This window comes from Elgaria multicarinata, chromosome 6, assembly GCF_023053635.1.
Source record: "Elgaria multicarinata webbii isolate HBS135686 ecotype San Diego chromosome 6, rElgMul1.1.pri, whole genome shotgun sequence".
Classification (NCBI taxonomy): Eukaryota; Metazoa; Chordata; class Lepidosauria; order Squamata; family Anguidae; genus Elgaria; species Elgaria multicarinata.
Genome location: NC_086176.1, coordinates 78,120,861 through 78,192,949, shown reverse-complemented (window position 1 = coordinate 78,192,949; position 72,089 = coordinate 78,120,861). Strand labels below are relative to the sequence as shown.

General features: G+C 41.7%; 1 protein-coding gene across 1 annotated transcript; it reads right to left on the bottom strand.

The window, feature by feature from the left end:
* Positions 1-22,083: 22,083 nt before the first annotated feature.
* Positions 22,084-57,281, bottom strand: TMEM161B (transmembrane protein 161B). The gene is made up of 12 exons (XM_063129638.1): positions 57,090-57,281; positions 45,352-45,455; positions 43,460-43,543; positions 41,924-42,021; positions 39,699-39,855; positions 35,873-36,024; positions 35,162-35,222; positions 33,881-34,021; positions 31,680-31,793; positions 28,985-29,159; positions 27,289-27,385; positions 22,084-26,218 (listed from the first exon to the last, which is right to left on the bottom strand). The coding sequence occupies exons 1-12, from the start codon at positions 57,090-57,092 to the stop codon at positions 25,941-25,943; spliced, it is 1,464 nt and encodes a 487-aa protein (XP_062985708.1). The 5' UTR covers positions 57,093-57,281; the 3' UTR covers positions 22,084-25,940.
* Between the last annotated feature and the right edge of the window lie 14,808 nt (positions 57,282-72,089).

Here is a 72,089-nt window from a genome sequence, read left to right as displayed (position 1 = left end):
GGAGCCGATGCACTTGTTTACATTGCTGGAAGAGCTTTAAAAGCTTGCCGGTTATTAGATGACAACAAATTTGTCAACAACCACTTAATAAGTAAGGAATTCTATCAAGAGTGACACAGCATTGAGACTATTACAGAGTATCCAGTTGGCAAGACTCAAATGATATTTACACTTGCAAAGGCTGGCTACTTGATTCTAGAATTAGAGCAGAGATCAGTGGAGCGTATTTTGTACATGAAAGTTCTTTTGAAAAGCATCAGTGTCATCTCTTCTGCCTGAAATAAAATAAGGCTAATGCCTAAACATCAGCCTTTTGCCTTTAAGGCAGGTTGGGCTATGTACCCCAGGCAGGCTAGTGGTAAAAGAGCAAAAGAAAATATTTTAGGGTGAGGAGTAGTTTGGGGCTATTAGATGTAAGCAGAAGAAAGTGGGTGGACTTTGTTGGGAGGGGGGAGGGGTTGCCATGGGTTAGGCAGGTTAAGATTTAGACCCCTTTAAAAATGCAATGCCTCAGATAACTTAGTAATTGTTATTTCCCTCTGCAATAAGAAGCACAAAAGCCCAGGATAGCAAGGTTATTAAACCAATAAAAGAGGTAAGGAAGAAAGAACTATTTCATCAAAGACAGCCATGAAGGAGGCTTCTCTGTGAAGACCAAGTCTTCACTCTTCCCCAGGTGGTTGAACATACAGAAAAGATATGCCAGAAATGGAGGTGAAGTACCATAGCAATTTCATATTGATAAGTTTATTGATTTATGTTTGTTGGTTTTACTTTTAAACCACCCAATAATCCAAATTCTCTGGGTGATGTACAATACATCAAAAGCATATAATGCAAACGCTAAAACAATGAATAAAAACAGTGCATAATAAAACTAAGTTAAAGCCAGCAGCAAAGAATAGAAATGCTCCAGCCCATAAAACTAGCAGCAATAAGAATGCGGTGATCTAAAAGCACTAAAATCAGTTCTTAAAATGCCTGGGAGAATAAAAAGCTCTTTACCTGGGCCAGTTCTAGACCTCACGTCGTATCAATAGGATCCTGTCATGGTGACACTATACCCCCTTGTGCATTTATACCCTGTAGCACACACAATACCTGACAGAACGCCTCTCCCGACATGAACCCACTCATACACTACACTCAACATCTAAGGTCCTCCTCCGAGTGCCTACTCCGAGGGAAGCTTGGAGGATGCAACAAGGGAGAGGGCCTTTTCAGTGGTGCCCCACCCAAATATGGAATGATCTTCCCAATGAGGCTCGCCTGGTGCCAACATTGTTCTTTTTGGCGCCAGGTTAAGACTTTTCTCTTCTCCCAGGGAGTTAACAACATATGCTGAGGTTTTTTTTAACTAACAAATATTAACTAATATTTGTTTTTAATGTTCACTGTTTTAAACTTTTGTACACCACCCAGAGAGCTTTGGCTATGGGACGGTATATAAATGAATAAATAAATGACATCTGTTGTGGTATTTTGGATAATATGGAATAAAAGTTGGAAATAATGCTAGAAAAGTGGTATACAGACTCTGTAATGTGCCTCAACAGTTATAAGTGTGCTTCAATACCAATAAAAAGTACTAGTGTAGATATAGCCCTGGTGTCAAAAAGGCCATAATTAGAGATGCTGGAGAAATCTGCTGTAGCCTCCAATGAGGTCAGGTTTTAGGGAAGTCCGTAGCACACTGACTCCCCTTCCCTGTGCATCCTCCAGATTTTGCATGGTTTTCCAGCTTTCCAACCATATTTTATGACATTTGTGGCCATAAAGAACTTACTTCTACATAAACAAATTTGCCCAAATTATTATTATTATTATTTATTATTATTATTATTATTATTATTATTATTATTATTATTATTATTATTATACTGCCCCATAGCCAAAGCTCTCTGGAAGTATTAAAAACATTGAACATTTAAAAACCAATATACAAAATTTAAATCCATAAAAAGCACAAATACAGACTATATATCAACTATCCAGGGGTCAGTTCAAAAAACTAAAACTCAACATATGCTGTTAAATGCCTGGGAGAAGAGAAAAGTCTTGACCTGGTGCTGAAAAGATAACAATGTCAGCACCAGGAGAGCCTTGTCGGGGAGATCATTCCACAATTGGGGGGCCACCATTGAAAAGGCCCTCTCCCTTGTTGCCATCCTTCGAGCTTCCCTCGGAGTAGACACCCAGAGGAGGACTTCAGATGTTGAGTGTAGTGTACGGGTAGGTGTTCTGTCAGGTATTGTGGTCTCAAGCTGTGTAAGGCTTTAAAGGTTAAAACCAGCACCTTGAATCGGGCTCGGAAATGTACAAGCAACCAATGCAAGTAGGTCAGAGTCAGTCTTATATGTTCGAACCTTCTAGTTCCTGATATCCATCTGGCCGCCGCATTTTGCACAAGCTGCAGCTTCCGAACCATGTTCATAGGCAGTCCCATGTAGAGCATGTTGTAATAATCTAACTTGGAGGTTACCAGAGCACAGACAACTGAAGCCAGGTTATCCCTATGCAGATCAGGGCGTAGCTGGGCCACCAACTGAAGCTGGTAGAAGGCACTCCATGCCACCAAGGCCACCTGAGCGTGACAATGATGGCCTAGAATTCCCATCAGCTCTAGCCAGCATAGCCAACCGTGAGGGATCATGGGTACTGTAGGCCAAAACATCCGTAGGCTCACAGGTTGCCCACCCCTGAACTAAATGAAGCTACATTTTTTTTTATTTAATATCTAACAAATAGAGGAGATAAAGAGCATCTAAAATAGGAACTCTCTTTACACTTGTAAAGATCTTGAATACAAAATGAGGTGATAAGTGATATTATACACTTGCAGTACAGTTGGTTGCAAAGACAATGGGTGATAACTGGAGAAAAACACATGCTTTCAAATGCCCCCATTTTTCTTTAAAAGCATAAACCTTGTCAGCAGTCATCTCCAAAATGTCTTTGGAAAGATTTAAAGTAAAAGCAAAGTACTTTGAATTCAACATTTGAAAGTATCTTCCTCCTACATAGTGAATGACCAAGCAGTGCTGTCTTGCTTAAAACTGTGGCAATTTTCAGCATTCAGATTTAAATAATAATAAAAAACGTTTTAAAATGTAGTTCATTCAATGAGCACAAAAGTTTGTATAATGGCAATCAGCAAACGTAACCAGTGGATGTTGAAATCGTCCTGACTGAGGAGATGGCCTTTGCAATCAAGACAGCGAGATGTGATACTACAGCTTCACTAACAGTGTGGAAATGTTAGGTTCTGATTCAAAAGCAGTAGTGCCATTAGGGCAGGACTTTGGGATAGAGGACTAGCGCCCCATTCCACAGAAGGGCCCACAAATCAGTGGAGGCTGGTATCCCCAATGTCAGTGGGGCTTTACCTTGACTAGCACCTTTAGAATTCTGAATTATTCTAACTAATCTAAACCTACAGCCCTTTTGCAATGGAGGAGGGATGATTGTGAGGGTTCCCAGCTTCCACAATCGAGACTCACAGGCATGTGCCACCAATGTTTGCTGCAATTAAAAGAGAGCCATTGTGGGAGAACGTGTGCCCCATTGCGGCATTTCCGAATGTATATCAACAGAAGTGGGTGGGACTAGGCAGATGGGTATGGGGTACGGAATGTTTTTTTTTTTTTTTTGTTTTTTGAAACAACAACAACACCCTCTCTTGAGAGATGTGCACCAGTGCAGCAGCACGGAAGGGGGGGGGCACAGGTACTGTGTCAAAAATGCACTCCTGCACAGAGATATGTTTATTTAAAACAAGAACACTACTCAGCGATGAAACATGCTGATGCCCATGCACACTCCCTGGACAGTGGATTGGCTGTTCACTGTGTCACGAGCTCGATCTGAACAGCAACAGCTTTGCAAAGGGGGGCACACCAGCCGTGGACTTTGGGATTATATCAAGAGAGCTGAAAAAAAACGTAACAAAAGCACTCAGTGATATTCCTGAATAAATGAGGCGTCAACCCAACATCACAGCAGGATCAGCTGTGCGTCATATGTGGCCTGGAAGGGACAACTTCAATATTATCCTGGAATAAACGGCTGGTGTAGACATGGCCCCAGAGTGGATTCACCTCCCCACTGACATCATTGCTGCCAGCCTCCACAGCCCCAAACGCAGCCAGGGTGTCTTCCCACATTTTGAAGTAAATATGCATTATCATCTAAAACAGGGAGGGGCATAAATAAAACTATTAAGTCCAGAGTCTAAAATTACATGACTGCACTATTGTTCAAAAGCCCTGCTCAGCAGTTAGGCTCACTAGGAATCTCTCGGCCTAACCTATGAATTGCTCTAACCTCTAGGCATTGTAAGAAGGCACTCTGTTTAGCTGGAATGATGAAGACCATATATTATTATTATTATTATTATTATTATTATTATTATTATTATCATCAATAGCATTATTAGCATTTTTATACTGTCCAATAGCCGAAGCTCCCTGGGCGGTTCACAAAAACTAAAACAATTCAAAATGTAAAACAAACAGTATAAAAATATGATATAAAATACACATTAAAATGAATTAAAACATACTATACATGATTGAAACATCCTGAAAACATCCTGAAAACATTCCAAAATTTCACTGGATAGGCCTGCCGGAATAGATCAGTCTTTATTGCTTTTTTAAATTCTAAAAGACTGTCAAATTGACGAATCTCCTCCGGCAGGCCATTCCACAGTCTGGGAGCAGTGGAAGAAAAGGTCCTCCGGGTAATAGTTGTCAGCCTTGTTTTTGTTGGCTGGAGTAAATTCTTCCCAGAGGACCTGAGTGTGCGGGGCGGATTGTACGGGAGAAGGCGATCCCGCAGGTGGCCTGGACCCAAACCATGTAGGGCTTTAAAGGTAATAACCAACACTTTGTACTTTGCCCGGAAACTAAATGGCAGCCAATGAAGAGATTTTAAAACTGGTGTAATGTGGTCACCCCTAGGTGTACCAGTGACCAGCCTGGCTGCGATATTTTGGACTAATTGAAGTTTCCAAACTAGGCACAGAGGTAGCCCCATGTAGAGCGCATTACAGAAGTCGAGCCTCGACGTTACCAGTGCATGCACTACTGTCTTTAGGTCTTCCAACTCTAGGAAGGGGCGCAGCTGGCGTATTAGCCGAAGCTGATAGTAGGCACTCCTGGCAGTCGCATCTATCTGGGCTGTCATTTGGAGTGACGGATCCAGGAGCACCCCCAAGCTGTGAACACAGTCTTTCAGGGGGAGTGTAACCCCATCCAGAACCGGTTGACACACCTCCAAACCCAGGTTGTGGCCTTTGACAGCGAGCACCTCCGTCTTGTCTGGATTCAGCTTCAGTTTGTTTTTCCTCATCCAGCCCATTACCGCCTCCACAGAGGAAACACACTATCCTTAGCTGACGCTGTTGTCGAACAACATATAGTCTTGTGTGGCATCACCAACTTCAGCAACGTCTAAGAATGAGGGAATAATAAAGCTTTTGTGTGTGAGTGTGCATACGTATTGTCTACCTGAAGTAACGCAAATGACCGAGCCGATGTGGTTGTTAAACAAAATAAGAACAAAGTTTATTTATATAGATAAAAAAAAATTAAACAACACTTTAAGATTATTCTACTTTATTCACATACCTCTACCTCCCTCAACCTCCCAGGGAATAGTAACCACCTCCAAATCCTATAATCCCACTTTCTTAATACTATACTGAAATAAGCTTCTACTTCTATCCTCACTCACTCCTATGCTCACCTACTCTTTAACCCTCACTCCACTAACTCCCGACTGACTCTTTGAACTCTCCTTAACCAACTGCTCAACTGTCAAACTGCCTTCTCACTCCCCCTCCTCTCTCTCCATTCAAATCAACCAACCAATCAGATGACACCATTCACAGGGCTCACCATTCTAACTCCCCCCCTACCACTTACTTAGCAGATTGTAAGCCTATGCGGCAGGGTCTTGCTATTTACTGTTTTACTCTGTACAGCACCATGTACATTGATGGTGCTATATAAATAAATAAATAATAATAATAATAATAATAATAATAATAATAATAATAATAATTTCCTGAAAAAGAAAGGAATTGGCCACAGCAAGTCCCAACCCTGAACCAAACACTTAAATATCCACATATAAAGAATTTATCATTTCATCACACTTGCAGCAGAAGTTTCCTCTGTTGACGGATTTTTGGATGAAAGCTCTCCACAGCCTGCCCAGCTTTTATTCTCCTTCATGGGAAGAGGACCAGCTCGAAATGCATCTGGCACCTAATTCCCTAATGAGTAGTTTATGGTGCCTGCTTGTGGCTCTCTGCCCCCTCTTATTTCCTACTCCTGGAGAAGCAGCCCGTCTGCTTTTCTCGACAAAGAACAGCCTGCTCCTTGGTCACAGTGCTACTTGAGACAGAAGCAAAATGGAGCACTTTACCAAATGTGTAGCTCTCCAATAATGTTGAAGCACTCTAAGTACTTCTTGCTCCAAACCATGGTCTTTATATACCACCAGTTATGTATATATATAAAAAGCACATCATCAAAATGACAGTAGTCAGATGCCTTCATTTCTGGAATGAAATTGTTCTGTGTGTGTTCTCTCTCTCTCTCTCTCTCTCTCTCTCTCTCTCTCTCTCTCACTCACTCACACACACACACACACACACACACACACACACACACACTTATTGTTCACCAAGCATTAAAAATGTCCATAAGAATACAGTTGCACATATGAACTCCCACACATTTCTGTCCTGACATCATTAGAATTCAGCACAGTTTCAAAGGATAATAATGAAGCCCAAATGTGTTGTCTATGGGTTGTATATCCCTGTGCCAGTGGAACAGACACCACCAGCAGATCAAACTACCCGTTCACCTGTACACACGTGCACACCTGCTCCAAATCTGCTCCGGAGGGGAGACCTGCAGGTGGAGCAAGGGAAAGGAAATGCCCCTTACGTCAGGGAAAGTCTGCTCACTTAACATTGTTTTGCCCTACATTTTTCATGACTGACTGATCATGAATATCCAAGATGTAGGCAAAAACTTGAGTAGGTTTAAGTAAGGTCATGGAGATGCCTTTGTGGACCTATCACAATGCAGTGTAATGCACAATATGGCATAGCAAAAAGATAAAAAAAAATTGATCCATACTCCTCCAGTATGAGAAATGTCAGATGCTCTTCAGCTTCAAGAGTGTATTACCTCATGTGTAGGTGGATGCATATGTGCACATTGTATGTTCACACGCATGTGTGATCTTTAGACTTCAATGTGTGCCACTGAGAAGGAAGCAGAGACAAGTATTTTTCAAAAGAATAATAAAGATTCATTCATTCATTTATTAGATTTCTACACACACACACACACACCATAGCTGGAGCTCTCTGAGCAGTTCACAAAAATTAAAAACCATTAAAACACATTATAAAAGGACAAAAAAAAAGGCATTTACATAAAACTATATAAACTGATAACACAGAAAGAGACAACATGTATCTAGAATCACTTTGTTAAACATCAGCCAAAGAAATCTAAGACTTAATTTAAACTCATTACATGCTCTCAAATGCTTGAGAGAAGCAGGCAGTTTTAACCTGGTGCCAAAAGATAGCAATGTTGGCATCAGGAAGGCCCTAGTCAGAGATATCATTCCATAATTGAGGATCACCAGTGAGAAGGTCCTCTCCCTTGTTTGTTTGTTTGTTTGTTTAAAACATTTATATCCCACACTATATCATTAAGATCTCAGAGCGGTGTACAAATAAACACATACAGCATAAAACAATAAATATGCACAGTTAAAAACAAATTAAACCATGATCCAAGTTAAAACAATATATAATTTAAAAGCAGTAAAAGCAGTTAAAACAATGTGCCAGTGAGTTTAACCATCAAAGGCTTTGTTTAAAAAGCCTCTAAGCTTCTCTTGGAGGGGGCACATGGAGGAGGGTCTTAAAAGCTAGATAGTTCATGCCTGGAGAGGTGCTCCATCAGGTATGGTGGTCCCAAGCTGTGTCATTCTTTATAGGTCAAAACCAACACCTTGAATTCATCTCAGAAAGATATAGACAACCAGTGCTAGCAGGTCAGAATTGGTCTTATATGTTCAGACTTTCTGTTGCTGTTATCAGTCTGGCTGCCACATTTTGCACAAGCTGCACCTTCTGAACCATCTTCAAAGGAAGCCCCACATAGAACACATTGCAATAATCTCCCTTGGAGTTACCAGAGCATAAACAACTGAAGCTAGGTTATCCCTGTCCAGATAGGGACGTAAAGCTCCATCACACCAGGGGTTAACAAGCTAAGACAAACAATACTAAACACTTGCTATGTCAACCAGGTGCTCCATGGAAAAATTGTTTCCTAAAACTATGTGGAGTCCCAACCAAGTGGGAGCACTTTTTGGCAGCAACTATGCTGCTGTGGATATAAATCTGCCCCATATAAACAAGAATGCCCGGGAAGCTGCCAGTGTGCTGCTACTTTGTTCTCATGGTGGTGTACAGCTGTCGCAGAAAATGTCTGTGGCTTTAGAGCAGGTTGGCAAGATTCTGTGAGATAGCAATGTTGGAGCTGCCCGAACATGAAACTAGCCCGACTTTCTGCTTCCCACAGTGGTCAACCAGATGCCTCTAGGAACCCCACATGGAAGCAATAGCCCTCTTCCACTCTTGCTTCCCCACAACTGGTACTGAGAGTGGCATACTGCACTTGAACCTGGAAATGACATACAGCCATCATGACGTAATTCCATTTTGAAGTCACCTAACCTGCTAGCCGCCACCACATTTTGCAGAAACGAATCACATAGTTTAACTCTGCACAATGTGATGAACTACTCCCTTTTGTCTGCCCTGAATCTCCTGTCAACCAATCTCATCAGACATCCCACCATTCCAGGGTTCTGAGAGAGCAGAAAATGTCTTTCCACTGCCAGGTATTGGAAGGCCCTTGCCCAGAACACCTTCAATGGGTCCCTCTCCCTTGGTGAGTCTACCTGACCACCCACATTGTCACCACTTGCTGCTGCTGCTGCTTCTCCTTCCTCATTATTGTTACCACCTGCTTGTTTGCCGGGTAGAGAAGCAATGAGCAAGCAGTGGCATCTACTGCTCCTCTTCCTGTGTGGGCCAGAGTAAGAGGCAGGTAAACAAGCAGGGAAAAGGGGTTCTTGTCAGTGGACACCCTGGTAGGGTGTAGGCCCTTGTCAGGTGCCTTACTATGCCAGTCTTTGATGATGTAGCTGGGCACTGGCCCTGCATCTTCGTATCATCTCAAAACTATACAGAATTGCATAAACTTCTAACCCGTCCTTCCCGTTTCCTTTTTCTACACCAAAAAGCCCCAAACATTTTACTTTTTGTATACTTTTAATGTTTACTATTTTTAATTGTTGTAAACCGCCCAGAGAGCTTCGGCTGTGGGGCGGTATATAAATGTAATTAAATAAATAAATAAATACCCTCTCAGTGTAGGGGGAATGCTTCAGCCCCCTGGTTGCCCTTTTGTGCTCATTTTCCCAATTGCTTTCTTCAGCTTTCTAGAATGACAACAGAACCCACGGAGCCTAGTCATTAAGGAAGTAATACAAAGGTGAGGGATGTTTGTTTAATTACAACCAGAATGCATCCCATGTATTGAAGGACTTTAACAGGTTACTTCCTTAGATTTCAGTCCTGTAAAACTCAGCACAGTTCACCACAGAGTTCAGCTTCTGCCCCAAAGGTGGCCCTTAATACCTGGGAAGGTTCCAAGAGAAACAGCTGAGCTGGAGGCCAGAGAGTGGCAGGAACAAGGTCTCCCGCCTCCCACAATGCTCTCTGTCTGAGCCAGTGCAAGTAATCAGATAAACTAGGTCAGCACAAATGAACAAGGTGAGCCAGCTGCAGACTAAACGGGCAAGGCAGCAATGAGCAAGATAGCTTGGAGGGCATATGCACAAGAGTTCAAATCTCTGGGGAACAGCTTCATGCAGCACTAATCAATTTTTAAATGTGCTTACTTCCCCCTTTTTTTGTAACTGGCTTGAGACTAAGTATTTCACACTAATTTTGTAAAGACACGCTAAACCTGTCACTTAAATTGCAAGTGCTTCAATTAAAGTTTCTCTTTTCTGACTATTAAAGCTAATCAAAACCTCCTCTGTTGTTGTTGTTGTTTTCTCTCTTTTCTCGTTCGTGGAGGTTTTTCTAGATAGACATAACAGGCTTTGCCAAGTCATGCAGTCTTTTACTGATTCAGGAATTTCTTGACTATTGAATATGTTTTAAATAAGATTGCTTTCTGGATGTTGGTGTGGGTGTACTTTGGTAGGCCCAGTTTCTGAAGGTGTTCTGTAAGAAAAAATAAAAAAAATTGATGTGATGCCGGTAACTGATATGACTAACAGAATAACTGTAACCTTTTCCTGTTGCCATAGTTCTTTAACTTCCATGGCCAGTGGTGTATATTTTTCTCTCTTTTCGTCTTCCTTTCTCACATTTTTGTCATTAGGTATTGCTATGTGAATGAGGTAATTATGTTTTTCTTTTTTGTCTATAAGTATTATGGCTGGTCAGCTGCAAGGTACTGTCTTGTCTGTGAACTGTCCTGTCCCAATAGATTTTATGATCTGTATTTTCCAAGATGATTTCAGGCAAGTATGTATAGGATCATATAGATTAATAGAATCATAGAATGGTAGAATTGGAAGGAACTTATGAGGCCATCAAGTCCAACCCCTGCTCAATGCAGGAATCCACCTTAAAACATACCTGACACATAGCAGTCCAACTGCATCTTGAATGCCTATGGTGTGAGAGAGCCCACAACCACCCATGGTAATTGGTTCCATTGTCATACTGCGCTAACACTCAAGACATTTTTCCTGATGTCCAGCCGGAATCTGGCTTCCTATAACTTGAGCCCATGATTCTGTTTCCTGCATTCTGGGATGACTGAGAAATTCATGCTAGCTTCTAGTAACCAACGCATTGTTTTCAAGGTGCTTACAGATTGACTTCTTTATAATCTGCTCCAAAAATGGATGTCAGAGATGGATATCAGACTAACTGGTCTGTAGTTCCCAGGTTCCTCCTTTTTGAAGATAGGAACAATATTAGCCCTCCTCCAGTCATCTGACACTTCACCCGTCTTCCATGATTCTGCAAAGATGATGGACAGTGGTTCTGAGAGTTCTGCTGCCAGCTCCTTTATTACTCTAGGATGCAATTCATTGGGCCCTGGAGATTTGCACTCTTTCAAAGAAAATAGGTGTTCTTTGTCCTTGTATTTATCAATCTCAAATTGTAATCCTTTCCTTTCAGTTTGTACTTCACTTTAGCCGGGGGTGGGGGGGGGGAGAGAGGGGGGCATAGACCCGCTTTTGGAAGAAGACTGAGCCAAAGTAGAAATTGAGCACTTTGGCCTTTTCTTTGTCATCTCTTATCAATTTGCCATCCTCATTAAGCAGATGAACCACCATTTCTTTCCTCTGTCTTTTATTATGCACATACCTAAAGAAAGCTTTTTTGTTGTTGCTTTTAGCATTCTTCACTAGCCTCAGCTCATTCTCAGTTTTAGCATTCCTGATGCCATTCCTGTATTTCCATGCTACCTGTCTGCACTCTTCTTTTGTAGCCTGGCCTTCCTTTCACTTCTTATAGGTTTCTTGATGGGGTTGAATTTGATGGCCAATTGTTGGTGAATTGTTTTTGCAGCTGTATTGTGCCTATCTGTATAGCCCATTCCCATCATCCATCAGTACTATACTGAATCCTGATAAGAGGCCTTGTGGGTTGGTGGTTCCCAGGTCCAGGAACTGGGGTGTTTGTCTGTTCTGGATGGGGTTACACTCCCTCCACAGGAGCAGGTCCATAGTTTGGGGGTGCTCCTGGATTTTATATTGCACTTTTACCTTTTAATTTATTGTATACTTATTATATTTTTATGGTTTTAATTGTGCACTGCCAGGAGAGCCTCAGCTATTGGGCAGTATAAAAATGTATAAATAAATAGTTTTATTGTGCTATATTTTATAGTTTTAATTGTTGTAGTCCACTCAGAAACCTTCAGCTGTTGGGTGGTATAGGAATGTAACAAACAGAAATTAAAAAATAATTTCAATCTAATTGGTGCTTTTTCTGTTTTGCTTATTTTATCATTGTTGCTTTTTTTGTTGTTTCTTCTTCTGTAAAATTTTATTTTACAAGCTGCTCTGAAAAAAAAGTTTTCTGTTTTGTTTTGAACATTGAAGGGTGGAATAGAAATCCACAAAATAACATGAAAACCAGAGAGCAGGAAACTGAACTTGAGGCAGGAGATAACATTCCTGCATAATCATTGCACCAGAGGATAGTCTGGAAATCTTATACCTTGCAGCCAATAGCAGATTTCAAGGGGAAAGAGTTAAGAGGTACTGGCAGGCCATGTAGCCTACTCTAGTGGCTTTTGACACTCTTCTAAAAATACCTTTCTGCCCCAGCAGCAGCCATAGCTGCAACATAGGCCTAGTTCTCACTGAAGTGATAAATCTACATCTGGATGGTACCATTTCAGTCTGTAGGTTTGGGCTCAGAGGAATATATTCCTCTGTGACTGAAAGGGGGAAGGAGTTATCCACATAGAAAATTAGAGGTCAGGGGAAAGGCTAAGCTCAACCCTTCTCTCTGGCATCTAGTTTGGTAGGTGCCTTTTTCTGCAAAAGAACACTCAGTGATGCAAGCCTCTATGTGCAGTCTGAATGAAGTGGTACAACACAGACACAAGATCTGAGAGAACAAGGCCTTTGAGAGAAAAACATATAGGAAGGTAACAATATGAAAGGGGTGAAGCATCCAGAGCAGGTAGGAAAGGGCTAGCTCCAATTATATAGAGAGTATCACAGAGTGGGGGGAGGTATCTGTGACGTTTACTTGGAAAATAGCTCAACACATTGATCTGAAAATCCAGCCTAAGAGATTTTGGTGTGAGATCTGTACTGATTTTTAGGGGGAAAGGGTAAGAAATTGCTTATTTTTAGAGTTCAAAGTTTGATCTTCAGCGGTTTGATAAGTATTGTTTTCTTTCTAATATACATTGCTAGAGTAAAACTTTTTTGGCTGCTTTCTCCATTTGTATAGATTATTTTGGGAAACAGCTTGTTGCATCAGGTCAGGAGCAAGGTCTAGTACACACAGTGCTCTAGTATTTATTTATTACAGTCCTAATCCACACAAGAACTAATATAGGGTGACCATGCGTCCGGTTTTAACCAGACATGTCGGAACACGGGGGAAGGGCAAACCATGTTAAGGGGGAAATCCCCGATTTCCCTGAGATGTCTGGGGGGAAATGCTTTAAAAAACAAAAGAAAGAAAGAAAGAAAGAAAAGAAAAGAAAAAAAGTCACAAACCTGTTTAAGGCCCTCCAGGATTCCATCCGGGCTTCTCCGCTGCAGTGACTTCGACCAGGCCCAGATGGAAGCCTGGAGGGCCTTAAACAGCGTGTTCCTAAAACGTGGAAACGTGCTGATTTAAGCCCCTCCCATGCTTCCTTCCAGGGCTCTCTCTGATCTCCATGGTGACGTCGACCAGGGAGAGCCTCAGATGGAAGCGGGAGCAGGGCTTAAACTGGCATGCTTCCACATTTCGGAAACACTGTTTAAGGCCCTCCAGGCTCCAGTTCGGGCCTCTCCTTGGTCAACGTCACTGTGGCGACCAAGGAGAGGCCTGGATAAAAGTCTAGAGGGCCTTAAACCGCATGTTTTGAATGCAGAAGTGCACTAGTTTAAGCCCCACCCATGCTTCCATCTGGGGCTTTCCCTGGTCGCCGCAGTGATGGCGACCAGGGAGAGCCCTGGATGGAAGCACGGGGGGCCCTTAAACTACACACGTCCAAGATGCGTGGTTTAAGGCCTGCCCATGCTTCCATCCAAGGAGAGTCCCAGATGGAAGCGTGGGCAGGCCTTGAAACATGCGTCTGAGAAATGTGTGGTTTAAGGCCCGCCCACGCTTCCATCTGGGGCTCTCCTTGGTCACTGCCATGATGTCACAGCGGCGACCAAGGAGAGCCCCAGATGAACACGAGGCGATGGGATGGGAGCCACGCTCCTGCACTTCTGGGAACACATCCTCCAGCCCCACCCCCGCGTTGAGTAAGAAGAGGAAGAAGCAAGTAGAAGGTAAGACAAAGGTGTGTGTGTTTGTGTGAAAGTGTATGGGTGAATAGGGTGCCTGGTTGCAGGATGGGTGTGTGTGTTGGCAGTGTGTGTGTGGGGAGGGCTGTAGTTTTCTGCATGTTGGGGGGGATGATTTGGAGGTGATATTCTTATTAAATAATGCATTTTGACCCATAGACCTTCCTATCTAATTTGTTTGATATAATTGGCATGACATATATTTTGTAAAAATTGCTGATAATTGTCCATCCTTCATAAAAAATCTTTTAAAAAATTAACAGGGTTGCTATTATCATCATCATCTATCTCTTTTCCTTCTCATAGTGGTTTTCCTAGGTGAACATGATGGGCTTTTACTGATTCAAAAATTCCCTGACTATTGAACATGTTTTATGTATGTTGGCATGCATGTATTTTGGTAGGCCTAATTTCTGAAGGTTGTCTTTAAAAATAAAATGATGTGATGCTGGTGACTGATGTGACGAATGAATAATTGTAACTTTTTCCTGTTGCCATAGTTCTTAAACTTCCATAGCCAGTGGTGTATATTTTCCTCTCATTTCCTCTTTCTTTTCTGCAACATTTTTGTCGTTAGGTATTGCTATGTTATTGAGGTAGTTGTGTTTTTCTTGGTTGTTTTTGACTGTTATGTCTGGTTGAAGTTGAAACAAGCTAAGAGGTGCTAGCTTTTAGTCCAATTTGTTCCATGGCTTTGTTTGCAGGCTAATAGTAGTTTATACTCTTTCTGAATGCTTGTTTGCTTGTTTGTTGTACTAGATTTTTCTGTACTTGTCAACTGCTTCATTTGTTCAGTGGTAGCAGTATGCTGAATCTGTGAGTATGGATATGAGAAAGGTGATGGGGAGAGAGTGTTAAATGTTAGGAAAGGTTAGACTATGGTCATCCAGTGAAGGATTTGCAGTCAGAAAAGGTATTTGAGGGTAGGGGGGACTGTATCACACAGAGTATAGCAAAAGCTTCAAAGTACAGCAAAAGTTGCAGAAGTAGGAATGAGTGAAGTTAATTTCAGATACATTGAATGTCTCACTTGATCTTTATTCCAGTGACTTTAACATTAAGAAGTTACGTAGAACAGGTTTGTCTTAATTGTGTGCTGTGAAATCAGACCTGTGACTAAGGCCATGTTTGGGTGGGCACGCCCCTTTGGGGGCTGGGCATGTTGGTGGGCACGCCCCTTTCAGGGCTGGGCATGTTGGTGGGGCATGTTGTCCTCCTTTTTGGTTTCCAAAATATGGTCACCCTAACTAATGTTGTGGAGCTTGTTTGTAGTTTTTATTAAAAATGTGATTCTTTTTGTTTAGTTTTTGCAGCCCATTTTATCTTATGGGACTTATTTTATGTGCAGCCTGATCCTACATGTTTTCTCAGAAGTAACTCATCATTTTCATAGTATCATAAGAATAGAAGAAACTGCAGGACTATCGTTTGGGAACCAAAGCTGTCTTTGCAAAGATTATTTATCTGATATTCAATATCTATAAGAGCAGTAAATTATTAAAGACACATAGATAAAGGCAGCATGCAGTGAAACAAAGTTATAGGGGTGTTTAGATTGAGAACAGTTGTAAAGTGTTTTTTTTTTAATGCAGTTGCTTTGAGGAAATAATCAGGTCTGTCCCCCGCCCCCAATGCACACACTTCTGAATACCTAATTTTTTATTGCATTTTCAGCCCATTTCACAACTTTGATGCACAATTTGCTCGCATGACATCACTTCCATATGAAATGAATTTGCACACATGGATCTGATCATTATCACAATCACTGTTCGTTGAAAATGAGAATTGATGTTGTGAATTTGCTTGCAAACTAAGAAAAGCAATGGAACACGTCAATCTAATGCCAACCATGCAGGTCATGGTTGTGTTATTTTCTTTAGCTGCTGAATGGATAGCTGAGTATTAGCCCCCATGGCAGCCACCCCAAGCAGTTCCTTAAATCTGGCCTGGAAATTATTATTGTATTATAAATGGGGCAAGAGACAGAAGAGGCAATGATAAAAAGGGCCTGCCAAAATCATGTTCATGTAAGCCCCAGGCAATTGACCATCCCACTTCAGATGATTATGGCGGAGAAATAAGCCACTGTGGCTGATTTCTCTACTCTGCATGTGCTGGGGGTACTTGCATAATTATCCACAGCACCACAGCTTATTGGCTTGTTGTGTGAAGCCAGCCAGGGTGGCTTGTTACTATGGGTAAACAAGCCACCCAGAACCCTACAACAGCCCATGGGGTGGGGTAAATAAGCCATGGTGGTTTATTTCCCCCTCTGTGATCAACACAGTGATTATCAACTCTCACATCTGCTGGCTTTGCCACATAAAACTGTTGTTTTTATACTGTTTTTATGTTTTTTTTAAAAAAATTGTATACTTTTAATGTTTACTATTTTTAATTGTTGTAAACAGCCCAGAGAGCTTCAGCTGTGGGGCGGTATATAAATGTAATAAAATAAATAAAATAAATAAATAAATAAATAAATAAATAAATAAAGCATGGATTCTTCTCATAAAGACAATATTGGAGGGCCATTTTTGTTAGATTGACAGGGCCCTGAATACAGTCTTGCTTCTTCAAGAACTTCATTTTACATTTTTGGGGTGAGGTAGAAGAAAACACTGTTTGATGTTCTCATTCAGTAGATAATGTGAAATCGTAAAGGCTGATTCTTCTTCCTCAGACTCTGTGGGATGACTCATTCCATTGGCAACATATAGTACACACACCTCATTCAGGACTGAAATATTACCACCATACGTAAGCCAATACAAGCAGCCAAACTATTTCAGGAGTAACTCTCCAGGGGCAGCTTGGTTGCTCCCTTATCAGCCTGCCAAATAGTAAGAATTTTATCACAACTCATGTGTGGGAGATGCATAGTAAAATGGTAATCTGTAAACATCATCCCTCTCATTCCTGGTCTTTTCCTCCCAAGATGCAATGCCTGCCATAGTTCCTTAAATTTTGCAAAAGAAACAAAAGTGCACCCATTTTCACAGCTAGAAACTGTTCATCTTAAGCAAATCTGTGCGAGTGAACCTCATTTCCATGAGCTGTTGCAATTACAAGCAGTGGGTTTTTTCACTGCTGAATTCTAGCCCCCCCTACCCCCCATATTTAACAGTACAGTTAAGAGAAACCGTGCTCTTTAACAGCTGAGTGTAGGTGTATCTCAACTTCACGGAATACCCTGAAATAGAAATAAAAGAGTTATCCACAGGTTTAATCATTACTCTTTTTCTGAAGCAAGCTTGGACTAGAGCACAGAGGCAAGGGGCTATGAAATAGGTTTTAAAAAGGGGAAAGCCTATAACACCGTAACTTCCAACCATAAACTTTCACATTATTCATAGCCTCTATTGTTAAAGATGAATTTTCTAAGGAAGATATTCAAGAAGGGCAGCAGTATTTCAAACAGAGTTGGGCCACTGCAACGCACCCACCTACAACTTATTAGATTGTAAGCCTATGCGGCAGGGTCTTGCTATTTACTGTGTTATCTGTACAGCACCATGTACATTGATGGTGCTATATAAATAAATTAATAATAATAATAATAATAATAATAATAATAATAATAATAATAATAATACTTTATTGCTAAATGTCCTTTCATCTTAAGAACCATAGATCTTTCAAGAACAAAAGATACTTTGATCATGACAGTAACAACAATGTATGGACAAACGTTTCAAAGAGCCAGGGATGTTACTCTCTGACAGTATATATAACATGCTTCCTGCCACATCTCTCCCAAATAACATATCCTCAGTTTAGAGCCTTTTAAGTTCTAATATAAAAAAGCAACTGCACTCTCATTTAAGGAAATTGTGGTCTTCTTTTAGATTGGGAAAAATACTAAGGAATGGGTGTTCCTGTTTGTGACCTGGACATACATGACACCCAAATTCTTTTGAAGATTCAGAAACGCCTTGGCTTTGGTGTTACATACAGGGTACTTCCAGACAGATGATCCCTAGCTCTTCCAACCAAGACACAATACACCTATTCTATCTTTGCCTTAACAGATTTTCTGTGATAAGAAATAAAGATGGAAGAAGTAGTGAGAAAACATGAGAGGATTACAAGTGGAAGACAACATCTGAACCCCCTGCAAAATTCCATAAATGAGGCTGACTGCACAGTAAGACCCTCATCTAGAAGCGCTCTCAGTGAGAAAATGCCTCTGGGGTGTCCTTCCAGAAGAGGCTTTCAGGGCGCCATCATCCTGCCACATTCACAGAAATTTATGGGTGGTCCAGACAATGTTGTCTTCTACTTGTGACCCTCCCAAGTTTATACAGCTTCTTCCAGCTTTTTTCTTAATGCAGAAAATCTGTTAAGTTGGGGGTGGGTGGGTGGTGGAGGCAGAACAGTGACACAGTGTCTTCTAATTGCTACCGCTAGCAGTCTGTCTCGAATCTACATTTGCAATCTCTCTGGAATTGCATTTACAGTGGGGGTACATATGCAAAAATATTCCAGAAAACTACCTTACTTCTCTATTTGAAGAACAGGAGTACACCAGTCAAATTCCATAAAATTATGTGCAGATCTGACTTGTTGTACTGCTGGTGTATGACAGTAATAAAATTATTTGGAATTGGATTCTTGTCCCTGCAAACTGTCCTCAACTAAGCATATTGCTAACTGAGAGGGAAGGTAGGATAATCCTAGTAATTATGAAGGAGGGGAGAACCATTGGTTATGAAACATAAGCATGCATATTAGGAATCGTGCATTAAGAGATACATACTATATAAACAGAGCTTCTGCAAAGAGAAGCACCTTAGGATAAAGAGCCGTGCTTCTATTTGTGCACTGAAACTATTGAAAAGCATTCAAACAGAGATTTAAACCAGGGCTCCTTTGCAGTTTCTGTAATTAGTGTGGACTGCAATTACTATGGAGACTAATGTAATGCATAAACCTTGGAATCCTGAGGATCTCTCCTAAAAAAACAAAAACAAAGCTACAAACTACACCTACATCATCATCCCTTCACACCAAAGGTGCAGAACCCCATGCCTAGAATGCCAATTCAGCCCTCCAGGGTTCCTTGGATGGCCACATCCCCTTCCCTGGCCCCGCCCCATTTCCTCTGACCACCCACCATTGGGTGGTTTCCTGGCTTATACGAAGTCCCCCCATTCCCATTCTAAGAGACTGAAAAGCCTTTCCTAAAACTCAGTTACTGACAGCATGAGCTTGAAACTACAATATGCTGGTATTTTTAGCCCTGCCCCTTTTCTATCTGGCCCCACCCATCATTGGAATGCAGCCCCAAGAACTTTTCCAAAATAGAACTCAAGCTTTGCACAGAAAGAAGTTCAACACCCAGGCTGTATACCTTCCTTTCAAGAGCCAAGGAGAGTGGCATTGTGACGTTCTAAGTAGGAGGAAGAAAGGACCTGTTGCAGAATCTGGAGAGCAGACAACTCCCACTTTGGTAGGCTTTACCTCTTCTGTGGATTCCAGTTGTGGTTTCCTATCTCTTTACTGTACCCAACTTCCTTCGTAACCATGTTTCTAAGTCTGACATCAGTTTCTTCTTCTTCTTCTTCTGAAAAAACAATCTAATTTGTGCCAAATCTTAAGACATTGGGCACATGATTATTTGGATTAAATTTGTGCTAAATAACTACTTCATTATCTAAGCAAATGCTTTGAATTTTCTTGGCAGGCAATCTAGATTATCACAGTACTGATAAGATACTAAGAAGGGCTTTGAAATAGGACAAATCAAACACCAGTACAGTCTTAACAGTCTGGGCATATCTATGATTGCACACACACATACAAAAAGTCAGCCCACCAAAATACATTTATTGATCTTTGGTTAAATTGCCTTCTAGGTCTCTGATCTTGGAAACTCAATAACATAAACTGTAATAGTCCAGTGTAAGGTATGAACCAGTTAAATTACAGAGCACATAAGATTACAGTCCTAAGCACTTTTTAATGCCTAGCAAATTTAACATCATTGATATTGCTTCCCACCACCTGAAATGATGCTTTGCAGAGATAAACTTATTGATGTAATTACTACCATACACAGTAAGCATTTTCATATAAATCCACTGCAGCTAATGCTTAGCCAGTAACAAATTTCAGTGAAGACGGAGGAATCTAGTTTCTTTTAGAATACATTGACAAATTATAGAAAAAGCAATCGTTGAGCCACTGTGTTTACTACGTTGGCATCAATACACTGAAAGGGACATTATAATTTCTATCACACTACAGCACAGAGAAGTTTGCCAGCCTTATTACAACTACCTCTTATCCTTCCCTACCATTATTAGTAAAGTGCTGCCTGACATGCATCAATAGAGATTAATGCATTGTTTTTATTCACCAGCATAAAAACAATAAGCAATAGGGTTTCTTTACACCTGGTGAATAACTATGTAAGGTGCAGAAGAGGACTCTTGGCCCTCCCTTTTATGTATACCTTTGAACTTGTTATTTATTTGGATGTATAGCCTGCCCTATTTATCAACGTTTCAGGATATTTGCTATTGGTTGTGGACACAGTTGTACCTCACAAATTGCATCAGATAATAATCGAAGAGCCGAACATGCCCAAAGCTCAAAATATAAAAGAACAAAGTTTTCCTTGAAGGAGTTCTTCCTTTAATACAATTTTAATTTAATTTAATGCAGAGTTCCACTTATAAGTTTGGCATCTTGACATGTAAACCGATCAACTACTAGAAACAGAGCAGGGTTCACCTTTCATTGGAATTCTCCAGCTCTGGGTTTTGAGATCCTAAGTTTGAAAAAAAAGAACCACAAGAGTTCTTTCTTAAATATTCTATTTAATACGTATCAAATACGTATTTTCATAACCATTGTACTAGTTTCACATCTATTTAATGGAGGACCAGAGGGTTCTATTTTGTCCCACATATGATACTGTTAAATTACATAGGTTGTATTTTAATCCAATATTTTCATGAATGATTATATTTAAGATTGAAATTCCCCCCCAATTCCCACAACAAATTGTTTCCAAGTATGTTTTGAGCCATGATGTCTTAAGGATGTCACAGATACTGAATACTTTGAGGGCATCTTTTCTATAGGCTGTGATTTTAGAAAATAAATAAATTCATAAGCGATTTTAAAAGACACTGGTTTCTAATGATCACAGATGTATACTTTAAGCTAGCCCAATTTGTAAGAAATTGAAGCTAATTTGGCTAACAAGTTTCGTTACAACCAAACATAGACAGTGGTTTGATGAAGCAACAAGATATTAGTTGTTTTTCACTTTTGCCAACTTTTCTTTTCTTTTTTCAGTGATGAGCAGAAATTCAGCCAGTGAAGTTTTTCCCAACCTGGAGATGTAGTAATGGGGAAAAAGCTGCACCATAGTTGTTAAAGGCAAGGTTGCCCATCCTAATTTCACTCAGGAATCATGATGAGCTATCATCGGTTAACAGACATTTAAAGACATCACTTGCCTAGAAGGGATTTTATGCGGTGTACCAAACCTTCCAACATGGATTAATCTTCAGATTCTTTCTAGCTTGCATACTTTTTGATTCCATTTCTCAAGGCAGCACGGGATTTCAGCCATTGCCAACAATCTGATTTTTTCCATGCCTTTTCCTCTACTAACGTTTGTTTCCTCTGCAATCATTTCCCCGTGCTTCACATTCTCCAGCTCGCACATACATATTGGAAGTGGTGCATACTGTACAGAATCCAAGTGGCCAGAAAACCCTCAGTACAACGTCGCCGATGCACACATTCCTCCACACATACAGAACTGCCCTCTCCACCAAAAAGGGGGAAACCCCTTGCAGGGAGGAAAGTTGTATGATGAATTCATCACTCAATGAGAACATACGTTTCACAGTTAAGTGCAGAAAAACAGAGTTCTCTCAATCAATCAAATCAATACCATTGTAATATGAATGTTTTTATTAGTTTCGTCAGTGCTATTTTAAAGAAGAACAGTTACTGCTGCGAAGAAGTGCCACAAGGCACCCGTATATTGAAGCCAAGTTCAAAATAATGCCTTGGATTCTCAAGGTGCGCTTGTGCAAGCAAAAGGCACTTCTGCTCATGCAAGGTGGCAACACCCCATTTCCACTGATTTCCCCCTTCTTCCCTCCCCTCATACCATGACAACTTTCAAGGGTCCCAGTCTTCAGGAACATCTTTTCACGAAGGGCAGGAAAGCCCCACTGAGTGAGTGGAGCTCCCCTTGTATGTCTCAGGACCCAAGGTATTATTTTAAAAATTGCCTCCTTCACAATTCCATGAACCCATCTCGTTTAACCCTACTTTCAACTAATTTAACTGCAATTAATTTTTGGTTTTAAGCTGATGCAAATCTCTGGGGTTGAAAACCAGACTTTAAAACAGCAGAATGTCTCAATCTTGATTTTAAAAAACAAACAAAAACCTGAATGTCATAGCTACTTCTGAGTATACTAACAGTCTTTGTAGTGTTAAACAGATGTGACTTATGCAAAGTTGGCAGTCATTTTTAAGTGCAAATGTACATCTCATTGAAAAAACAAAAGGGAAGCAAATCTGTCCAGTAGTGTTTGACCCAAGCACCATTCCTGACAACATATTACCTAACTGGGCACTTTATACGAAAGTTTCAAGTCTATGAATGAAACACATTTTGTGTACTTCACATAGAGGCTTTATGGATCTGTATCTGGTCAAATCTGCAATTGTGTTCTATTTGCAAGCAAGACTTGCAGGAGAGGTATAATATTTGCAAGGACCGAGTCACGAAATGTTTACACTATTTTTACCAGTGTTCACCAGCCAGGGATGAATTTCCATTTGATATTGTTTTATATTTTTCTAATTCTCAATTGCTCTATATTAACCTACTAGTCTTTACCTTTTAAGATGCGGGGCCTTCCTATCCTTACAATTCTAATTTTTGATTGTATAGATAACTTTCTTTACTCTCCTTCTTTTAAAATAATATAGAATTTTTCTCAAAGTACGAAAAGTGCCAATGGTATGATTCACTGTAGATCAAGGTTTTACCCAGTTATTGATCCTGATCCACCAGTTGGACAAATGATTTGAACAACTACAGCAGACACAATGCATCTATTGTCTACTCCAGCATAATTGCCTTTGAAATATTTGTAGCCCTAACACAATCTTCCACAACTTGGTGCCCTATAACTCCCAACATTCCTGACCACTGGCCATGCTAGCTAGGGGTGATGGGAGTTAAAGTCCTAATGACAGTCTTTCTGTAAGATTCATGAACACTAGCAGTGAGGGTGACAATTTAACGTATCTTTGGCTTTAACTAAAACATGACTCTTACGAGGAGTGGAGTTGTGAGTCCCTGACTGTTCAAGGCCAAGCGACAACAGACTAGATGAAGTGGAAGAGGAAAAGGCGTAGAAGCCAAAGCAGAGAAGTGGAACTTCCATATTATGAGGACGCTAACTGGGATCTTATGACCTAAGCCATGGCTTGCTTTGTGAGCTTCCTATGAGCATACGGACGGCTATTGCTGAAGACAAAATGGCTGGTCTAGATGGGCTTCTGGCATGATCCACAAGCTAATTCTTCTGTTTATAGGTGCTGTCTCTGCACCTATAAACAGAATAGACAGAATAAACAGAATGTGCACTATAAACAGGTGCAAAATCAAAACTGGTATCCTAAAAAAAAGGTCTTTAAGGTCTGACAGGCTAAGTGCCAAAAGATGCAGCCATTTGAGAAATATTGCCTAATCTCAGATATTTTTTCTCAGGTTGAATTTATACTGCAAACAATGTAGATAATTCCATTTCCACAGTTACTCTACTAGAGACAATTGCTGAGACTGTTATGAATTGGGATTTTTATGCTACACTGAGAAATCTGTCTCGACTGCCCATGTGAAGTATCCAGATTCTTGAAGCAAATACAGGCAAAATATTAGAAAGAATAAATTTAAAAATATCCAGTGATTCAATTTTTTTCAATTTAACATTGTGAAAAAGTATATGAAATATAAAGACAAGCAAATGCCAAGTTTCTTCTGGTAATTTTTCACCAGGGTCAACATAGATTAACATAGTTCAACAGGTACTGTGATAGCAAACACATAGGATAGGACACTAATCATTGCACAAGTGCGACATAGTGACCTGTGGTGTTGTCATTAACCAACTCTGCATATTGGGGTGCATCCAATGGTGTTCATCTGCCAGCAGAACAGACACAGCTGGCAGAATGGATTCCCCCTCTGCCCCTGAACCCCCAAATCTGCTCTGGAGGGTTTGGGGACCCTCTGCAATAGCTTTGGGGGCCAAATGGGCAGCAAGGGAAAGGGAAGGTCCCACTGTATAAGAAGTGGAAGCCTTCTTACATAACATCAGATGTAGCTCATTGCACTTGTATGATAGTTTGGCAGCAACAGGCATTGCTACCACAAAACCTATCAGAAGATTGTGGCCAAGCTAGATAGTGTTGATGGAAGTTAGAGTCTAACATCTGGGAGGCCACAGGTTCCCAGCCTCTGCTTTATAGCAAGGTTTGGGAACCAGAGGCCTGCAGGCTGAATGCAGCTCATGGAAGTTTCTCATTTGGCCCCCAGCCTCGCCAGCTCAAACTGCTAGTGAAAGACAAGATCACCTGCATTTCCATGTTGGGTGCTGAGAAAGGGAAGCCTCTTTCTCAATGCCTAGCAGGGAATTAAACCGAAGAATCTTCACACAGGGGAGCCCTTATGATCTTAATTGTTCACTCAAAGCTTGGTGCCAACACGCAACTCTGACCATTGTTGTGAAGGCAATGGAATTTGTCTAATACGGGGACAGTAAATCCCAAATGGATTTGTTGGATAAATATTAGCACCAATACTAAACATCCAAAGATTCATATGGTCATTTATTATTTTTAAAAGGACTGTTAAGACTGAAACAATATATTTATAATATTACTCTTACAATATGAAAATCATTTAGGACTTCCTGACACATTACATTATGGGGTACAATGCCTCATTAAGAGGATGCCACTGCATATTACACCACTTAGTATAGTTCAGTACATGAATGTGCAGGAGCGAGGTACAGGTAAGTAAGCCTTCACACAATTTTGGACTTACTACTTTTCAATTATAACCACTAAAAGATTAGTTTCAAGTATGTGAGTGCTCAAAGAGAGAAATGCTCTTAAAGTCTGGTAACTCCACACTCCTGAATATTCATGCATTAAATGACCAAGTGACACAATAGTGCAATAAATACCCTTACTGTAACATGTATACAAGTCCTTCGGCATGAATGCTTGCTGAGTCCATGCATTTTATTTACAATAAACTCTATGCAGACAGCTTCCTTTACTGTAATATACAGCATTTTCTATTGTCCTGCTGGATTCGTTTTCTTTTCAGTAGAAAAATCATCCATGTTTTCCTGACATGATAACTTCTCTCACTCCCTTATATGGCTCAATTGAAAGTTCACTTTCTAAGCAGTCACCATTAATATTAGCCTAGTACCTTAACACCATTGAGATCAGCCAATCAATGACTGAATATACAATGTTTTCAGGGCAGCATGGAGCACATGAAAATGGTACTTGGACATATTTCAACAATTCAGCAGTCACTGACAACTGTAGGTAACAAAGTCTGTGATTTCCAACGTTACCCAACAACAGTGCCTGAGAACACAGGAAAAACTGGTATGTTTTTCTCTGAATTGTGTTTTGTCTTCCCATTTTCTTCTGCCTTCTTGGGTAACATGGACTTCCTTGCTTTGAATATTTGCCTCGTGAGGTCATGCCACTGTCAGGTATTGATGATAGAACAGCCCAAAAAGGCTTGTGGAAAAGAGACAAGCAGCAATCCACCAGGTAAGAAAGGACAGGAGTCCTCTGAATAAGAGTGGAGTGAAAATGTTCTTCAGGCTCGCCAGAGCCATTGTTAACTGTATTGCAGTTACCTTCATCTTTCCATCATCAGATGAAGATTCAGAGTTTACTGAACTGCTCAGTGGGCTGTTTTCCACTGTTAAATCTGAAGTTGATTCTGGATAAATGCCCCAGGAATAATTACCTACAGAAAGAAAATAAATAGGAAGTTAAGGTTTATAGATTCTTGCTTTGGCCATTTTAAATTACATGCTTTTAAGCAAGGATATGACTGGTGTTCCATAGTGCAAGTAGCAGAATCTAGTTTCCAGGACAGAACAAAATGGCAGCCACTGAATCGAGATTCAGATTCACAGTGCAGCTTTGCACAATACTATTTAACATTTCCTTTCCCCATGCATTAAGCAATAGGTGAAGCATGAATGGGTACATCTCTCTTGTAACCAGATGTGCAAGCTCCAGATGCACAAGCCATTCTTGCTTCATGTTGCCATTTGTTTATAGTGTGCAAAGCCTCGTCTTAGGAGGGAGGCAGAGAATTAAGATGAAGGCAGCATGTACCGTTTCAGAAATTAAAAGGCAACTTGAATGTACAAATGTATGTGCATGATTTGGGGTGGGGTGGGGGGGGGCGGGAGAGAAGAAAGAAAACTGGCCAAGAAATCAGATTTCTTCATTCTCTTTCTTTGTCTTACAGTCTTATAACTAATGCCCACGTCCCAAAACACCTTCTCACCTTTGCCATGATTCTACTGGCCAACAAAAGTAGTCCTCATCTTCCAGTAACTGCTAGGTACAGAAACCTCTTTTGGGAACTTCTACACATTAAAGGCCAATCAATCTCTTTTAGCAAGGGCAACACTTCTGTGGAGATGAATGTGCTGTTCCTCTAGTTGCATGCCATGTCGAGCAAAGCATGTCATGCACAGAAACCACAAATATACATGTGCTCTTCACAAGAAACTCACTATTCTGCAGTTTTATGTGAAACCATTGATGCATTCAATTCTTCAACTGTTTTGGAGCAAGAACTGGCCTAAATTACTGGCTGTGCTATATATGCACACCTTGCCAGCCATTCTAGGATTTGGAATAGAGGAAAGAGCTAAGCAGACAGAGGTACCCAGAAATGTTTGTCGGGGAGCGATAGGTCAACACCTTGGCTTGTCATCTCTTTCCAGAATACTGAAAAAAACCCAAAAAACTGGTTGCGTTTCAGCAACCAGTTTCTTTTCTTTAGTGGATACTTCTTACCTAAAGTTTTCAACAGCAGAGTCATGTGAAGCAGCATAACCAGAGGTGCCACATACTGAAGCGCAATTATACAAAGGTAATAAAACACTCTGGCCACCTGAAGTCAACAAAAATATTGCATAATTTAGTGCACAAGACAATAAATGATGACTCTCACAGAAGGTATCATAGCCAGCAATAAAGCACAGTTGTTGGCATAAACGAACCAAGCAGCTTTACCTAATGCATTGGCAATCATCAACCATGGGCTGGATCCAGATATCCATCCATGGAAGTGGGAGCAGGAAAGCTGGTTTTCCCTGCACACCCTAGCAGACTCACCGAGCCCTCCAAAAATGTTCCCCATGAGGGTTGGAGGGCCCTGCTGAGTGAGCTGTGGGAGGAGGAGGATATCAGGCACAGGCACCTTCTGTGAAGGGAACAAGATGCGCTTTCCCCCCGATTTTCCACCCTGTCTCCCTTCCCCCTCACCTCCCTGGGTCACAGTGTTCTCCACTCAGCAGGGTCCTCTGACTCTCAGGGGAGCAGGAAAGTCAGCTTTTGCCTCCCCCTTTTTGTAGGCAGTTATCTGGATCCAACCCCTTTGAGTTTAATAGTGATTCCTTTGAAAAAGCCATTTGCTTATTTCTGTCAGGCATTTGTCCTAAACAGTTCTGAAAGGTGACTATATGGTTTACATCAGGAATGTGTTTGCCACTCACGTACTTATCTAATAAAAGAGCAATTAAAACTATTTCTCTAAGCCTGAAGCCATAGAGTAGTCGATTGAAAACTTCTGCCTTTTAGACTTTCAGGAAAACCAGCCATTTACACAGACAACCAGCATTCCCCACTTACAATGTCACAGCTTCCTATACACCCTTCACAACAGACAGATGCTGTAATGGCAAATTCACAGCACCGAATAGAACCGCACTCACAAAGGGCTACAACTGTAGCTTCCTCAAACAAAAGTGACAGGGAGCACTGAAGCTTTCTTCAGCTGCAGAACAACAACAACAACCCCATTCTACTTAATAATATGGAGAGAAGTAAGCTTTCTCTCATTCTGAATTGACTTTGTGGCATCATGATGCAATCACACATCAGTTGATCCCAGACTGGCTAGAATTACATTAAGCCACAGGTGGATGGAATGACACTAAAGTAGCAGAGGGGAAACAACTGCTGTTTTTGCTATGCCAAAAAGAGGTGTATATATATATAAGGTGTTGTGTGTGTGTGTTTTCAAAGCCCCTGCCCCCTCTGAAAAGGTTTGCTTTATTTATTTTTTCCTATTTGTATTGTAATTTCACATATTACATTGGTAGCTTTCCATTTTGGAAAACACATCCTCATCCATACTTGGGAAAGACAAGTGAAGCCATGTAAATTCTATTTAGATAAACATTTAGCTATTTAGTCACTTTGAAATGTTACATACTTTACATGCACAAAGCATTTAGGAACTGGGTGGGTTAGAAGCATAGCCATTTGCAAGAGAACTACAGTAATATCCCTCAGGGCTAGTAAAAAATGAGTCTGCAGTCATGTTGTCAGAAAATTGTAAACACCGAAGTCCCTAAAGTCACAGTATCATGTTTCTGGATAACACTTCAAGTTCTACTACTAAGACAAGAAAGGTCACCATTATGCTCATGAATCAAAACAACCTCAGCTAGTTCCTTTATACACCCTTATTGTGTGTTGGGCTTACCATTTTTTGCAATTCAACAGTACTTATTCTGCCAACTTCCTTTTTCATCTGATCCACACATTTCTGTGCTAAATTCAGGTAGGCTTGGAGATGACTGCGCATCATGGCTAACCTCAAAGCACATAGGAGAATTATAATCCACAACCGTATAGTATCAAATGTGGCTTCTGACATTCTGCAGATTAAAAAAGGAACACAATGGTTTTCCAAGGGTCATTCTAAACTGTACTAACCAAGTATTCTAAATTTTGAATAGGATTGCTGAAGGGCTAGAAATGGATCACAGCCTTTCAGTATTCCACCAGTGTATCAGAAGTCCTGTTAGAATACCGTTTCTACACTGTTCAAACACCAAGGGTATAAGCAGAGATGGTGGTGGTTGTAAACTTTTGGGGATGGAAGTATAGCAAACTCTCACTTTAGTTAACATTCCTATCACTCTCCATGATACTGGGTGTAATATATGCTCAAGTAAATAAATGGGCCATGAGCCATTTATCTCTCTATTGTCCTGCGAAATTGAAGGACAAAATATGTTCAGTATATATTAACAGGCAGTGAGATGCAACAGAAGAGGATTAATACTGACTGTTTCTAAATTATGCAGTACACTGGACAGGATATTTGGTCTTTTTACTGCTTCAAGCTTTGTATTACAGTCTCATTCTCTCTTACACTTCAGTTCTATTAAATGTCAAGCAATTACGAGAAATCTTTCAAACTGTTCTCTATAGTGCTCATGCTATCCTTTCACTGTTACGACAGTGAAAGCACTTTCTTCTCTCTTATAAAGTGCAAGTTAGACAAGTTAGAAAATGGGGCTATTTATGCTAGTTTCATAAGCAAGCTCAGAAATTCTGATTAAACATTGCCACTACCGACAGTGGTGAAATTACATATAAAGTGACAATGCATACTTGGCCTGAAGGATCCAGGAGGACATGCACCACATTATATGGATTCTTTCCATCTGTGTTTGCCAAAGAAGTAATGGTAGACATATTTCAATAGATAATGTTCTGTGCACATCACACATACACCATGGTCATAGCTGTAATGGCTAGGAGACCCAAGGATCTCTTGGTCTTGGTTTTGAGAACTAACTTTGCATTACAGTTTTTATGCTCTTCATGGTTTTAATTTTTGTGAACCGCCCAGAGAGCTTTGGCTATTGGGCGGTTTAAAAATGTAATAAATAAATAAATAAATAAAATACAGTTTCCAAGGATTATTTAGAAGAGGGATGGGCAGAAGGCAGCTGGTAGAACTCGGGAGTGATTTGCAGTAGACTGGAAGGGTTACTAACACCCAATTGTTTAACAATAGCAACAACAAAATGATCTTTCCTACCTAAATTAGGCAACCAAGGGTAACTAGGAGCTGACTTTTGTGCTCAGTTCACTTTTGGTACTGAAAACAAGTTCCTAGGTTTAGAGGCACGCTTTTCTTTAATTCAATTGTTTTGCACCTGACTCCTGTTGGTGAAAACTGGGGCCCTAGTAAGAAAAAAACACAGATCCAACAGGACTGAGATCAACTCACCCCTGAATTAGATCCTTTGCCTTTAACAAAACACACAATGTAGTGGTGCCACAGTTCAGACCTCCATACTCCCTTGAAGGCAGGATGATCCAACAGTAGGTTCTACTCATAACATTACACTTCTGCCTTTCTAGATTCCAGTATGTGCCAGAGAACCATATGATGGCTGAATAGTCTTACCCTTTTCAATGTTACTGTCATCAAAAGACTTACTATCAAACTGAGATAATGGCCATCTGCCACAATGGATGTGACATTCCTTAGTCCTAAAATAAATGTGAACAACCCAAAGTCTGCATGCGGCCCCCAACACCCGCCTGGCATCTCCTGTACCTTCAGGCAGCTCAATCAAGCTGCCATGCGAAGAGAAAAAAAACAAGAGAGCAGCTGGAAGGCAGTGATTTCCAACAAAATAGAGTAGTGACATATTGTCCTTAGGAATGAAACTCTAGGTGATATGCTCTATAGTTTGTGCCTCACTGCCTTCCTGCTGAAGAAGATACAAGAGATGTACATTGATGGTGCTATATAAATAAATAATAATAATAATAATAATGATGGAGGGGGGGCAGATGAAGAGTGCTTTCGAAGGGAATAAGAGCACTTTCAGGGAGATAAGGGTGCTTTGACAGCACAGATCATGCAGGACCTATGCTTTCAAAAGGGTCTTCTCTTCAGGAAAGCAGTCTTCTCTTCGTGAAATCACAGTCCATGTGGCTCCTTATGTCTCAGGAGTTCTTCTCATTTGCTGCATGCTGGCTGGCAGGTTTTGTGAGGGAGAGCGCCACAGTGCATGCGTGGATGTGTGTTTGCGTGAATGAATTGTGTGCGTGTGTGTGAGTGTGAGTGTTAGTGAAAGAAAATGAATAAATAAATGGAAGAGAGAATGAATAGATGATGGGGAGAGAGTGTATAAGTAAGAAGGAAGGAAGGAAGGAAGGAAGGAGGGATAGAGAGAAGGTTGGCTCTACTCACCATTGGCATTGACTCCATCCACTGGAGTCAGTATTTTGAGAAGTTTGCCTACCTCTGTCCTAAAAAAAGGCTGGGGCAATGGTCAAGTTGTCCTATTCCCTATCAGTCTAACTATAATTGTATTACTTTATAGACACACCATAAGATTTGACAATGTACATTTTTAAATGCAGCTTACAAAGGCACACTCTCTTTCCCCAATGGTGGATTCATGATATAGTCTTTGGTAATGGGCTTTACCCACAATAAGACCATAAGCAAGGGTGCCAGGAAATTTATATGCAGCAGTGTTCTGAAAGATGAAAAGGAAAACAAAATCAATACATTATAACTCTTACAGAAAATAAGTGTTTCCACCTGCTGTGTGTTGAAAGAAAGGGAAATAAATATAAATTTAGTTTATTGCCCTTCTGCTACATCAAGAAATGTACTCAAGTTATCTCCTTGGATTGTGGCTTCCAGTTGGTCCCAGAAAACCCTGGAGTTCCTTGGAAGCTTATGAGGGAGAAGATCAGTAATGGTAGACTAGCTCCCCACAAATCGAACTGCTAACAGTCTTCCCCTCAACATGCAGCTGCAGGAACTTTGGGTGTGTTGTAGGATTCACAGGGTAATAATGATGCTCAATGGCTGTGGAGAGCCTGCCTAGGAATATGACCCAGAGAGTTCTACAACAACACAGAGGCTCTGTGGCAAGAAAGCAGGATATGGGGTTCCTACATAGATATTTTAGACCACTGCAATGGCCTAGAACAAGGGCTCCATTTTGGAGAACCTTTCAGAGATTGCATTTCAGTCATGGGTGAGGTCCAAAGCGAAAGGGGCGGGACCAAAACTACTAGCATATTTTATTCCAAAGCTCTTACTGCCAGTAACTAAGCTTTAGGAGAAGCATTTCAATTATTAGAATGGTGGGGGGGGGGGGCTGTAATTGCTGGGAAAACACCCAATAATTGGTGTGAAAGTAGGAACATAGGCAAGGGGTAGATTGAGACCCCATAAGAACTGGACTGGGACTCTGGGATATGGTTTGGCAACCCCTGGACTAGAACATCAGTTACCTACAGCAATTGGCATGACTGATGAAAGGCCAGCAGCCTGGTTCAAAAATGGTAAGGGTGCAACCCCATACATAATTAGACAGGAAAAAAGTCCTACAATTCCCAGCATTCCGCAACCATTCTGTAATAACAGATCTGCTGATCAGGCTGTAGAGAAGGGAACTTTTAAACAGATCAACTGTTCAGACAGCAAATACCATCTCTATTTTGAAAGAATTTAGGCAATGGAGGCAGGGAAAGCAACAGTTGTCTTTTCTCTTTGGTTTCTGCATGTAACTGTGACCTGAGTGGAAGTAGCACAGAAAGTGGTGATGCTGGACATCAATTTTGTCAATACCATTCCTGTCAGTGTACCCAATAATCAAATCACTTGAGGATTTTTCAATGTAAGTTACTTCTGTATCTGACCCAGGCTACCCTGCCACTGCAAGCCGTGCCTGGGATATACACAGGGCTTGAAGCTTGCCAATTTTAAATGGATCTCCACTAGTGGTTCTCCCATCATTTGCATCTTGTTTAGAATGCAGCAGCAAAGTTTCTTACTAGCTTAGGCAGCCACAATCTTATTGCTAAACTCAACATTCTTGTGGCTTACTCTCAGAATCTCAGATTATTCCACTCATGATTTCCAGCTCCCACAACTGTGTCTTAAGACTGCATGTGCAACTATACCTTTGCTATGGATAGTCCATCAATGTCAAACTTGTTCCATCCTGATATACATCTGTTAATCCCTCCTCACCTTTAAATTATGGATGTTGGAGAAATCCACAAAGGAAACAAATGAGATTGGATTTCTATGAATTTGACCCACAGATTTTGCAGTGGACTGGCTTTTCCTGAGTCACATGGATTCTGCAGACTTGTGCATCTTTCTTTTCTTTTTTTTACTTTTTGGAATTTTATGCAAATTTAGTTGTAGAATAATAATAGTAAGAAGCAGCAGAAGAAGCAGAAGCAAAAATTGCATTTCCTCCAAAGGCTAAAGCACGAAAATGTATAGGGGAGGGGGGATTTCACCCTTTTGTAAATGCGAATTTGTGCAAATTCTGGAAATTGAAAAAAAGATTCCGCAATTTTCCTTGTGAGTTGTAGTTTATCTCCCCTCTTATTCTCCCTCCCTATTTTCTTCTTTTTGAAATATTTTGCAGGTTGTAAACTGCATCTTAAACTGTAGTTTCAGTATACTGACTTTTACAAAAGTACCCTGAAAACATCAATTGGCAGTTTGACAGGAGAAATGGAGCAATGCTGTATAAAAAATACTACTGGTAGAGCAGACTTTGATTTAAGTTCAGTTCTATAAAATGTAACTTACTGGGTGATTTTTTCAGTGGTTAAACTCAGAGCATCCAGATGCATCTGAGCCAATCTCAATCCAGGGAATGTCAAAAAAGCACCAATAAGCGAACAAAGGATAGCCAGGAAGAGTTTGAAAGTTAGTTTAGACACAGGACCCCTAATAAAGAGAGAGAGAGAGAGAGAAAGTGTCAATTTTCCTGGCATTTTAAGGACAGTACATATTCTGCTCTTTCCCACCTCACAGTACAAACCTATTACTATGTTATATTTGAAAATCAGAAATATTAAGCATATCTAGTCCTATAGATGCATAACAGCAAACAAAAATTCTTAGATGTCAAGTTCATTATGTAAAAGTTCCTTTTGTACCTGCTGCCCAGTAATAGTTGGTTGTTCTCATTGTTTACAGGGGAGTAATAGCACCCCATCCCTAGTACAAAGGAAAGGTGACCAAATCTGTGACTAGAAATAACACAAAGCCAGGGGCTCATCTGGTGCTAGGAGAAGCCATTCTTCCTATTGCCAGCCGAATCCCTTTCTCACCATCGGGACTCCTCCCAATGATGGACAAGTCCATTCGCACATTGTCCCCATTGGGATGGGTGGTGCATGGAGCTGGGACTCTGCCAGCACTGAAAGGAGCCACTCTTCCCAGCACCGGCTGAGCCCCTTTCTCCATGCTGACAGAGACACAGTACTACATGTCTCTCTGAGCATGGAGAAAGGCAAAATGTGTAGGGCGATGCCATCAGTGGATATGACCATGCCTACTGATGTCATTAAGTAGCTTTCCTCCCCCATTCTATACAAAATATGAAATTCCAAATTATGAGCATCCATTTAGAAAGCATTTTGATTATAGGGCTTAACAGTTGCTATCAATTCAATAAGTAGGAACTGAAAAATGAAATGTGTCATCTGGTATTTTTATTTTATTTATTACTGCATTTATATCCCACCTTTTTTCCTCCAAGGAACCCAAGATATACCTGGTATAACAGGCATATCTACTTAGCAATCTGAGGTTCCATTACAACAGGACCCTTAATGCACACACAGTGGGACCTTTACTTTCTGTCCCCTAGGCCCATGAGAAGCTGTTTCCAACAGTTTCAGAAGCAGTTCAAGGTCAACCAAGAATTACTGTCAAGAATAGAATGTGAAAGGCTCTGCAGTGCTTGCAGACGTTGTCACATGCACCCTTTGAACTCAAGGATCCAAAGTTCTTAAAATGATCCAAGCTGAAGCATTTTGAAGGTAAAATACTGACTAATACAGAGTTACGTTTTATACTTACTGGGATTCCAAGCCTTGTTTTTCAAAAAACTGCACAGCACTTTCTGAAAAATTTGAGAAGCCTGAAGATGGAAAAAATAATTGTACAAGGTGAAGGCAGAAATTCAAAATGCAATCACAGAACCTTTTAAAAGTAATTGTCAAGTGCCTAGTCAGATTTTTCTACAAATGCAGTTACGTTATAAACAGGCCACGCCTTTGCTGTTTGTATCTCTTTAAGTGTAAACACACTGTGTCAGTTTTTAAGAGCGCAATCCATTTCCACTCAAAGTCATCAACAAAGGCCTCACTGATCATAAAAGTTCTGAATTACAACCTAAGAGCATAAGCAATTTGCGGAAGACGTACATCAAGTCAACTGCGGGGATGGGGAAAGGGTTAAGAAATAACAACAAACAAAAATGTTGAAAATAGACAAAATAGTAAATATTTCAAAGATGAGGCTACATTTATATATACGGCAGTATTTAACACTGCCCATCCGCAAGTAGGGGCCCATTGCTGCTTCTATTCCACAAGTGGCCCAAGCCACCAATTCTGCGAGCTTTTCTGACATGCCCCATTCCAAAACTAGCTTCAGGTTTCCCCCAGAAGTGCTAAGTCTCTGTTGCACAAGAAGTGGGCAGGGCTGGCTTGGCACACTTTTGGATACTGCCAATATACAGTTAAAATTGAAAAGGTACTGCCCATTTCCAATGTTTTAAGGTGTTACCTGATTCGAGTCCAAATTCTAGATAGTTTTCTGTTACTATAAGAATTGCCATGGCTTTGACAAAGAAAAAGAAGCCAAAGGTTACGCAGACTGATCTTTCGCCACCCTCTTCTACTTTGAAGTAGTGCGTAGTTAATGAGAACAATATTTTGCTGCATAAGAAGAGTCAAGGAAAAAAATAGTTTTGTACACTACCAAGAAAGATATTAATTTACATAAAGATCTTCTGAACCCAAGTGCCAAAATGCAAGAGATTAGTCTTTAAGGAAAACTATATTCAGGGAGCTAGGTTCCTTAAAGAAATCACAGCTGCATGAATTTGCTTAAAAACACCAACACACATTACAATTAATACATTAACTAGGATCCAAAGAACCAGACAACTTGTTCCATATGCCCAAAGGGACTTGGCTTGAGTTTCATGAACAGTGGTCTGAATAGATCGCATAGGCATGGCTCTTTAAACAGAAAGCAACTGGAGGGGCTACAAAGGAGGGGGGAGTAAAAAAAACCAAAACCCCTACATGGTGTACCTAGAATAGTTCTTCAGATCCCAACTATTACATAGAAAAACATTCCAAGGACTTGTTCAGAATTAGAATATAAAACGAGTTCATCATAACCACATTTGACTTCTCTTTCATTAAAGAATTAGAGTTAAGCCCTCTACATCCAATACAAAAACTTCAGTCGGAACCCAGTAAAACTGTAAACTTTTTACAGTTCAATATTTAATTAATTTTACTTATCAAAAGGAAAAGGAAAATTAAGCAGATCTCTTAGCTAATTAAGAATTCCAATCTTTCTTATCAGAAACTGTAGAATTGAACAACTTCATTTGCAGTGGTTGAACACAAATGTTTGAGTTGAGACCATAATCACACAGCCTTTCAAAACTTCTGTATTAATCACTCTAGCATAGTTTCCAAAAGATTTGAAAATATTTTAAATTAAAACACAAAGGGGTCTTCATGTTTTTTATATCAACAGTGAACTTCAAAATACTGATTGTTAATCAATTAATGCAAACGTACTGCTATGAAATTAGAGATATTAAATAGAAAGTCATTTCTCAACAAGTTCAAACAAGCACATTTATGAGCTGCATCAGAATCCATAACAGATTTTTACTGTCATGCACCAAGAATGAATTCAGATGTACAAAATATGCACTTCGTGGTCAGGGGATTCCTTAGCCCACCAACAAAAGTTCCACGAAATAGGGTTTCACTTCATATTGGGGCATTAATTTTATTTGATTTATAGCTGGGGTGGCTATACATTGTGCTGATTAAACCCCTAATTTGTTTCCTGATTAAACGTTTGATTTGTTTAGTCTGACTTTATCAGCCTCAGGGACACCAACACCTTGGACAAAACTCTGGCCTAGCCCAGCCTCTTCAGATAGCCATTTGTCTAGACCCTGTTACAGAAGCAGCAACAGTTTCATTCTTTTGTTTTGAATTACACAATTTTACAGGACGGCTAATCAATAAAAACACTGAATATTTTTTCCATAAGTAATAGTGCATTGTCTTCGCTTAGAGCACTGCGCTTCCTTAGTACACACAGCAGCTCAATCCGATTGAACGCTACAGCAGGGGTGCAGGATCCTAGGCCTGGGCGTCCCAATCTGGCCTGCCGGAGATCCCAATCAGGAACTCTGGGGTTCCCAAGAAGCCACCCACCCACCCCATTAACCCCCAACCACTGACAGTTTGGTGGCTTCTCGGCTTTGGTGGCAGTTTCCCCCATTCTAAAAGGTTAAAATGCTTCTCCTAAGGCTTAGTTTCTGACAGTAAGAGCTCTAAATTACATGCTGGTATTTTTGCCCCGCCCCTTTTGCCTATGGCCCCACCCACCGTTGGAATGCAGCCCCCAAGTGGTTCAGCCCTCAAACCTCTTTCAGCCCAACACCCCTGCTTTATACCTTCAAATAATTATCAATATATATTTGACACAAATATTCAATCACTTGTTCCAACTAGTACAAAATTGTTTGTATTTATTTCAGGGTTTTCTAATAAGCAGTCAATTCAGCCAACATGTCAATATCCTAACGTTTCGAAATCCAATATACTTCTTTGTGAGTGTTCTTCTATTGGACTTCCAAAGCTTTGCAAACATAACTTTTACTGTAGTTAATATTATGCAATGGCTTCCCTAGTTTCTTGTAGTTCTACATTCTTAGTTGTTTTGTTTCTTTGGTTGTTTGAATTATGTGAGTGCGTATAGCAGGTGTAAGAGTTGACAGGATTTTTTTGCAATGCAAACTGGAGAAAAAAAAGTTGCCACATGCTATTGGTAATGCTGCTTTTTGAGCACAGACCCTCCCATAACAGCAGCTGCTTATGAAGCATCTGCATCAGCAATATTATGAAGCCATGTAAGGCCATACTTCATAGTTTCTTAGCCATCTATGTCTTAAAAGCCAGGGGGGCAGCACAAGGTAAAGAAGAGAAACAGAACATTTAATTTAAGACCTGATCAAAAGGAAATGCAAGCTAGTAACTGGGAGGGCGGGAACTATTAAATGTGGATCTCATTGCATATGAGAAGACGTGCACACGGACTTCAGTGCTATCCTATTGCAAAGTTAGCAAGTTTCTTGTTTTAAGTTAATGCATATCAAAAACTTCAGGAGGATGCGAAGTAATAGTTAGGACAATCTATATGAGTGAGAGATAGCAATCAGCAATTCAGCTTTTTTCCTCATTTCATAGCATAAGTTCTGCAGTTAAGATGTTTCCCGCATCGACTTAACAGCAAAGCCTGTAGATAAGCAGAGGCTGGCACATGCTGGGATGTTTTTACAAAGGAAAGCTATATATAGATTACTGTTGGTGGTATTCTTCTACAATAACAAACTGAATATGTGCTCCTTTTAGTATTTGTCACTCATAACGATGACTTTTTACTGTGTGCTACGCTATATAGGCAGCTGTAGACAGAAACCCTAATTTTACTGCAGTCCAGTTATTTACTGAACATTTATATTTCGTTTCTTACGGGATAAAAGAAAAATGAAACTTTAGCGTCCTATTCTAGTATGTCATAATTTGATATCTCATAACGTTCCCTATGCAAATAATTGCAAAGCAAGCTACAGACTAAGATTTCAAAACCATGCCCTTGACAGAGACACAGTTCATAAACAGGGGCAGTTTTACAATCTGTCATGCCATTGTTTAGTTAACTTGTTTTAACAATGCAAGGACATTAAAACCTTGCAAAAACTCTGGAGTAATCTTAATCACCAAGACTATAAATATGCTTTATTCAACTTGCATCAGCAACCAAATGTTATCATAAGGGATATTTATCAGTCTCTGAACAGCAATGACTATCAACAGAACCAGGCAGAAGAAAACATTCAAAAGCAAGGATACTTCAGCCCTATTACATGTCTTGTTGCCAATCCGATGAAGGATGCTTAGGGAAGCCCTAAAATAATCAAAACACTTTTAAAAGCCGAAATTATCCAGGAGAAAAAGGCGGGAGGGAAGAATTTAGTCCAAGTAATACACTGACTCAATGTGTGATATTCAACTCACTTTTCACGTCTCTGCAAGGTAGAAGCAGAGCAAGCAAGGTAGCCCCTCTTCACTGCTGTTCTTTCAGTGTTGCCCAGACTAGCAAGCAGAGCTAGCTTAATGTTACTCTGCAGTACTGTGGATGCCCTAGCGATGCTAGATATGCTTTTGGAGTAATGAATGACTCATATGCTCCCATTTAAAACAGAAAACTACCTCCTATGAGTTTCACAAAACATTAGATTATCTTTTGAGGAGTTGAACAGAAGAGCTAGGACACCATAGAAGGATACATTGCAAAAGCCAAAACAAGCAGACACCACACTATGCTGATATTCATTTCTTGTGTGGGCTTCACCCAGCTGTAGTAGACTTCAGTTACCAAATACACCACTGTAGCTGCAACTGTGAAGTCCACCAGCCATTGATATTCAGGAAAATAATGCAAGGCTGAAAAATAAAATGGTTGCTCAGTAACTGCAATATTCAATAGAAAACAACTTTACGACATCACATCTGCAGCTGTGGTTTCTAGATGCTCAAGTAGACCGAGGCTGTTCATATACATAAACTACAGTTGTGTGTTTTTTAAACATACAACAAATCAAGATAAGAATTCTTGGAAGGCAAATCACTAAGTGAAAAACACTACAATCTTATAATAATATATAATAATATATTTATTTTGTTACCCGCCTCTCCCTCTGGATCGAGGCGGGGTACAACACAAATGAAAACACCATAAAATACATATAACTAATTAAAACATTTAAAACTAATACATTATTAAAAGCAGCACATTATTAAAAAAGGCATCTTAAAATTCAACTGGGTAGGCCTGCCAGAAGAGATCAGTCTTTATGGCTTTCTTAAATTCTGGAAGACTGTTAAGTTGACAAATCTCTCCCGGAAAGCCATTCCACAAACTGGGAGCGGCAGAAGAAAAACTCCTCTGGGTAATAGTTGTCAGCCTTGTTTTTGTTGGCTGGAGTAAATTCTTCCCAGAGGACCTGAATGTGCGGGGCGGATTGTATGGGAGAAGGCGATCCCGCAAGTAACCTGAACCCAAACCATGTAGGGCTTTAAAGGTGATAACAAACACCTTATACTTCGCCCGGAAACTAATTGACAGCCAGTGAAGGGACTTTAAAACTGGTGTAATGTGGTCATCCTTAAGTGTAACTGGTGACCAGCCTGGCTGCCAGATTTTGAACTAGTTGAAGTTTCCGGACTAGGCACAAAGGTAGCCCTATGTAGAGCGCATTGCAGAAGTCAAGCCTCAAAGTTACCAGCGGGTGCACTACCGTCTTTAATCTTGCCACTCTAGGAAGGGGCATAGCTGGTGTATCGGCTGAAGCTGATAGTAGGCACTCCTGGCCATCTAGCTAGGATCTGTAGCTCTGGCAAACAATACAATGGCGAAATCATAATGACCCTGTTCAGATGACATGGTAGGCCATGGTGGTTAAGCATTTTGAGCTAAACATTATGGTTTAGCGTGTCATGTAGGCCATGGTGGCAACATAACCATGGTTTAAACACACTTACTAACCATTTGCTACAAAAGGGTTAGCAGCCTAACCATGGCTCAGAATGTCATCTGAACAGGCTCAATGTTTCTAGCCAGGAGAATGTTGCACTTCCATGCTATTCAAATGGATTCATACAAACATATGAAGCTGCTTTATTAATTTAGTTAGACCTTTGGTCCATCTAGTTCAGGACTGACTAATCTGACTCACAGTGGCTTGCCAGGATCTCAAACAGTACTCTTTCCCAGCCCTACTTCCAAAGAACATCAAACTGAAAGTACCAGAAACTGAATCTGAGCTTATGGGTGCAGAGCATTTGCTCTATCACAGAGGTATGGTCTCTCTTCAAAAATATCTTAATTGCAACTATTTAATCTCAGAATTAAACGCCTGCAGCACTAACAAGTCAAGAAATCCCCTGCTAACAGAAGGAAATGGCAATGCTTGCTCTTTTTCATCAGCCTATAAATATGACAAAAGGTGTATGTGGTGGTGGTGGAGGAACCATATAACATTTAAAGGCTACTAAGGGCAAAGAGAAAATATTTCTTAAGTTTACAGTGATTACTGGTACTAAAAACCAACCCAAGGCAGGGTAAATCCAGCACCAACTTTGAAACAACTGTACCTATTAAGCAAAGGACAGTGATGTGAAAATCCTGGTCCTACCAAATCAAGCCAGGAGATTTTGTATGGCCCGATATTACTTCTTTCTCTGAAACCTCTCTGAAAATCTGTACATTAGACCAGTAAACTTTCTTTATCTTGTACATTAGACCTATAAGCTTGTTTTTATAGTTTCTCTGTCATGCAGAGATCTAAAGAAAACATTAGATGTTAGCATTAACTGTAATTATGGTTTTGCAGAAAATTAAAGAATTCTTCTTAGGTTGGGCTTTAAGAGTGTTCCCAGGATCACCATACATTTAGGAGGCAAAATACAAATGTACAACCCCATGCAAATCATTACCATCATGGCCCCTTACCCAATGCATCTATTTCAGTAATAGATTTTGTTTCCAGGTGAAGATCAATGTCTTTAGGAATGGTTAATGGTTTGTTTTCAATGTGACCATTGTATTTCCTGTAGAGATACATACATATTAAAAACCATACCAATATCAACTTATATTTCCAGTGCTATCAAAGCTATTAAACAGTTTGAGCTCTCCCCCATTAAAGCAACTATAACATTTATAGTATAAATGGTTAGAGGAAAAATTGGGGACAAAGAATACACGTTCTCCAATGCCAAATCTGTCAATCAACCTTAGGGGCCCTCTCATCTCTGAAGCAATGACAGGGGGCGGGCGCACGGTCTTTGAGCCCAAATCTCTCCTGCCAATTACCACTTAGGTGACAAAGCAAGGGAGGGGCTGAGAAGCAGTCATTACAAGAGAGGTTTTGGAATTGGCATGGAGTGGAGCAAGGACTATGAACTTATTCCTCTTCCTTCCCACCCATTCCTGCAAAGAATCAGTGTGGGAAATGCATCCCCAATTGATGCCATTCCATTTTTTTTTCAAGATTGCACCATTTAATCTAACGGGTCACAGTCCCTCCATCATGCTTCTTGATCTTATTCATCACAACTGTGTACATCAGCCTTTCCCAGCCTGGTGCCCTCCAGGTTTATTGGACTGCAGCTACCATGGCCATTGACCATGCTGACTGAAAATGATGGAAGTTGCAGTCCAAGACATTTGGAGAGCACCAGGTTGGAGAAAGCTGGTATAATGGTTATTCTCTCCCTTCGACAGCACAAGTACTCTAGCTGAAGCTGGTATGCCAACTGCGGTCATTGCTAGAGAGAGAAAGATGGCTTAGCAACAGTTATTTGTGTTCTGGTTATGTCCCACATGGACTACTGCAATGCATTGGGCATTTGGCTGTCATTGAAGAAGGCTCAGAAATTAAACTTAGTCCAAAATACAGAAGCAAGATTACTAACTGGGATTGAGCATATGGAGCACTTCTTGCCAGTACTCTAAGGAACTGCACTCCCCCCTGGACCGTTTCTGGGCCCAATTCAAGATGCTGCTCATGAACTATGAAGCCCTAAATGGCTTAGTAGCTTAAAGATAGGCTTCTTCCACATGAGGCTGCGCAGAAGTTAAGATCTTCAGCATCTTTAGGTAGAGGTGGCATATTTTAGGTAGGGATGTTTGTGTTATACGTACACACCTACCTAGAAGATGACAGTTCACAGGTTCTTTCTCCCACCCCATTAAATCAACAATATTTATAGCCCTCACTCACTACAGAGAGAGTGATAAAGGGAAGGCAAATACCTTATAGACGACCCTTCACCTTCCACTCTGCCTTCTTTTGTACCCCACAAATACCCATAGGTCCATGGAGTTCCCTTATGTTTCATGTGTGTATCAATGTATTAGGGAGCAGATATGCCCATCCACACATACAATTACCCATATGTAGAACAAACAGCAGATAACCATCCGCATTTTGCAGTTGAGAAATTGAGACTGAAAAATAGTGCCTTGCCCAAATTGCTTTCTTACCTATCTTTCTTGCTTTTTCCCTTCTGTTGCTTCCCTACAAGAAGGCGTAATTCATCTTCTGAGGGGTGCAGATACCATCGCAAACTAGAAGATGTGGAAGAAACAGGCACCAACAGAAATACAGATGTTCATCAGAGTATCAAATTATTTATTTTTTGTTCCTTAACAAATCTCCGTCATATAATTTTTGCTGAACAGTATATAGTCCTATTCATAAGAAACAGATTCCAATCTAGTGTTATTTTTGTACATGTAAATTTCAAAAGAGCAGCTTACTTGATTTCTGGGATTCACATAAGGAGCTTCATAGAAACCAGTTTAAAAGCCCCTGTGAATCAACTAATGAAGTTCAAATATAGTTTTAAATACATGCAATGACTAAACACATCTCTGGTGATTGGGGTGGGTGGGCAGGAAAGAACCCACACTCTTCATTTCTTTTTCTTTAGCCTCAGCAGGTCTTGTTTCCCTACTGACCTATTTTCTACATTTTTCTTTTATCAATGAGCTACTGCACCCCAAATCTTACATTCTAACTCACTTAATTCTTAAGAGTTTAGAAGAAAATGTGTGTGGAGAGGTTGCATGATATTGATTTGCATAGATTATCATTGGTAGGAAATTTGGATTTTGGACAGAGGACAAAAAGCCACTGGCATCATACCAGATTTCTGCTATTGTGCATAGACTAGTGCCAGCACTCCCTTTACCCCATGGCACTCCCCTAAGATAGCCAAGAACAGCCGTCAAATCCCCATAGGAGTTTACAGCGGACCTACAAGGGTGCTGCTGTTTTAAGACTTAGGAAGGCCAGCGCTGCATCATCTCTTCCACCTGTCCTCTTTCGTGAGGTATTTGAGCAACTGTATGGATTGATATGCAGCTATTGGGGAGGACTGCCAAGCTCCCCCAAGCCTTCCTCTCCCTGCATTTCTCAGACACCTGGCTTGTACAGTCCTCCCACATATCTCAGATCCACTAATCAATTAGACCCTTCCTGAAACAGAAATAAATTGATAGGAAAATCCTCTTTTGATAGGAAATAAGTTGATCGGAAAATCCTCTTTTATTCCTTGGAACACCTGGGCTGCAAACATTTTGCAGTGACTTTGTTTAACTCAGTACATTTATATCAGAAGAACAGTACACACGGACTGGGTCGCTAAAAGTCAGCCCCTCCTCCTGATCTGTCTGTTGACAAGATAACCAATTAGAAGGAGAACACACCAAAGTGGAAATTCATTACTGCTCCCGAAGACTTTAGGGAGCTTGGGGACAGCTCAAATGTGCTTGTTAAAAAAGAATTAAGGAACACAGGGAACATAATGATCTTGAATGTTATTTTAAAGTCACAATGGAATTTGGCATATATAGCATGGTTGTCACTAATGATTGTTTGCATTATGAATAAGCTATCCTCTTATTTTCTTTAATTTCTACTCTGATTTTTAGATACAGAAGGTACAATTCTTAATTACAGGTACAGCTTTGCAGGAAATGTATTGTCATATTTTTAAGAGGAATTTAGATGGAACAGAAGTGCTTTTTTCTGCAAAAAGAACATTGCATCTGTCAAGAATTAAGTTCATGAACAGACTACATAATAGCATAGCAAAGCATTCCAAAGATTTATCAATTAGATCTGAAGTTACAGCATAATGCTAATCTCTAGTTGAGATTTTTAAAAAGATTTAAAGCAACATTTTTTCTAAGAACCATTGGTGCGCATCACTGTAATTTGTTTCCAAACAAACTCAAACATATTCTACAATAGGGCAACTATGACAAGGAGTTCTATGACACCTTACAGTCTTATCAGATTGACTGCAGTATAAGCTTTCATAGGCTAGAACCCACTTTGTCAGATGTTCAATTTGTTCCTCTTATCTTACCTGCCACTACAGAGAAGCCACCGGGCAAGAGAGTAGTGAGGTATGATCTTCTGTATAATACTAGCCATCACCATGGTAACCACCAGCTGCACGCCTATCACACCCTGTGGAAGAATAAGCCAACGTATGTTACCATCCGGAATTGAACTTTTTCTATTTCAAAGCCCACTTTTCATAGCGGCTCCAAAACCCACCTTTACATAATACAGTTTCCTTGTAACTATGAATTTATGATTGTTAGTCCTAATCCGTCTACAAAGGCACTGATAAAGGATTTTAAAATGTGGCTTTCTAGGAATAAGAGCAAGGTTGGGTGGAAGGCTGATTGTTTGGCCACTGCATTGCCCAGATTCCACAAGCTCCTTATTTATTTAATGTTTTTATATATCGCCCCTTTCATATAAGGCTGGTTTACAATAGAAAACAAAAAATAAAATATACAAACCAATTAAAAGTAATAAATGAACATAATTAGCATAATACACAATTAAAGTAGCAATTAAAATAGCAAAGTAAACACTTCAATTCCAGCATTTTAAAATATAGCGTCTGTCATGGGCTGGGCCCATGGTCCCTTTAAGAAAACATATTTGTATTATCCCGGAGAGAAGGAGATGGGTTTCTTTGTGTCCAGAAGGGAGTAGCAAGTTAAATGCCAAGGCCGTGCTTTCGAGAGAAGCTCCTGGCATCTGATAACGCCTCCCTGGGCTGGTACCGGGGGAGAGTAACAAGCTGCAGCTGAGCAATGTCTGGGTTTCAATTGGTCAGGGTGGATCTGGTGACAAGGGGGTCACAGAAAGAGATAAAAGCTTGGGCATCCAAGAATCCGGTCTCTTTCCTGTGGGTGTCAGGAGTCCGGTGTGTGCATGGTGAGCAAGTGCATCCAGGCTGGGCTGGCTGGATGGCGGAAGCTCCACGTGGCCGCTGAGGGAAGGAGTCTAGTTCGAGTAGCATGGAGCTGAGTCGAAGTGAGCAACAGAGGTTGAGTCGCAGTGTTAAGTGTTTGTTTTGTTTTAGAATAGGTTTAGGTACAAGTGGGCAAGGGACCTTGCCGGCGTTACGGCTGGTGGGAGATTAGTGGGGAGTGAGTGTGAATCCAATTGGTCTGAGTGTGGAAAAGGGGGAGGGGGAGGTATTAGTCCCTGCTGTCTGGAATGTGTCATTCCTTTGTCCGTGTTTTTCCCCCAAACCTCTTACGTGTACCTTAATGTGTGTACCCTTAAGGAAGTGTGTTTGTGTGAAGAATAAAAGTGTTTGGTCCCTATCTCCTGTGTGGTGTCGTTCCTTGAGAACCTAGACTTCCAAAGGTTTAAAAAGTGGCAGTGAAGGGGCGTGTGTCTGGGCTGGCCGAGCCAGACCCCCCTGTTCCAGCCGGGGAATCGCTGAGTCAAGCCTGGAGGTTCCATCACTGTGTCCTCCCAACAATATTTTAACACACAAACCATTACAATGCCTCAAGGAATAAAAATGTCCTAACCAGATGCCTAAAAGATAAAGTGGCTGCCAGGCAAGTCTCTTTGAGATGGCCTCAGATCAGGAAACTTTCATTTGAACTCTTTTTTGTCACCCACTTAATGGTAATGCCATTCTGAGAAGGGACTCAGTTGGAAGTCTTAATGCTCTGGCAGGTTGCTATGGGAGAAGGCAGTTCTTAAGGTATCTGGGTCCCAAGCCAGGAAGCCCTTAAATAGCCAAAATAAGCGCCTTCAAAAATTACCTGTTAACTTGTATAGATCTAAAACTGGTGAAAGATGATCTCAGTGCACCATCTCAATGCAAACCCAGTTAAATTGATCTAATTGCAGCTTCCAAACTCTCTTCTAAAACAGCCCTACACATAGAATATTAAAGTAGTGGGGCGGGGGCACCAACATATCCCGAATTCAGTGGGGAACAAACTTTGGAAAAGAAAAGGCATCCATAACAGTTACAGAACACCAAAAGTGTCTATGGAGCACAAAAAGGTCAAAATTAGCTTGCAAATAAGCTATCCTTAATCCTTTACGTGCTCTGTAACCGCTAGAAATGCCATTTTAAAAAAGAAATTCAGCACCAGGGAAGAGTACATTCAGTGGGGAGGAATTTTTTTGTGTGTGTGTGTGGGGAACTGGTCCTTGAACCCTCAAAAGTTAGCCACCCTGTATTAGTCTAAAAAGGAATATCCCAGAGTATGGAACACTATTGCCAGACTAGTTTGTCCAGGAGAGGTCAGAGAAAGCTGTTAGAAAGCAACTGAGCACACTTTTGCTCCAAGTAATACTCCCAAGCTGTGAACCTGATCTTTCAGAGGGAGTGCAACCTCATGCAAAACAGGGTGAATCCACCCTGCCCAGTGTCGGGAACTATCTACACATAATGTCCCCATTTAATTGGGACTGAGTTTCACCACGTTGGCCCTCATCCATCCTAATAATGAGCTCAGACAATGATTCACCTCTTCTACCAAACCACCCGATTTAGATGACAAGGAGAAACAGAACAATCAGTGTAATGATGATGCCTAACTGCACATGCCTGGCTCACCTACCCAAGCGGCTTCATAGTGCATGAGGGACAAGATGAAAGCCTGTCTGGTACCAACCACTGAGATAGGTCCCACACCTCCATTAACATCATGTCCCCAACTCCCAATTCACAAAGCTGATCCAGGAGGACCAAATCAACTCCTGAGATCTTCCAAGTCAGCCTTATTGGTCATTCCATGACCAAGAGTGTTGTCAGGGCAACGGCATGTAAGTGCGCCTTCTAGGTAGAGGCGCCCATCCTCTGGAATACTCTCCCACATGTGATTCGAGAGACAGAACTGACGAGCTTCAAATGCCTCTTGGAAATGTGTTTCATCACCGAATTGAAATCGATCATGACACTGCTGTTTGGTTTTTAAGGTATTTACTATTTTATATTTTTTATATTGGTTTTTATACTGTACTGTATTCCTTTTATGTAAACCTCTTGGAGATCTTGGGATGTCAAATGGTATAGAATAAAATAAATAAAAGCTGCCAGGAGGATACCAAGGTGAATAGCAGCAAAAGTTCCATTCCTGATTTTTCTCCTGGTTTATGGCACCCATAAGGAGGGCTAATGCTGCTTCTGTGCACAAAACCCAATTGAAATAGGCTTAGAAAATAATTTTCAACCATGACACCATGGAGTTGTACACCCAGCACTCACTCCAGAACCTTGCCCTGAAAGGGCTATCTGCAACTGACCAATAGCTATTATCATCAGGGTCAGAGAGGTTTTCTTAAGGAGTGTTGTACAACTGCCTGCTTCAAAGTAACCAGGACCACCACTTCTCATAGGGAGGCATTAATCAACTCCTGAAACCAACCAATCTTGTTAGCTGTTATTAGCCAGGGAAGGCAACAATCAAGCATACAAGTGGTCTCTCTGTTCTAAGAGCCTGTCTACATCCACAGGCCACAACAACTGCAAATCATCCCATGAATCTTCACTGGATGGTGCTCTGGACACTGAGCACCTTGTAGGCCCCTTCCAACTCTGCTATTCTATGATTCTATGAAACTGTTGGAACAGCACCAACATCATAACAGGTATAAACAATTTTAACTTCAAGGTGTTTTGTAAATATATCACAGCAAGACCTCAATGGCAAAAGGCCAAACCAACATGCACCCAACACAGATTGTGCCTGACTTTGCATGGAATCACAACATAAGGCAGGATCCTAGTGACAAGTTTTCCCTTTGGTACCAAAGCCAACCAAAAACTGAGGGTTCCTCATTTTGCACACAGTAGATCAACTTACATGTGGCATTTAAAACCCATAACCGAGCTTCTGCATAAACTGGAATTTATTGAGGAATAGATTTAAGTAATAGGATGGTACTAGGCCTGTGAATTAACTTTTAAACAAATTAAATTGCCCAAGGCATGCTGGGAGTTGTAGGCATAAGCTGAGGCTAGAATGGAATGGTGGGTGGGGTTAGTGGCAGTTGGTGAAAGGCAGGTAGGAGAACAAAGACAGTTAGTGAGAGATCAGGAAAGTGGGAGCTGAGTTAGGAATGATAGCGACCTGGTTTGCTAATCCAATTATTTAAAATCAGCCATTCTACATGCCAGTACTACACCTCCCAGCATGCCTTTGGCAGCCCGCAGGTAGGTGTCCGTGTCGTCTCAGAGGCAGTTCTCTCCTCTCGTTGCTGGTACTGCTCCTTAATAGAGCATCAAGGAGTAGCATCACTGAGGAGGGGAGGTAAGTGGCTGTCAGTAAACATGCCCAAGTCCTGCTGGGACTGCCTCGGCCCACACTTTTCACCCATCAAGTGCTCCATCAGAAGCTTGTACTGAAGGGCCAGGGTCAGCCCGTGCACTTCCCCCTTTTGTGGAGCTTGATTCTGGGCATGCACAGAGTGCCTCCCCTTCTTCCATCTTAAGGGCGAAGGCTGCGCAAGCAGATTCTGAGAAAACAGTGATATCAGGATGGGGTGACTTTGAGCATATTCAGAGCTAGGCCTCTCCGTCACACTGTTGTATATACTTATGATTTTAATACTATGCACGGCAGGCAAGAGGAGGCACCACAGATGGATGCTGCCCATGTGGGTTGTTTCCTTTTATGTGGAATTGGGTTGACTGCTTGACACTGACCTTAGGAGAGTCTGGGTTCTGAAAAGCACGCAGTGGCCACCCGCCCACACAGGCTGCCAAAGGCTGGTAAGGCTGGCCTCCCACCCAAGGCATGCTGGGAATTCTGACCATGGCATGCTGGGAGTTGTAGGAGTAAGCCTAGTTTTTTTTATTAAATTCTTTAAAAATACTTTAAAAACTCCAAATTAATGTTTTTAGATTTTTCTGGTACATTGTACAGCCAGATCTATCAGCGTACCAAATTTCAAGTTTCTAACTCATCTGGAAGTGAGTAAACATTTCCTTGACATACATCCCCCACACATACTTTCAGCTTTATAGAGATATTTATTCAACTGTTATATTAATATCCTGCTTTACCTCCAAAGAACCTAAGGTGCCATATATGAATTTCCTCCTCTCCATTTTAACCTCACAACAACCTGTGAGGTAGGTTAGGCCGAGAGTCAGTGACTAGCCCAAAGTGTACAAAGTGAGCTTCCTGTGAAGACTAGAACCTGGGTCGCCCGAGTCCCAGTCCAACACTCTAACCACTATACCACTCCACTTGTCAAGCACTCATAAAAGAATGAACAACTCACACAGTTGGTCCATTGGGAGGGGGGGGTTGGAAAGCATTTTATTTCCTTTCCAAATTCAGAATCTGTGAAAACTGCCCTGGAGGCTGTTTGTAGCTCTATTAGTAGTGTGATACATAGTAGAAAGCAATTAATATTTTTCTAAGTATTGGTAAGAAACAAGACCTTGAGTTGTATCCAATGTCAGTCCTACTTAGAGCAGACCAATTAAAATGAATGGGACTTTATTCAACTAACATTGGATTCAAGCCCTTGGTACCAATTGGTAAAGTTTGATTTGTTTATTCGTTCAGTCGTTTCCGACTCTTCGTGATTTCATGGACCAGTCCACGCCAGAGCCTTCTGTTGGCCGTCGCCACCCCTAGCTACACCAAGGTCAAGTCTGTCACCTCCAGAATATCATCCCTCCATCTTGCCCTTGGTCGGCCCCTCTTCCTTTTGCCTTCCCACTTTCCCTACCATCAGTATCTTCTCCAGGGTGTCCTGTCTTCTCATTATGTGGCCAAAGTACTTCAGTTTTGCCTTGAGTACCATTCCCTCAAGTGAGCAGTCTGGCTTTATTTCCTGGAGTATGGACTGGTTTGATCTTCTTGCAGTCCACGGCACTCTCAGAATTTTCCTCCAACACCACAGTTCAAAAGCATCTGTCTTCCTTCACTCAGCTTTCCTTATGGTCCAACTCTCGCAGCCATAGGTTATTACGGGGAATACCATTGCTTTAACTATGTGGACCTTTGTTGTCAGTGTGGTGTCTCTGCTCTAGTAAAACACTAAAGTTATTACTACTGGATAATTCTACCTCAATCTACCTATGCCATGATAGACCATAATTCAGTCAGTGTATAAAAGGCTTCTAGGAATGAAATTTAATAGGGATAAATGCCAAGTTCTACACCTAGGTAAAAGAAACCAAATGCACAGTTACAAGATGGGGTATACTTGGCTCAGCAATACTACAAACGAGAAGGATCTTGGAATTGTTGTAGATCACAAGCTGAATATGAGCCAACAGTGTGATGTAGCTGCAAAAAAAACAAATGCAATTTTGTGCTGCATTAATATAAGTATAGCTTCCAAATCATGTGAGGTACTGGTTCCCCTCTATTCAGCCTCATCTTGAGTATTGCGCCAAGTTCTGGGCACCACACTTCAAGAAGGATGCGGACAAACTGGAGTGTGTTCAGAGGAGGGCAACGAGGATGATCAGGCATCTGGAAACAAAGCCCTATGAGGAGAGTCTGAAAGAACTGGGCATGTTTAGTCTGGAGAAGAGAAGATTGAGGGGAGACATGATAGCATTCTTTAAATATATGAAAGTTTGTCACACAGAGGAGGGCCAGGATCTCTTCTCGATCAACCCAGAGTGCAGGACACAGAATAATGGGCACAAGTTACAGGAAGCCAGATTCTGGCTGGACATCAGGAAAAAAATCCTGTTAGAGCAGTACGACAATGGAACCAATTACCTAGGGAGGTTGTGGGCTCTCCCACACTAGAGGCAGCAGAACAACCATCTGTCAGGTATGCTTTAAGGTAGATTCCTGCAATGAGCAGGGGGTTGGACTCAATTGCCTTGTATACCCCTTCCAACTCTACTATTCTATGATTCTATGAAGTATTTCACTTACTCAAGGACAGGAAAACTGAATGCAAACAATTATGCCTAATATTGACATGTTGCAGCACTTGCTTTGAGCAGAATTTAGCAGTTGCACTGCAACAATATCTAGAGGTCAGCCAGTCTGGGACTGCCCCATGCTAGGCACTGCTCCTAGGTAAGCACAGGGCAGTTGATAAAAAATAATATGAAGGACATGAAGCAAGAAAAACAAGGTTAGAGAGAGTGTGTACATGCATGTAAGCAACTGATGTGCAGGGATAGATATACTACACAATAATATGTCTACAGGCTTTTAGATCTCTTGTTTCAAAAGAACAGCCTCTTGTGCCAATTCGGGCACAAATTGCAATGCAGAATTAAGAGTTCCTACAAACAAGAAGAAATGATTCCACTATTTGCACAAAGACATACTTAGTTTTTCTTGAGTTCAAGACCTTGGGGCTGGTTCTCATAGGTCTCACCCAATATGTTGATAGGGTTGGGGATATATTTTTGTCCTGTCAAAGGCCACATCCACGGGGGGAGATAATCTGCGGGAGGGGATGCAGACCAGTGAAGGGTGCTGCTGAAACCAAATGTAGCCAGGCCCACCCCTTTCTCTTTCTGTCATCCCTTTTCTCCCCACACCCATCAGGCTACCAGGGGAGGGACAGAATGCTCTTGTGAGAAGTCTGAACTGATTGCATTTGGAATTCAGGGAAGGGCCACTGGTTGGCCACCCCTGCTCTACATAAAGCGAAGCACAAGAAAATCTTAGGCTTGTACATAAACCCACTTCAAATGCACACACCGCTCTCATCTACATGGTCCATTCACCACTTCTTTTTCCAGGCAGATTAAATACATCATACACCATAAAATTACACAAGTAGATACAACGAAGTACTTGTATGTAGAGATGTACATATTTCCAAAACCAGTATGTGTGCATAGGGGTATCTGATGTTAAGCCTAGAGAAATGCTCTGCTTATCTTCCTAACGTCCCCAAGTTCACATAATGATGATGGCAAGTCTGAAAAGAAGAAGTAGGGAATGAAATCCTGACTTCATGACATATAGATCTAAATTGATTTAAACTGCTTAGTTCATAGTATGGGAAGCAACCAATGAAAACTTGAGCTGGAAATCTGAGATCTGCATCTTTGCTCTACTGAAATATGGCAGATCTAGAACTCAGACTGATACCAGAAACTAAACAGGTCTTGACAAGACTCACTAGACTCCAGTTGTACAAGGCTGCTAATCCCAATCTATTCTAAATCAATGGATGAAAATAAGTAGTTCAGAAGACCTGCTTGGTGACCTAGTTTCTCAAATATCACTGGCTAAGAGGTTCTTACTTCAAGTACGGTAACTCCTGTTGTTCATGCAAGATTTATTATGCTTACATTAAGATGTTTTGCCCCTAAAAATAACATGTGGTAAGAATTCTAAGGCCCTTCTATTATTCTCAGCAGCATGGGAACCTCTGTGCCTCTTCAGTAGCTTCAGAAGACCCAAGCCATGTGGGAGGAGTTCCAGAAATGGCTCCTTGCCATTCAAGCATCATCCTAGTTGCCCAGCAGAACAACACTTAGCATTGAAGGCCCTGTGCAGAGACAGGGGGCTTCTGATCTTATCATGCAGCAATGGCTGTTGCAATATTAAGGTACTGTCAGAAAATATCCTAAAAAAATGTTTAAGGTTAAGAATACATCTTCCCTTCTAGAGCCACATCAATGGACATTCACCAACCTGGTCATACTACTGTTTCAGGAAACATTCACTTGTAGTAATGTTGGCCATTAGGAGAAACAAGTTATAACAGGGTTTTGGCTTGGAAACAACAAAAATCTAGTTCCCAACATTTCAGCATGAATTTACCAGTCCTAAACACTTTTGATTAGTACCAGATCGAGTGGATAACCTAGCTCCAAGCTCTCTTCCAAGCTGGTAAATGGAAGACAATACTTCTAAAATTACAAAAAGACCTCTTCTGTCCAAGTACAATTAAGGTGCACTTTTGTTTAGCTATATTTTTAATAGTGCTGTGCATCCTGCTTTGTGTATTTTGTTTTGCTTGTTTGGGTGTTTTTTGTGATTTAATAGTCAATATCCAATGTTGCACAAGCACACTTGTGCAACAGGACTTTCTTTCACTCTTCTCTTCTCTGCTCTGCAGCCCCACCCTCAATCTGCTGGAGAGTCCTTCAAACCTCCAGAGCACATGTTTGGAGCATGTGGAGAGGGAAAAATCAGATATGCCAATGCTGTTCGTTCTGCTGGATGAATTCGACCCATCATTTTAATGCGGGAAATCAAGCTGGTAACAGTTGATGGAGGATGATGTACATATTCTTTAAATAAATAAAAATAAGAATTGCCCTGCTGGATCGGAACTATGTGTGTAGCACACTTTATCCATCAACAGTTAAGCAGATGCCTCTGGAAGATCACAAGCAGGGTGTGAAAGAGGTTGATAGCCAATCTCTCCAGATTGTTGAGCATTCCACACTGAGTGGTATATTGAATCAGAACAAGGAGGTTTCATTCAGCTATCACAGCTAACAGCTTTTGACAGAGCTATCAGACATGCACTGGTGAGACAGAATTTTGATGAAGAACCATAAGCACTGTATGCAGAAACCAAAGAATCCTATGCTCCTCCAGACAGTGGCCATAGCTAGACCTAAGGTTTATCCCTGGATCGTCCAGGGGTCAAACCTGTTCATCTAGGTGACACACAGGGGATCCAGTGCTCAAGCAGGGGCGAACCCTGGATGATCCCAGGATAAACCTTAGGTCTAGCTGTGGCCAGTGTCAGCTGTTAAATGGATTAGAGATGCAGCCTAATCAATTCCTAACAGCCAAATAAACCTAATGATCAGAATAACTGCAAACCTAGAAAGAAATTTGTAGAGTTTTATTTATTACATTTCTATACCATCAAACAGCCAAAGCTCTCTGCGGTTCACAAAAATTAGAATCAGAAAATACAGCATAAAACAATATAAAATTTAAAAGCTTAAAACTAGAGTATAAAGGTACAACTAGAATAAAACCTAGCAGCAATGCTAAGGTTTAAAACAGCAAAGCTAAAAGACTAGAATGCTAAAATGTCTCGAAAAATAAAATTCTACATTCTACAACCAGGATGCCAAAGGGGAAAAGACCCTCTTCCTGGTAGCCATCCACCTCACTTCCTTTGGCAGAGGTTCCCAGAGAAGGACCCCTGAAGATGATCTTAGGGTCCAGGCAGGTACATATGGGAAGAGACAATCCTTCGGACAACCTGACCCCAAGCCATTTAGGGCTCTGAATGCTAATACCAGCACTTTGAATCAAGCCTGGATACGAACCGGGAACTAGGGCAGCTGGAAAAGTACTGGCACACTATGCTCTTGTGAACCAGTCCCTTGGCTTCATACTAACTTTGCAGTATATACATGCTATGCATTCCATTATATGGGTTAATCAATGCTTCCTAAATCTTTTTTTCTAACGCTTAAGAACTCCTAGCCAATAGGCTCTAAAGTCTAGTTCATGAAAGTTTATGCTGTAATAAAACTTGTTAACCTTAAAGGCAGGGCTGGGACTGAAATTCCCATTTGTGCTAGCCAACATAGCCAACAGTGAGGGATAATAGGAGTTGCAGTTCAACAATAGCTGGTGGGCCACACATTCCCCTCTCTGCTTTATGGTGTCACAAGACTCCTTGATGTTTCTAAACAAGTAGTATCACTACTTATAACCATGCCTCGCTTTATGGCTGGGGCGAAGTTGAAACAAGCTTCTGCCTCACCCACCCCGCCCAACAAATCCACCCCATGCTGCCCACACAAGAAGAGGACAAGAGAGAATACAGGACTGCTCTTCTCCAGGTTGCGCACACATATCTGAAAACGGGGAAGGTCCACCTCCATACTATGAGCAAACTGTGCAGAAGGGGAGAGAGGTTCAATCGTGAGAGGTTGACCTTTTGCCTAGAACCACACAGTGGCCAACCAGCTGCCCATGGGAAACCCACAAGCAGGACATGAGTGCAACAGCACCCTCTTGCCTATGATCCCCAACAACTGGAGTACATAGGCATGCTGCCTCTGACATTGGAAGTAGCATATAGCCACCAGGACTCATAGACACTGATACCCTTCTCCTCCAGGAATGTGTCCAACCCCCTTTTAAGGTCATTCATAGAATCATAGAACAGCAGAGTTGGAAGGGGCCTACAAGGCCATCGAGTCCAACGCCCCCTGCTCAATGCAGGAATCCACCCTAAAGCATCCCTGACAGATGGTTGTCCAGCTGCCTCTTGAATGCCTCTAGTGTGGGGGAGCCCACACTAGAGTGGCCATCTCTACATGTTGTGATATGTGAATTCCATAGTTCAGCTAGGTGCTATGTGAAGAAATATTTCACCTGTCCTCAATCTCCCACCAATCAGCTTCACCAAATGGTCATGGGTTCTAGTATTAAGAGGGAGAAAAAAGTCTCCCTATCCACATTCTCCACAGCATGTATCATTTTGTACACCTCTATCACATCTCCCCTTACTTGCCTTTTTTCCAAACTAAATAATCTCAACTGTTGTAACCATCCTTCAAAGAGTTGTTCCTGCCCTTTGATCGTTTTAATTGTCCTTTTCTTTTTTAGGTGCAGTGACCAGAACTGTACACAGTATTCTAAGCGTGGTCGCACTAGAGATTTGTATCAGGGCAGCATGAGTTGTACAGACATGGCCTAACTCCCAGCAGTCCCCCGCCAGCCATGCCACCAGTTTCAACCACGCCGGCTGGATAGGGGATGCTGGGAGTTGTAGTCCTCAAAAAACAGGATTCTTTTCCTAAACTCTGAAAGCCCTAGCAGAGTCAACCGGCTATCCAGGCAGAGCCTCAGCCTTTTTTCTGTCTTCATCCCTGGCCCCGATTCTTTCCTTCAAACTCACCATGCTGCTCCAACGGCCGCCGCCGCTCCGCGTGCTCTGCCCACCCCCAGGTCATAAATCCTCCACGCGCGAGCCGAGGAGGGAGACTCCGGGTTGATCAGAATTCCTCTCCCCAGCCAGCACCGGTTTCCACTGCCCGGCTCACGCCTCCTGTGCCTGCAGAGGTCACGCCAGGACCCAGCTGAAGAAGGACCCAATCCAGGGCTGCCCCGGAAGGCGCCTGAATGTTAAAAAGCCGCACCTCGCAGTCTCGTGCGGAGCCATCGCTCTCTTGCCGCCAGAAGGGAGGCGTAGCTGCCACGCGGCGAATTTCCAGGGGGAAATGAAGTGGATTTTGCCCATGAGAACCCATTATTGAAGGGGTGCTCTAACAGGCGCAACTTGGCATCCCGGTGCCCAAAAGGTTCAGAGCGCGGGCGGCCGCAGCGGCAGAAAGCCTGTCACGTGACACGGGAGGTCACTAGAGTCGCCCTTTGCCCGTCCAAGAAAATAGGCTCAGGGGTGAAGCGGGGACGCGCCCCGCTTCGAGGTCTCTCCGCCTCTTGCGTCCGCCGGTGTTTGTCTGAGGCGGTTACGCATGCGCGGCTAGGCGGGAGGATGGTTGGAGAAGGCTCGATTCTGAAAAAATGTTTGTGGAGAAGAAGATCATGGGAAGAGTAAACCGGACATATTAAATAAGGGGAGATGTGGGGGGGGGAAGCACATTGGCCGGTGTGTTAGCGCATGCGCCGTCTGAGTCGCTACAAGCTGTTGTGGGTGGGCGCGTGCGCAGAAACGTATTATGATAACCGTCTGGTGTGAAAACTGCATGAACCCGGAAGTTTTGGCTGGCTTGTCTCGTGTCGCTGAAGAAGGGAGCGCGAGGGCGGCGTGCTTCTTTCCGTCTGCGCGCGCGCCAGGAATCTCGCGCGAGCTTCAGCGTCGGAAGGCGGTTGGAGCGAGGGCGGGGGAGGGGCTGCTGTGGTGCCTCTCGCGCCCTCAGTCCGCTGTGTTGCTGGTATGATAAAAGGGACCTGAATAAGAGCTTCCTTTTTACCTCAGAAGAAGAGGACATTGCGAACTTCGCAACTTATTAACGCAATAAATAAATCCACGTGTTCACCTCAGCCGAGGATGCCGAACTGCTAATATATTTTTTCAGCCAAAAGCGGAAGCCCAGAGCCTGTTAAAGTTAAATATATAAGAACGCAATCGTGACTGGGGAATGCTGGGAGTAGAAGGACTTTTTTTGTTTTTAAGCATGCATAGGATTGTGTCTTTAATCCCTTCCAGTTGCTTTGATAAATGAGGAACTGGGCAAACCCCTTTAATAAGATAAACAGCCACCCTCCGCCTCATCAGTGTTTTCTTTATTATCAAGGGTTTCTATCCCGCCTTTTTACAAGATGTCGAAGACTAATTATAATCCAAACGAAATTGTAATAAATACCGGGGTGGGGTGCAAGGGAATCAGTATTAAATAAATGAAAACTTTAAAAGTGTGAGTAATTATAAATACTCTCTACCATCTCTGTGTTTTGTTTAAATGGAGGGAATTAAGAATGTGCTTATCCCTAAACTGCTTTTAACATTTGTATAAAGACTGTAGTATGCAAATCAGGATTGGGGCTACTTGCCTTTAAAAGCCCCCCTCAGCCATAAAGCTCATTGGGTGACTGATATATCTAGCGGGGGGGGGGGGGGGAGGTTTAAGTCCCTAACCTGTAGCATTCACTGAGTCTAGGCTTTTTCCAGGACTCCAACCACACTAGAAACATAGAATAGAGTTGGAAGGGGCCTTAAGGCCATCAAGTCCAACCCCCTGCTCAATGCAGGAATCCACCCTAAAGCATCCCTGACAGATGGTTGTCCAGCTGCCTCTTGAAGGCCTCTAGTGTGGGAGAGCCTACAACCTCCCTAGGTAATTGGTTCCATTGTCGCATTGCTCTAACAGTCAGGAAGTTTTTCCTGATGTCCAGATGGAATCTGGCTTCCTTTAACTTGAGCCCGTTATTCCGTGTTCTGCACTCTGGGAGGATCGAGAAGAGATCCTGGCCCTCCTCTGTGTGACAACCTTTTAAGTATTTGAAGAGTGCTATCATGTCTCCCCTCAATCTTCTCTTCTCCATGCTAAACATGCCCAGTTCTTTCAGACTCTCTTCATCGGGCTTTGTTTTTGGCTCATCTACTTCTTCTTCAGGCTCCGAGTCTGATTCGGGGTTCACACCAGGGGGACCAGGCCAGATCCTGATACCACCTTGCTTTGGATGCTCATCGCTTTCTGGTTCTTCAAAACAGCTGAAGAGCTACATAGTGCCCACCCCTGCTTTAAACCAAGGCTAAGCTGCCACTCCAAGCCAGAATGCTTTACAGCAGCGGTTCTCAACCTGTGGGTCGGGACTCCTTTGGGGGTCGAATGACCCTTTCACAGGGGTCGCCTAAGACCATCGGAAAACACATATTTCCGATGGTCTTAGGAAACTGTATTGACTGAACTATGTCATTATCATCTTTTGTATTATTAAAGCTATTGTTATGTATTATTTTCATTAGCAAACCATCCCATGACAATGGATCGTGTAGAGAAGAACGAAAATAATTTTATGGTTGGGGGTCACCACAACATGAGGAACTGTATTAAAGGGTCGCGGCATTAGGAAGGTTGAGAACCACTGCTTTACAGGAATGTCATACGACGATATGTGAGGACTTAGTGTCATTCCTGAGGGCATTCCTGGATCCCTTAGCGTGTGGGGTGAGCTAAACCAGTCTTTAAATCCACCCAGAACAAAACATTAAAAGAATGTGCTAATAGCCCCTCGGTTGCCTAATATGTAGTCCGAACTCAGCCACAATAAGCAATGGTTGTTCAAATAATCATCTGCACAGCGTTGGTTATTTGTATTGGTTATTTCAGCCAAATAGCCAACCATGGTGTGAAAAAGTCCTGACACACGACACCATAACCCACACAATTGTAACCCACCACTGGTTATTGTGTCCTAAGAACCCAGTCACTATCCTAAGAGATTTTCTCCCACTAACTCTACTCAGCATTCCATTCTGGTCTCAGCTGTCCAGCATTCCTCCACTCATTATTATGTAACACTGACTTAGGACAGGCTGACAAATGGTGTCTTGGCCAATCTCACCAGGTTGTTGTGAAGGTAAAATTGGGGATGGAAGCCTCTGAGCTCTTTGGAGGAAGGCTTGGATAAAAATGTAATTTTTCAATAAAATATAGCACTCTGTATAAGTTATCACAGTAATTCCTACAAAATAATTCCTTGTAAAGTAAGTTATTGTCTTGTAGCAGATACTATATACCATATTACCTCACTAGATTGCTGTCATAGGGTTAATCTGGGCAAATTATAGCTCTCTGAGGGGGAAACATGATCAAATTATGGTGCTTCACACATTTAAAGTGCTAGATAAGTGATAACTAGTAGGAGTGACTGGAATTAAGCAAGCAGGGGATAGATTTAATTTATTTAAAATTTTATAATGTTATGTACCCTATGCCCATGGGATTGATTTTCACACTGTAATAAATATTTTTCTTAAATGTATTGAGTTTCTTTAAAAAGCTAATGAAATTCTCTACTACAGCTATTTAAGGGTGACAAACCCAGAAATTTTTCTCCTCTGATCTCTAACTCAAATATATTAATATATAGTTTATATTCAGTTGTACTCAAAATTTTCTTTAGCTTTTCTTTATTTACAGTATCAAGATTCTGATGTATTTGCAGATACAGTTTGTGTTCTGTCCTAACTACTGTACTGCCCAGAGCCCTGGTTTTTAATTTATGTATTATAGATTTATATACTACTTTCCAATAAACTATTAAAGCAAGTTACAAAAATGAAAAAAGTATAAAATGCACACATTAAAATCATTATTAGTCAACTATAACCATACTGGCTGGGTCACCCTTGAAGAAAAGTCTGCATGAAGAGGTGAGACTTGAGTAGGGATGTATTATTTATTTATTTAAAATATTTATATCCCGCCCTATATCACTAAGATCTCAGGCTTCCAGATAAAAACATGGTATAAAACAAATATACACAGTTAAAAACAAGTTAAACCATGATCCAAGTTAAAACAATATATAATTTAAAAGCAATAGATACAGTTAAAACAATGTGCCAGTGAGCTTAACCATCAAAGCCTTTGTTAAAAAGCCATGTTTTTACTTGGTGTCGAAATGAAATCAATGTTGGTGCCAATTGGGCCTCCAAGGGGAGGGCATTCCACAGTCGGGGTGCCACCACAGAGAAAGCCCTCTCCCTTGTCCCATCATAATGTATATGTTGCATTGGTGGGATGCAGAGCAGGGCTCCTCCAACAGATCTAAGGTCTCGGGCAGGCATATATAAGGAGAGGCACTCTCTCAAGTATCGAGGTCCCAAGACGTTTAGGGCTTTAAACGTCATTACCAGCACCTTGAATTCCGACCGGAAGCGTATAGGCAGCCAGTGCAGTTCGTTTAAGACCGGTGTTATGTGGGCTCTATAAGATGTACCTGCCAGCAGTCTAGCAGCTGCATTTTGCACTAACTGCAACTTCCGCGTCGTCTTCAAGGGCAGCCCCACATAGAGTGCATTGCAGTAGTCTAATCTGGAAGTTACCAGTGCATGCACTACTGTGGCTAGGTTGTCTCTGTCCAGGAAAGGCCGTAGCTGGCGGATCAGCCGAAGGTGACCCCAAGTACTCCATGCCACAGAGTCCACCTGGGCCTCCAGTGACAATGATGGATCAAGGAGTACTCTCAAGCTATGTACCTGCTCCTTCAGAGGGAGCGCCACCTCATCCAGAACAGGTCACTTACCCAATTCCCGGACTCCGGAACCACCAATCCACAGAGCTTCTGTCTTATCAGGATTCAGCTTCAGTTTATTGGCCCTCATCCAGCCCATTATAGCCTCCAGGCAGTGGTCCAGCACCTTCACAGCCCCAGCTGACTCCGATGACAAGGAGAAGTAGAGCTGAGTATCATCAGCATACTGATGGCACCCAACCCCAAAACCCCTAATGACCTCACCCAATGGCTTCATATAGATGTTGAACAGCATGGGGGACAGGATAGAACCCTGTGGCACCCCACAGCTTAATTGCCATGGGGTGGAACAGGAATCCCCCAATACCACTCTCTGGGATCAGTCCCGTAAGTAGGAGCGGAATCACTGTAACGCAGTGCCTCCTACTCCCATCTTGCAGAGCTGACCCAGTAAGATACCATGATCAATGGAAGCCGCTGAGAGATCCAGGAAGATCAACAGGGTAGCACTCCCCCTGTCTTTCACCCGGAGTAGGTCGTCAGTCAGAGCCATCAAGGCTGTTTCAGTGCCGTGCCCTGGGCTGAAACCAGACTGAAATGGGTCCAGATAATCCGTTTCTTCCAAGAACGTCTGAAGTTGCCCAGCCACCACACGCTCAAGCACCTTGCCCAAAAAGGGGATATTAGCAATGGGGTGGTAGTTCTCACATACATCTGGGTCCAGGGAGGGCCTCTTCAGGAGAGGGTGCACTACAGCCTCTTTCAAGGCAGCAGGCACCACTTCCTGACAGAAGGAGGCATTTACCACTCCCTGGACCCACCCAGCCAATCCACCTCTGCTAGATCAAATAAGCCAGGATGGGCAAGGGTCAAGCTTACATGTAGTGAGACAGACCGATTCAAGCATCTTGTCCACATCATCAGGCTGCAACAACTGAAACTGATCCCAAAAAACATGATTAGATGGGGCACTGTACACCTCCCCAGACTGCGATAACTGTGGCATCAAGTTCCGAGCAAGTACGAGCAACTTTCTCCTCAAAGTGCCTAGCAAATTTATCACAGCAGGTTACCGAGGGTTCCAATTCTAGTTTCCCAGAGCCCGAGCCTCCTCCCAACAGGCTCTTCACGACCCAGAATAATTCTGCTGGGTGGCATTTTGAAGATGAAATTGAGGAGGCATAGTAAGATTTTTTGCCATCCTCACTGCCACGTAATAGGCACAACGAAGTGTCTTTGCTGATTTTCGATCGTACTCACTCCGAGACCTACACCACCTGCACTCTAGCTGTCGTCCATCCTGTTTCATTGTCCGTAGATCTTCTGTAAACCAAGGTGAATTACAGGCTCCACAGCACCGAAGTGGGCACTCGGGAGCAATTGTATTGATGGCCTTTCCCATCTCACAATTCCATAGTGAGACCAAGGCCTAGATCGAATCACCAGCCCTATCAGCCGGAAAATCCCCCAGAGCATTCAGGAATCCTTCAGATTCCATAAGTCTCCGGGGGCAGACCATCTTAATGGGTCCCCCACCCCTGCAGGGAGGATCTGGTACCGGCAAACTAAATTTCACAAGGAAATGATCTGACCATGACAACGGGATTGTTGGGGGGGGGGGGGGGGAATCCAAAACCAGATTGTCCCCCATCCGACCAACAGTAAAAACCAGATCAAGAGTATGTCCTGCCACATGTATCAGGCCAATGATGTACTGAGACAGCCCCATGGTTGTCATGGTAGCCATGAAGTCCCAAGCGGGCCCTGTCAGGACAGCCTCAGCATGGATATTTAAGTTACCCAAAACTACAGTCCTAGGGTTCTCCAGCACCACCTCCGAGACCACCTCCACCAGCTCGGGCAGGGAGACTGCTGGGCAGCTGGGTGGGCGGTACACCAGCAGCATACCTGTTCTGTCTCTTTGGCCCAGAACAAAATACCAGGGCTCAAAACTGGCACTAGAACGGATGGGCTTCCTTGTGAGAAAGATGGAATCCTTGTGAATGACAGGAATCCTTGTGGATGATAAATTTGTTTCAGGTTTTTTTTTTTAATCAGGATTTATTGAGTTCATACCTCCTGGACCAAATACAAATGCAATCTGCTGGCCAAAGTCTTTACATTTCCAAGCTTGCAGTGTGATTCATGGACCAAAAACTTTGTGTTCAACAGCTTGCATACGTTTGAAAAATCCACATGAAAATGCATACTTTTGAAAAATGCACACAAGCATGCTTTAATCAATGGAAGAAGAATGCATACATTACAAACTTGATGTGCGTATTTGGAAAAATGCACATAGATTTTCATGTGAAAAGAAAAAAGATCGCAATCTGACACTGACTCTAGATGGAATGAGCTTTGAAGGACTTTAACAAGCTTAGGTTTTGCATGTATGCAAATCCCTAGTCTTGAGCAAATGTCTAAAGATCAAGACTGAAGACCCCTGTTTAATGTCAATGGGGAGTGCATTCCAGAGAGCAGGTCCTGCAACATTAAATGTTCTATTACAGGTACTCCTGGGGCAAACCTCATTAGCATGCAGCACCATCAGAACTACTCCTGAAGACTACTACCTGCAGCTTCCGGACCATGCCTAAGCATAGCCCCACATAGAGTGCATTACAATAATCCAGTGTTGTAGTTATCAGTGCCTATAGCCAAGCTATTACAGTCCAAGAACAGCTGTAGCTTTTAACCAGTCAGGCCACGGAGATCACCTGTGCCCCTAGTGACAAAGATGGATCTAGGAATACCCCCAAGCTAAGAACATAAGTGCCATGCCGGATGAGACCAAGGGTCCATCTAATCCAGCACTCTGTTCACACAGCGGCCAACCAGCTGTCAAATTCCCCAGCAACTGGTGCACACAGTCTTATTGCCTCGAATACTGGAGATAGCACAGAACTATCAGGGCACGTAGTCATGATCGTTCTGGAGGAGAAACAGATAGTTTCTCCTCCAGGAATTTATCCAACCCCATTTTAAAACCATCCAAATTGGTGGCCATTACTATAGCTTGTGGTAGTGAATTCCATAATTCAGCTATGCGCTGTGTGAAGAAGTACTTCCTTTTATTTGTCCTGAATCTCCCACCAATCAGCTTCATGGGATGACCCCGGGTTTTAGTATTTTGAGAGAGAAATTTCTCCCTATCCTCCACACCATGAGTATTTTTGTACACCTCTATCATGTCTCCCCTTAGCTATGCACCTGTACCCAGGAGAAGTGCAACCCTATCCAGGATAGGCAACTGACCTATTTCCTGGACCCATGATAATCTACCCATAGCATTTCCATCTTCATCCACCCTACTACTGGTTCCAAGCACTGGTCCAGAGCCTGCACAGTCACTCCTGAATCAGATGTTATAGAGCTGGGAGTCATCCACCTATCGACGGCACCTTGCTCCAAATCCTAGAATGATTGCCCCCAATGGCTTTATATAGACATAATTGGGGACAGAATGGTATCCTGTGGCACCCCATAGCAGAAATTCCAGGGGGCCAAAGTGCATTTCCAACAACGCCACTGAGACCAGAGACTCTGAATTACAGGGCTGGCAATATCCATTCCATGGAGCAGGTTCAGGAGCATACTATGGTCGATGGTATCAAAAGCTGGAAAGATTGAGGAAGAAGGTTGCACTTCCCCAGTCCCTCAATAAAGATCATCCAACAGAGTGACCAAGGGTGATTTGGTCCCCCAAAACAGGTGTGGGTCTAGATAATCAGTTTCATCTAAGAATATTTGCAGTTGCCCCACTACAAACCTCTCAAACCACTTTCCCCAAAAATGGGGTGTTCCCAACTGGATGATAGCTATCACAAATCCTTGGATCTAGAGAGGGCTTTTTTAGGAGTAATCACACTGTCTCCTTCAAGATGGCAGGCACCACTCCACACAGTGATGCATGAACTACCCTCTGGAGTCACCCTGGCTAGCCTTAACTAGCCGTGAGGGACAGGGCATATGGTTGGTTACATAACTGCAAACACCTTGACCATGTCATCAGGCTGCATTAACTGAAGTTGATCTCACAAAGGTGGCTGGACAAAGCATTGGATACGTCATTTGGATCTGCCATCATTGTGGCATCTAATTGCTTTGGAGCTAGATGACATTATCCTCAAAGTGCAATGAATTAGCATCACAGCAAGCCTCTGAGGGCTCTAGGAGCTTCCTCAGGAATCAGCAAGTTCTGAGTCACTCAAGAACTCAACTGACTGGGTATTTGAGGATGGGAAGGAGGCTGCAAAACAAGCCACTTTTACAACCTGCACTACCACATGGTAGGTTCACATTCAACTTTTTCAAATATCGGGGGTTGGGCGGGTTACACAATGTTTCAAATAACATCTCACCAATGTTTTTCAATAATTTGAATACTTCCCTATTAATGGAAATGTCATGTCTAACACAGAAAAAATGGCAAGGATCTAAAAGACCACATGGGGACTGCTGCTCATGTACAAGGGCTTTTCCTATTTGCCAAGGGGAAGCAACCTTTTTGGGCCTAGGGGCACATTTGACACTGTCCTACACATCACTACATAATGGCTGCCATTGGAGGTGTGGCCAGACACAAAGTACAATTAACTCAATGGGATGACTTCCAAATAAACTGCTAGTGACTCATACTTTATGCCAGCGGTAGGGAACCTTCTTCAGCCCAAGGGCCTAATTCCAATCTGAGAAAAGTCTTGGAGTGTGGTGTACATTCTCTCTGATGGAGGGGCCAAAGCAAAGAGGATATGGGCAAAGACAGAGTGCGAATTCTTACCAATTTTAAGCCTACTCAGAAGTAAGCAGATCAATCCTCTGGATGTCTACTCACAAGTAAACAGGACTGAATCAGCAGCATTTTCCAATAGCATTTCCAGTGCCAAGCCTCTACAAGTCTGAGTAGGCATGTCTCGTAAACATAAACAACATGTTTAGTCAGAAGTAAGCACAAAAAGCTTCTGCATTTCTACTCAGAAGTAACCAGGGTAAGCCTCAAAATAAACAGGACTGAATCACTCAACACCTTCTTCCCTAAGCCAGACCCTTTCTCCCCTGCAAGGAAAAGCTCTTATCTCCAATCAGAAGCTGCTTTGAGATAAGAGCAGTTCCTTGCTGAAGCACTGGGAAGGGCAGCTTTTTAAGTGTGTAATAATAATAATAATTCTGTAAAAACTCTGGCAAAAGACAGATACAGTAACAGGGTAGGGTTTTAAAGGAGTATGCTGGCAAAGGTTTAACAGGCTACTTTAGAGGGCCCAATGGGCTGGATTAGGCTTCAGGGTCAGAAGTTCCCCACCCCTGGTCTAGGCAATTTGTAGTTGAACAGGATTTCCATCTGTTGCTTCTAATTAACAGCAGATTGTCTAGTTATCTACACATTTTTGATAGTTTCATGACTTTACTCCCATCAATCCAATGAGTATTCCTTTCTTTTGCAGGCATGTGTCTTCTGAAAAGAAGTAATAATCTTAATTGCAAGTAACCTCTTTCAAAGTTTGTTTTATTTATCTTAATTTGCAGAAGTGGTATTGAAATGAATTCTGGTACGTTAGTTCTACTCATGTAAACTTATCAACATTTATCTCAGTTGTTGAAAGTGTTCAGTATGTTTCAGTGAAGAAATAAACATTTTCTAGCTTTTGAAATGAAAGTGCTCAAAAGGAAAGCAAATTTCAGGGTAAGATATAAGATTTAAAAGTAGCAAATAAGCAGAGCAATTCATATTTTGAGTTACACTAACTACGTGGGCCATATTTACCTCTTCCTTAAAGTTGGAAACTGACCTCTTTTGTAAAGCCTTTAGGCTGCAACTATATACACATTTACTAGGGAGTAAGCCCCACTGAACACATTCAATAAATACATATTGTGCTCTTAGTCTTCATACCCAACAGAAATAAAACAGGGTTCCATATAATGTTACACATCTGGACAACACTCATGCTATGGGTCTTCTCTTTCCTCTCCCCCAGCTCCCTCTCCAGATCAGGTCTGAAGCAGATATGAGTAGCAGAGCTGCTGTTTTTTTTTTGGGGGGGGGGGTTGCCAGTGGATACAGCCATAAATATTTATTATTGTATTTGCTTCCATTCATCCCTTATTAACTCAATGCATCCCTCTCTTCCACCATCCTCTTCCGCCTGCATGCATGTAAGTGAGTGGTCCCTTGCATGTTACTTTGTACAGCTTTCTGGGGAATGCTGGGTTGTAGGACTTTTTTCTGTCTAAACATGCATAGAATTGCACTCTTATAGGCGGAAATGTCAAAAACAAGATTTGAAACACAATCATTTCTGACATTCATGAATACATCTGAAGAACCACCAACTGCTGTTTTTAAAAAATGACCTCATTTTACCCTCATTTTCATACTTTACTTGGAAAGACTGGTATTTACTGATATAAACTAGCTTAGAAGCAATTCAAGTACATACCAGAGGGATATACCTCGACCAGAATACCTCAGCACTTTGAGCTACATCCTGTGCAATTCTACCATGAAACAAAGATTATGAACAGGAGTCTAGAAATGAGATATTAGGCCCAAAGATTCAATTCACTTTTCCATAATAGATTTAAATTCAAATGTAATAAGTTAGCATTTTCCCACATCCTTTCTGTGTCAAAATGCTTTGTCATTTTAGGCAATATTACAATTATCTGTAACATCCCTGGGACACAATCATGAAACTGACATCCCAATCCTACACATGTCTACTCAAAAGAAAATCCCATTGAATTCAAAAAGGCTTACCTGCAGGTAAGTGAATATAAGGCTGCAGCCTCATTATCTAAAATCAGGTTTTAATTGTAGTGCAATACAATATGAAATCACCAATACTGTAATGTTAATACTTTACTTTTGGTTTCAATAGGAAAAAAACTTAAGACTTCACAGGTACAAACATGATACTTTGGTTTCTGTGTGGAAAGATATGGTCACTTTTTCTTCTTCTTTGGCAGTATAGTTTAATATGCAGGTTTCCCAACCAATCCTTGCTTTAGGGAACTAGCAGGAATATAACAAAGCATAATTATAGTAACCTGTACTGTTTTTCTCTTAGGGAGGTTGTTAGTGCTCTACAACATACTTCCTTTATGGATTTTATGAGTTCCATTTCCATGATAGTGCACAGCCCCGGAGGTTAGTTGCAGAGATGTAGTAGATGGCAAAATTATTAAATTGTTAAATTAAAATAATCCTGAAACCCATTATTTAATATAAAAATGTGTCCAGAACAATTAGAATGTGTTAATCATGCACATATGTATATCCTAATGAGTTGTTTTATATATAGAAAGAAAGATCTTTTCATTTGCAAGAAGACTAAAATAACCAAAAAGTTATAGAGATGTAGCAACCAATATGTAAAGTGTTGTACTCTTTCAGTACTGGAGATAATAGGAGATGATTAAAAGTTAGCTTCCCCCTGCTGAGCAGGTATGGAAAAGGGGTTATGTAAGTGTACAGGAACTTGATCACGGTAGGTCATACAGGTCAGAAACAGAATTTGAAAATCCATCCACTGCTTCACGGGGAACAAGCGTAATGAACAAAATAACTGCAGTATGTTTGAAGGCTTGGGAGCAAGTTAACAACCTGACCGCAGTGTTCTTCAAAAGCTCAACAAAAATGCCATAGGCCCAGACTGGGTCTTGAGTTCCTGAGGCAACTGTTAAGTGTACTCCCAAGTATGTGGGTATGAAAGTAGTATTTTCTTCTACCCATGTACAGGGGAAAGCAAGCTGTGCTGCTGAAGAATATACAAATATAATAGCATGATTATCTACTGCAAACAGAAGAACCCCTACACATCATAGTTATGCTTTTATATTTCAATTGTCATTCAAATGTGTGAAGTTACAGAGCTCCAGACCAGAAAGAAAAATACTTTGGATGAATAAATGTCAGTGCATGGGCTTCAAGCGACAATGTTTTCTATTGTTGAAAGACCTCAGATGCCAAAAGAAAGGTTCAAAGTGGGAGATCAGGGTCAGACGATGAGTGTCCCATTCTTCTGTTTTGGCTTCTGAAGTGAGATGATCAGCTCATTAATTATAGTGCCAGTTTTCAGGGGTCACTCAAGTACATGGAAGTCTAAAGGGTTCTTTGCTTTCACCTATAGTAGCCTCCGATTCAGCAATAATGGTGGAACACCACTGCATATGCATCATGTATTAACTTATCTCCTCCCCAATCCATTTGAAAGTACACAGGTGGGACTCCTTTATGGCTTCAGTGCTTCAGAAACATGCAGTTGCCACTTCCAGCTGAGGACACAATTGCTACCTAATGACAGAGTTAAATAAACTGAAGTGGTAAACCAACACGTGAATTATGAAGGTCTTTCCTCACTGATGGGAGTTGTGTGGCGTCCCATAGATGCTCATTATGTATTGTTTATACCCCATAGTAAAGTCTGTCATTGCTTCAGTAGCATTAGCTGGAAGTAATGTTGTGTGATCATAGAATAAAAGCTAGTGAGGATTTTTGTTGTTTGTACTTATTACTCACTGTGTGTCTCAGAGTGCTGCTTATATGACTGACTATTCACTCTGGTTCAAATAGAGGAAACCTTGAAAATGTCTTGATGCTGGCTGATTATGGAGAAGCAGGGATGTTAACACTAAGACAAAAATCATCTTTGGTACAAATTTGTTGACTTCAGCAATTACACCATTGATGAATCTGGGTCAGGCTTTGTTTTGTTTTACAGGATCTGTAGTTAAAATGTCAGGTTCAAACTAAAAAATAGAGCATAGCAGGGCAAGTCTTGAGTGCTTTCAACTATGCCCTAGTGTGCCTTACTATGAATCCAAAGTAGGCCTAAGGTAAAAATGTGAAGAACTCTGCTCTCTCTGCATAATATGAAGTGTCAGAGAGGCACAGTAAGCATGAACTTGCTGTTATGTAAAGAAGAGATCAATGAAGCTGATACACTTGCTAAATGATGCTGAAAGAGTACCTCTTTTGGAATAGTCAGGAACAAAAAATTCATTTCGGACTAAACCAAGTTAAGCTGACTGCTAAAAATCATGACATCTCACCTAGCTTAGTTCTGTGCAACTGTACAAGTGGGACCTGCAACAAATTGTTGCAGTGTGGAATATCAGTACTCTAGTCTGTCAGCTAGGCCTGAGGATAATCTATTTCATCTTCCAATTTTCCATATTACCACAACAGTCAATCAGCATCCCATGGCTACTGAGCATACTTAGTCCTCATTGTGCTGCTTTGGCGGTTCCCCTCCTTAAGGGCTTTTTTCTTTTTCTTTTTTACTTCTTCAAAGTTTGAGGTTCCCTTCAAGCTTGCTGATACCTACCTCTTGTGCACAGATGGTGCCATATTGACTACATAAGGATCAGTACTCACCTCTGAACTTCAGAAATAGAGGAAATGATGGTGCTGAATTCCCATATTCTGGGAATGTGGTGGCTGAAGTGGACAGAAAGGTAAACAAAAGATCTAGAGGATAGAATGAACAATCTCTCTCTGCCTCCCCCCCTCTCTCTCTCTCACACACACACACAATTATTTGCTGACTTTATTAATTAATTAATTCAATGTATTTCTACCCTATTCAGTCAAAAGATGCCTAGACCACAGTCCTTGCCCTCAGGCTCACAAACTCAAATGACAGGAGACCAAAGGAAAAGGATTGAGAGGGAGAAGGGTGAAAAAAGGTATAATGGCAATGCTTGAATTTGTTGTCCAGATGGATGGGAACATATTAACTGTACTCAGTTTTGCCCTGCATCTATTTGTCCTTTGGAGCTGGCCTGTTCTTTGCTGGATTGTTCCTCTTTCCTTTCTTCTCTTCTGCAGTCTCTCTCTCTCCATTTCTAATCTGTATCTTCAGCCATCCTCTCAGGACAAAATGAATGTTTCAGATGATCAGCATCAGTTATTTCGCCTACCCACCCTGTGTGTGCCAGTTGCAGCTTCATACCATATCAGCCAAACCCAGGGTGCAGGACAGCTGTGATAACTTTTCACCAACACTGCTTCAACCTGTACTGCAAGCCATGGGTTTTAGGGTAGCTGTAAAGTCACCATGCCCACATCGTGTGCCATGTTTGGACAACACAGCAACCCACAGTGTGGGTAATCTCAGTCACATGACCAGCATATGTGGGAGCGAAGGAAACACCAGGTGTTGCATTGTTTCCTCCATGGTCAATATTTACTCAGATGAACTTCTAGTGGTAGTTGGAGGGGCCACCACTG

Bases quoted from the DNA above. Each gene is read 5' to 3' on its own strand.
- TMEM161B (XM_063129638.1), bottom strand. The intron at 31,794-33,880 runs GTAAGTTACATT...TTCATCTTTCAG, and splicing joins ACCACTGAAAAAATCACCCA to AACACTGCTGCATATAAATT. The intron at 29,160-31,679 runs GTAAGCTGCATT...TTTAATCTGCAG, and splicing joins GGGAAAGAGAGTGTGCCTTT to AATGTCAGAAGCCACATTTG.